The sequence below is a fragment of the Oncorhynchus mykiss genome, chromosome 12, assembly GCF_013265735.2.
Source record: "Oncorhynchus mykiss isolate Arlee chromosome 12, USDA_OmykA_1.1, whole genome shotgun sequence".
Taxonomy (NCBI): Eukaryota; Metazoa; Chordata; class Actinopteri; order Salmoniformes; family Salmonidae; genus Oncorhynchus; species Oncorhynchus mykiss.
Genome location: NC_048576.1, coordinates 31,603,553 through 31,675,641, shown reverse-complemented (window position 1 = coordinate 31,675,641; position 72,089 = coordinate 31,603,553). Strand labels below are relative to the sequence as shown.

Sequence of the window (72,089 nt, the reverse complement as noted above, 5' to 3'; positions counted from 1 at the left end):
ATTTTCAATGTAGGAACTGGGTTCTACAGTTTGATCCCCTGCCAAGCAGTTGCCATACCAAGCGGTGATGCAGCCAGTCAAGATACTCTCAATAGTGCATCTGTAAAACTTTTTGAGGATCTGGGGGCCCATGCAAAATCTTTTCAGACTCCTGAAGGGGAAGGGCTGTTGTTGTGCCCTCTTTGCAACTGTGTTGGTGTGTGGACCATGATAGATCCTTAGTGATGTGGACACCGAGGAACTTGAAGCTCTCAACCCGCTCCACTATAACCCTATCGATGTAAACGTTTCATGTAGTCCATGATCAGCTCCTTTGTCTTGCTGTCATTGAGTTGCAGAGGGAGGTGTTCAGTCCCAGGGTCCTTGGCTTAGTGATGAGTTTAAAGGGCACTATGGTGTTGAACACTGAGCTGTAGTCAATGAACAGCATTCTCACATAGGTGTTCCTCTTGTCCAGTTGGGAAAGGGCAGTGTGGAGTGCAATAGAGATTGCATCATCTGTGGATCTGTGGGGCGGTATACGAATTGTAGTCATTTAGACAGATTATCTTTGTATTCTTGGGCACAGGGACTATGGTGGTCCGCTTAAAACCGTGGAGGATCCTTAGAGGAGGAAGGGAAGGACCATCCTCAGTGAATTTCATAAAAATGTAAACAGTGAAACATTAAAAAAGTTATCCTTTTTAGATAACACTATATTAATATAATCACATCACCAAATAATTGATTAAAGCATACTGTTCAGCAAATAAGGTCTACAGTAGCCAACCTCTCTGGGATATGTGGGACGGTAGCGTCCCACCTTGCCAACAGCCAGTGAAATTGCAGGGCGCCAAATTCAAAACAACAGAAATCCCATAATTAACATTCCTCAAACATACAAGTATTTTACACCATTTTAAAGATAAACTTATTGTAAATCCAGCCAGTGTCCGATTTCAAAAAGGCTTTATGGCAAAAGCACACCAAACGATTATGTTAGGTCAGCACCTAGTCACAGAAAACCATAAAGCCATTTTCCAGCCAAGGAGAGCCCTCGCAAAAGTCAGAAATAGCGACTAAATTAATAACTAACCTTTGATGATCTTCATCAGATGGTACTCCCAGGACTCCATGTTACACCATAAATGTGTGTTTTGTTCGATAAAGTTAACAGCACTCTGTAGGGTAGCACCATGGTGTAGCCGGAGGACAGCTAGATTCCGTCCTCTTCTGGGTACACTGACTTCAATACAAAACCTAGGAGGCTCATCGTTCTCACCCACATCCATTGACTTACACAGTAATTATGACAACTTGCGGAGGAAGTCCTCCAACCTATGAGAGCTCTTGCAGCCTGAACTGACATGTTGTCCACCCAATCAAAGGATCAGATAGTTAATCTAGTACTGAAAGCATAAGCTACAGCTAGCTAGCACTCCAGTGCATAATATTTGGTGAGTATTTGACTCAAAGAGACGAAATACAATAGATGAACAGTTAGGAATACATTAATTGATTTAAAAATTAAGGAGAAGCAAGAGAGCTAGCGAGAGTGAGAATATTTTTTATCTTTAATTTAGCTAGTGAATGCTGCTATCTAGTCCAACGCTCTAACCACCTGATTACATTGCACTCCACGAGGAGACTCCCTGTTACGTGAATGCAGTAGGTAAATTGCTAGCTAGCATTAAACTTATCTTATAAAAAACAATCAATCAATCATAATCCCTAGTTAACTACACATGGTTGATGATATTCCTAGTTTATCTAGCGTGTCCTGCGTTGCATATAATCGATGTGGTGCGTATTTGCGAAAAAGGACTGTCTTGCTCCAATTTGTACCGAACCATAAACATCAATGCCTTTCTTAAAATCAATACACAAGTATATATTTTTAAACCTGCATATTTAGTTAATATTGCCTGCTAACCTGGCTCGTTGCAAACTGTGTGACCTGGCTCGTTCCTAACAAAGACAGCCAACTTCGCCAAACGGGGGATGATTTAACCAAACGCATTTGCGAAAAAAGCACAATCGTTGCACGACTGTACCTAACCATAAACATCAATGCCTTTCTTAAAATCAATACACAGAAGTATATATTTTTAAACCTGCATATTTAGCTAAAAGAAATCCAGGTTAGCAGGCAATATTAACCAGGTGAAATTGTGTCACTTCTCTTGTGTTCATTGCACGCAGAGTCAGTGTATATGCAACAGTTTGGGCTGCCTAATTTGCCAGAATTTTATGTAATTATGACATAACATTGAAGGTTGTACAATGTAACAGGAATATTTAGACTTATGGATGCCACCCGTTAGATAAAATACTGGACGGTTCCGTATTTCACTAAAAGAACAAACGTCTTGTTTTCGAGATGATAGTTTCCGGATTCGACCATATTAATGACCTACGGCTCGTGTTTCTGTGTGTTATTATGGTATAATTAAGTCTATGATTTGATAGAGCAGTTTGACTGAGCGATGGTAGGCACCAGCAGGCTCGTAAGCATTCATTCAAACAGCACTTTCATGCGTTTTGCCAGCAGCTCGTCGCTGTGCTTCAGGCATTGAGCTGTTTATGACTTCAAGCCTATCAACTTCCGAGATTAGGCTGGTGTAACCGATGTGAAATGGCTTGCTAGTTAGCGTGGTGCGCGCTAATAGCGTTTCAAATGTCACTCGGTCTGAGACTTGGAGTGATTGTTCCCCTTGCTCTGCAAGGGCCGCGGCTTTTGTGGAGCGATGGGTAACGCTGCTTCGAGGGTGGCTGTTGTCAATGTGTTCCTGGTTCGAGCCCAGGTAGGGGCAAGGAGAGGGACGGAAGCTATACTGTTACACTGGCAATACTATAGTGCATATAAGAACATCCAATAGTCTAAGGTATATGAAATACAAATCGTATAGAGAGAAATTGTTCTATCATTCCTATAATAACTACAACCTAAAGCTTCTTACCTGGGAATATCGAAGACTCCTGTTAAGGAACCACCAGCTTTCATATGTTCTCATGTTCTGAGCAAGGAACTTAAACGCTTTTTTACTTGGCACATACTGCACTTTTACTTTCTTCTCCAACACTTTGTTTTTGTATTATTTAAACCAAATTGAACATGTTTCATTTTATTTGAGGCTAAATTGATATTATTGATGTATAATATTAAGTTAAAATAAATGTTAATTTAATTGGCCGATTAATCGGTATTGGCTTTTTTTGGTCCTCCAATAATCCTCCAAGTCCTCCAATCCTCCAAGTATCCAAGTATCCTCCAAGTATCGGTATCGGCGTTGAAAAATCATAATCGGTCAACTTCTAATTACCACTACACACAGTCTACATTGTTATCACCATATTAGCTAACGTCAAAGTCAACATAGCTTAAAGAACTAATGTGTTAGTAAACATGATACAATCATGCAGAATAGTTAGCAAGCAGTTTAGCAGTAAATTAATGGTGGTAGTAAATTAATAAAACCAAAAGCTTACCTTGACTTGGAAGAGTTCCAGTGTTGGATAGCCAGCTAGTTAACACAACATCCCTTTATGTTTGAGCTGGTTGTTTGAGTAGGCTTAACTAGCTATTAACTGTAAGGTTGCAAGATTGAATCCCCGAGCTGACAAGGTAAAAATCTGTCATTCTGCCCCTGAACAAGGCAGTTAACCAACCGTTCCTAGGCTGTCATTGAAAATAAGAATGTGTTCTTAACTGACTTGCCTTGTTAAATAAAGGATTTTAAAAAAAGGTGTACATTTTTTATTATTTTATTTTTTAAAAATCGGCCAAATCGGTGCCCAAAAATACCGATTTCCGATTGTTATGAAAACTTGAAATCTGCCCTAATTAATCGTCCTTTCCGATTAATCGGTCGTTTCTTCAACGGAAGCAAACAGAACAAAACAGGGATAAACATACCTGAATTTGTCCAATAGAATCTCTTGTTTACAACTTGTTGGACTAATGATTACCCCCTAGATCAGCTAAATGCATGTTAACCATCATTGTTATGTGAGCTGAGTTGCGTTTTTTTTGTGAAATAAAGATTAATCGAAAGGCTCTGTGTCTATGGCTTTGGTGCAGTTGGGGTACACGATAGAGCACAATATGTTTAATAAAGCCTCCTTTATTTCTTAAGTTGCGTTTTTAGATCATTAAAAGGTTACTTGTCTATGGTTGATGATCTCAGCAACCAAAGGTGTGGGATGCAGGAGGCCCGTGGGCTTAATTGTCCCCAACTTCAACTCCATTGAATTATGATATGCAAAGTCAAAGGTAAGTTGAATAGACCAGGGGTTGGTAGTGTTATTGTACTGTACTTTCAAACTGCTTGTTTGTGAGCATGCACACACACACGCACGCACACACACACGCACGCACGCACACACGCACACGCACACACACACACAGACACACACACAGACACACACACACACTGATCTTATCCCTCTCACGGTTATTTGCTTTGGCTGAGTTTTTCTTTTTAGCTTCATTTGTAACAGTGAGAAGCTTGTGTTTTGCCATGTGCAGATGATGTCTTGTTGTTTTTTTATGTGAGATCCCTTGTGGCCAAAACTTCAAGAGAACTGTCAGCAGATTCTGATAAAATGTACAAGCACGGTGTTTGCTTTACTCATCAGAAATCAGTCTCCTTTGTGTGGAGCAGGATTTGATTCCCCAGCCTGCTAGTACAGGAGGGTCTTTTGAGTTCAGAACAACATTTCAAAAAACAGACGGCAGAAGCCCTCTGTGAGCTCTCTCTCTCCCACCACGATTCAAAGGAATGAAAGAGCCCACCATCTTCAGTGGAGCGCCTCAACAGCTTGAAGAATAAGAGCTATTTGTTATTTACTGGCTGGTAATACTGTACAACTTCATTATTGTTACATACATACTTCGTAAGGTAGATTATAAAACATAACTTTAAAGGGCAACTCCACCACAACTGTCATTATCTCCAGCACAATACCGTGTCTACATATGTGAAAATGGCACATCTCTATCTTTTGTAGAAAAAATATAAAGTTTAGAAGTTCTACCTGATGAGATAATCAAAGGTTTAAACATTTTAAAAACTGATTTTCAAACACTATGAGGTTTATGGGGACGTGGGATCCAAGAAAATACCTGCCCCCATCTGTAAATATGAATTAAATTGTTAAATTACGAGCCTAGTTGATTTAGCCAAGGAAAAAACAGGAACCATGATTGGCTGAGATAATGGATGGGCTGGACATGCAGGGAGATTCGTTTGGAATAGTCTGCCATGTAGCATGCTTCTGTTTATAACGTGAGCTGCTCAGTATGTATTGATAATCCTTCCTACCGCAGCTTTTTTAAAAGATATAACGTTAGCCATCAAGAACTACAAAAGTTTTACAACTTTTCTTAACAACATTGATGCCCTGATTTTAGCAGTGGACGGGTCACAATTGTCTAGACATGTACACATGTTCAGGAAATATAATTAACGGACATAATCTCCCCCAGACCCACCTGGCTAACTTGATGGGTCATGTAATCATCTGGCGAAGTGGAGTCTTTTGTTTAGACATATAGCTTGCTAGATAAACACTGAACTTGCATAATTCCAACTCATACTACTACCGCGAATACAAACTGATTGTCAAAGCTGTAGTATGAATCTGCATGTAGCTAAAGCTAACCAGCTGGGTTCAATGTTAGCTAGCTAGCTAACATTGAACCTAGTTGGTTAGCTTTATCTACATTTGGGCAGCCCAATTAAAAATCACATGCACAGCCTAATTATTGCCAATATAGGTCTCACTACACACCCATCCTTTACCCAGATGTAACACATTTGGGTAAACCACTAGGGCAACTTATGAAGCCCAACATTAACCCACATAAATTCCAACATGGCAACCACATGTGGGGCCAATATGGATGTTGAGGACAAAACTTTGTGGGTCCCTGTTGGGTATCCCTCATAGGGCCCGTGGGACAGCCCTCCATTAACCCATATGGGCACCACATGGAAATGTTGGCTGGGATGTAGACGTTGGTATGGTGCTAGAGATAATGAATATGAGGTTGAAAAGTGACGGAATTGACCTTTAACAGTTTGTTCTGTACAATCAACTTTAGAGATATGCATTTCCTGTTATTCATGAATGATTTGATCACTCATGGAGAATAATTTGTTACCTCACTAGGTGATGTGTTCATGACACATTGAAGCATGTAGCCTATAAATGTGAAGATATGACTGCTTTGTGTCTTGTAATACTTACAAGGTCTTTGTTGTTTTGTATGTAGTATATGAATACTTTACCAAGTCAAATTTACTGTGGAACTGTGTATAAAGAGGTTCTTCTGGGTATCTTAGAACATATCCACTGTACGCATGATATGAACAAGTAGAAGTTTATGATGCTTGAGATACTGTATATCTAAAGGATGTTTATGACAATTACTTTATATTCTTACTGAGATTCTTCTATAATCTAGGGTTAAAAAACACTCTTATCTTTCACCTCAGTAACAACACAATGCCCAGTGAGGGTGTGATCTGTGAGAAATGGTTAAACATTAGGAGTAATGGAGATGATGCTAGCAGCAGGCTCTGGTGGACTGGCTAAGCTCTGTGCTTTGTTCCCAGATGTATCACCCTGGGTGGCGGCGGAGGAGCGAGTGTTCCGAGCGATCAGAGTTGGAGAATTAGGATGCAGCTCCCATCGTCAGAGCCGAGGAGCTGTCTGCTGCCTTCCCAGCAGCCCCTGGGCCAGTGACAGGGAGATGGATGATATCTGCAGCCTGGCCGCACTGCTCCCTGAACACAGTCTGGCCGTGCGCGTGCGCACACACACACACACACACACACACACACACACACACACACACACACACACACACACACACACACACACACACACACACACACACACACGAACCTAGGATATGTGTGCCTAATTCACCTCCACCAGGTGTTGCCTAGGCAACCAATGCACGCTCAGGGGATATACAACTTGAAGGGTTTCTATACACTGAACAAAAAATATAAACGCAACATGTAAAGTGCTGGTCCCATGTTTCGCACAACAACAAAACATTTTTTTTCACAAATGTCATTAATTTTGTTCACAAATATGTTTACATCCCTGTTAGTGAGAATCTTATCCTTTGTCAAGATAATCCATCCACCTGAAAGGTGTGGCATGTCAAGAAGCTGATTAAACCCCATGATCATTACAGAGGACAATAAAAGGCCTGTCTAATATGTGCACTTTTGTCACACAACACAATGCCACAGATGTCTCAAGTTTTGAGGGAGCATGCAATTGGCATGCTGACTGCAGGAATGTCCACCAGAGCTGTTGCCAGAGAATTTAATGTTGATTTCTCTACCATAAGCCGCCTCCAGCGAATTTGGCAGTTCGTCCATCCAGCTTCACAACTGCAGACCACATGTAACCAGGCCAGCCCAGGGCCTCCACATCTGGCTTTTTTACCTGCAGGATTGTCAGGGGAAAAAACTGTAGGTAAAAATACCTCCCAAGTGGGTGGGTCTACAGTTGAAGTCAGAAGTTTACATACACTTAGATTGGAGTCATTAAAACTTGTTTTTCAACCACTCCACAAATTTCTTGTTAACAAACTATAGTTTTGGCAAGTCGGTTAGGACATCTACTTTGTGCATGACACAAGTAATTTTTCCAAAATAGTTTACAGACAGATTATTTAATTTATGTATCACAAATCCAGTGGGTCAGAAATGTACATACGCTAAGTTGACTGTGCCTTCAAACAGCTTGGAAAATTCCAGAAAGTTATGTCATGGCTTTAGAAGCTTCTGATAGGCTAATTGACATAATTTGAGTCAATTGGAGCTGTACCTGTGAATGTATTTCAAGGCCTACCTTCAAACTCAGTGCCTCTTTGCTTGACACCATTGGAAAATCTAAAGAAACAAGCATACTTCCAAAGTTGTGGTGAAATGGCTTAAGGACAACAAAATCAAGGTATTGGAGTGGCCATCACAAAGCCCTGACCTCAATCCCATAGAAAATTTGTGTGCAGAACTGAAAAAGCGTGTACGAGCAAGGAGGCCTACAAACCTGACTCAGTTACACCAGGTCTGTCAGGAGGAATGTGCCAAAATTCACCCAACTTATTGTGGGAAGCTTGTGGAAGGCTACACTAAATATTTGACACAAGTTAATCAATTTAAACAAACAATTGAGTGTATGTAAACGTCTGACTCACTGGGAATGTGATGAAAGAAATAAAAGCATTCACTCTAAAATCATTCATTGAAAAAATCATTGAAATAAATCATTCACTCTAATATTATCTGACATTTCACATTCTTAAAATAAAGTGGTGATCCTAACTGACCTAAAACAGGACATTTTTACTTGGATTAAATGTCAGGAATTGTGAAAAACTGAGTTGAAATGTATTTGGCAAAGGTGTATGTAAACTTCCAACTTCAACTGTATGCCCTCCCAAGCCCACTAATGGCTGCTCTCCTTCCCAGTCATGTGAAATCCATAGATTATGGCCTAATGAATTTATTTCAATTGATGGATAATATACAGTTGGCTGGGTTTTCCGTGCATCAGCAGGAGAGAACAGCTATGTCTGGTAAGACCACGGGTGAGGGTGTGTGTCTACTTTTAAATAATAGCTGGTGCGCAATGTCTAGTTTTAAGGAAGTCTCGAGGTATTGCTCACCTGAGGTAGAGTACCTCACGATAAGCTGTAGACCACACTATCTACCAAGAGAGGTTTCATCAATATTTTTGTAGCCGTCTATTTACCACCACAAACTGATGTTGGCACTAAGACCGCACTCAACAAGCTGTATGAAGCCATAAGCAAGAAAATGCTCATCCAGAAGCGGGGCTCCTAGTGGCCAGGGACTTTAATGCAGGCAAACTTAAATCCGTTTTACATCATTTCTACCAGCATGTCACATATGCAACCAGAGGGAAAAAAACTTCAGAACACCTTTACTCCACACAAAAGAAAAGACGCATACAAAGCTCTCCCTTGACCACCTTTTGGCAAATCTGACCATAATTCTATCCTCCTGATTCCTGCTTACAACCAAAAACTAAAGCAGGAGGTACCACTGACTCGCACAATGCAGAAGTGGTCAGATGACACGGATACTATGCTACAGGACTGTTTGACCAGCACAGACTGGAATATGTTCTGGGATTCATCCAATGGCATTGACAAATATACCACCTCAGTCACCGATCATTAATCACATCGACTACGTCGTCCCCACATTAACCATATGTACATATCCCAACCAGAAGCCATGGATTACAGGCAATATCCGCACCGAGCTAAAGGCTGGAGCTGCCGATTTCAAGGAGGGGGACACTAATTCGCATACTTATAGGAAATCCCCATATGCCCTCAGAAGAACCATCGAACAAGCAAGGCGTCAATACAGGACTAAGATTGAATCCTACTACACCGGCTCTGACGCTCGTCGGATGTGACAAGGCTTGCAAACTATTATGGACTACAAAGGGAAACCCAGTCATGAGCTTCCCAGTGATGTGAGCCTACCAGACAAGCTAAATTCCTTTAATATTCGCTTTGAGACAAGCAACACTGAAGCATGCATGAGAGCGCCAGCTGTTCCGGACGACTGTGTGATCACAATCTTCGTTTTTAGTTTATTTAGTTAATATTTTGTTACCTCTTTTTCTTGAACTGCATTGCTTGTTAAGAGCAAGTTCATGGTAAGGTTATATTTGGCGCAAGTGACAAATAATATTTGATTTGTTTTCCGTATATAAACTGTAATTCAGCAAAATCTTTGAAATTTGCATGTTACTTTTATATTTTTGTTCAGTATATATGACCAGGGTTGAAAATATACAGTAGGCTATAGAGATCCCTAGAAATACCAAAAGACACAGACAAATGTGTAATATTAATCTGTTTATTTTAACACAATTTGTAATGACATTTTACACAGTTTGCATTCAATCATTTGCTTTCTTTATAACACTATTCTCAAAAATGTAAAACATTTATTTGAAGAAAAAAAACATGTTTACGTAACAACATAATAAAACACAATATATCGGACAAAATCATATGCTGTAAAGCTCAAGATATAACATATGTATCTCAAGAAGCATTACATTATCACTATATAGTCATAAAGGCTCTTACAAAGAAAAAAGCCAAAAGTACCAAACATTACCCAAACTCCCCTTGTGTGTTTGTGAGAGAGAATACATTTGTTCTTGCTTTTTGGATACATGATGTGCGCTTGACATAAAGTGTCTAGTCGGGTGTTTTGGCATTAAAGGCCCAGTGCTCTTTGCGAAAAAGCACATTTTTTTTCTTCTTGACCATTTTACTTAAAAAATAATCACAGTAAGGTACTTAACTGTTACCTACAAATTATATTTGATATTGAGAATAAAACAACTGCATTGGACCTTTAATACATATACAGTGCATTCGGAAAGTATTTCCGTGAGAGTTCCTCTGTGGAGATGGGAGAACCTTCCAGAAGGAAAACCATCTCTGCAGCACTCCACCAATCAGGCCGTTAGAGTAGCTAGATGGATGCCACTCCTCAGTAAAAGGCACATAACAGTCCACTTGGAGTTTGCCAAAAGGCACCTAAAGACTATCAGACCATGAGAAACAACATTCTTTGGTCTGATGAAACCAAGATTGAACTCTTTGGCCTGAATGCAAAGAGTCACTTCTGGAGGAAACCTGGCACCAATCCTACGGTGAAGCATGGTGGTGGCAGCATCATTCTGTGGCAATATTTTTTCAGTGGCAGGGACTGGGAGACTAATCAGGATCGGGGGAAAGATGAACAGAGCAAAGTACAGAGAGATCCTTGATGAAAACCTGCTTCAGAGCTCTCAGGACCTCAGACTGGGGTGAAGGTTCACCTTCCAACAGGACAAAGACCCTAAGCACACAGCCAAGACAATGCAGGAGTGGCTTCGGAACAAGTCTCTGAATGTCCTTGAGTGGCCCAACAAGAGTCCAGACTTGAAAGTGATCAAACATTTCTGGAGAGACCTGATAATAGCTGTGCAGCGATGCTCCCCATCCAACCTGACAGAGCTTGAGAGGATCTGCAGAGAAAAATGGGAGAAACACCCCAAATACATGTGTGCCAACCTTGTAGCGTCATACCCAGGAAGGCTCAATGCTGTAATTGCTGCCAAAGGTGCTCCAACAAAGTAAGTAAAGGGTCTGAATATTTCTGTAAAAGCGATATTTTTTACTCATTGTCTGCAAAAATGTCTAAAAACCTGTTTTTGCTTTGTCATTATGGGGTATTGTGTATAGATTGATAAGGGGAATTTAAAAAAAATGTAATCCGTTATAGAATAAGGCTGTAACATAACAACATGTGGAAAAAGTGAAGAGGTCTGAATACTTTCCGAATGCACTGTATACTTAGAAACAAAAAGGTGCTATCTAGAACCTAAATGGGTTCATTGGCTGTCCCTATTGGAGAAACCTTTGATTAACTATTTTTGGTTCCAGGTAGAACCCGTTTGGGTTTCATGTAGAACCCTTTCCACATTTTCTACCTGGAACCAAAAAGGGTTCTCCTATGGGGACAGTCAAATAACCCTTTTGGAACCCTTTTTTAAAATAGTTTGTGTGTGTGTGTGTGTGTGTGTGTGTGTGTGTGTGTGTGTGTGTGTGTGTGTGTGTGTGTGTGTGTGTGTGTGTGTGTGTGTGTGTGTGTGTGTGTGTGTGTGTGTGTGTGTGTGTGTGTGTGTGTGTGTTAGTGTCTGGACAGTGTACGGAGTGCGAAGGGTCAGGGGGTGCCTCACCCCCAAAGCCCCTTGGGACATCTTGCCCTCCTTTCGCTTGTCCTCTTCTTCCCTCCTTCTCTCTTTCCTCCTTTCCTTTCTATGCCTGTTCTCATTACCCTTACCTGCTGTCCTCCTCTCCTCTGTGTCGCTGACGTTCCTCTTGCAGTAAGCTCAGCCCGAACCCAGTGGCCCTGTCGCCTGGGGAACAGCCACTGCATACCAATGACAAGGGGAGAGGAGGAGAGAGCGTTCTGCTCTGCTCCGTCTGAGGAACGCCGCCCTTCAGCCACCCCGTCCCTTACTCCTCGACTACCTACTTCTCTTCGTCCTGGGGAAACAGAGACAGAGAGGGAGAAAGAGAGAGAGAGAGAGGGAGACAGAGAACACAAGAGAGAGTGAAATAAAGAGTGAGAGAGAAAGAGAGGTAGATTTAAAAAAATAGAAACAAGAAAAGAGAGAGAGAGGGAGATAGAGGCAGAGAGGGGGGACATACATCAGTGTTTTAAGTGACTGCAGTGGGACAGGGCAGACTAAAAGGTTGTCTGGTGTCTCCCTGTGCACAGTGGGCATCTAGATCTGCAGAGCCACATGCCCCAAACGACTCTGGCTAATTACCAAGCTCCAGGCTGTCTGTCTGGCAGAGCAGCAGCCAACACGCCTGACATTTCTACTGACTCATGGCGAGACAATGCGCAATGTGGACCAAAATGGAGGAAAGTATAATTAAAACACAGAGACTAATATAATTAAAACACAGAGACTAATGTCTCCAAATGTAAAATAATAATATGGCTAAACTGAGGGTAAGGTTCGAGATGTTAATGAAGTAAATAGTGTCCTTATTCTTGGCAGACCTCTGTGACTGTGATTTGGTCTTACCTGTGAGTGAGCATACACTGAGAGAGAAGGGGGGGGGGGGGGGGGGGACTCCACAGTACCTAAACAAGAAAGGATAATGACAGCAATTAGTGGGAGGAGGAAAACCAGGAAAAAAGGATGTTAACAATGACTGGAGGACGAACATTTCAGGACCATTCCGGGGAAAAAAGTCATTTGGATTCACATATCTGAGTCACACAAACATTCAGGCAGAGTAATTCACATCATAACCATTCAGTGTGTGAAATATGAGTTTATTTTAAGTTTATGTATTTTACCTTTATTTATTTAACTAGGAAAGTCAGTTAAAACAAATTCTTATTTTCAATGACGGCCTAGGAACAATGGGTTAACTGCCTTGTTCAGAGGCAGAATGACACATTTTTACCTTGTCAGCTAAAGGATTCGATCTTGCAACATTTCGGTTACTAGTTGAACACTCTAACCACTAACCACTAGGCTACCTGCCGCCCCTGCTGTGAAATATGAGTAAACAGATTGTGTGTCCATGTGACCAACTATGCATGGGTTGGGCAGTGCAGTGCACTCGAGAAAACACAAGGAACTTCCTCTGTCATGATTTCTTTGTAGTGACACAAAGGAAGCCAGAATGCAGGATTTGAGTGTGTGTGTGTGTATGAATGTGTGTTTGTGCAGGTCTGTGTGCAGTATCTCTGGGACTACAGAGATACTGTAGTCCCAGAGTCCCAAAGTCTACAGTCTCTTTATTGACCACGTCCTTGCCGTGTAAAAGGTACATTCATTGGCCCAAGTGTCTGGTGGCCAACTAACCAACGGGTTAAAAGCATTTCTCTGTGGCGACACAGCCAAGCCAGCTGTAGGTCACATTCAAGTCCCAGAGTCTAATTATCCCAGCCAGTTGCGGTTCAATAACTCCAGCAAGCCTGCAGCAAGATACCGCGTTTCCGTGGCAACACCTCTGACGAAGTGAGAGGCAGGGAGGCAACCGTGGATGTGGGGAGGAGGGAGGGAATGGGGGGGTACCCAGCTAGAACACCATCATGGGCCGTACTTACATAGATAGAATGCACACATAACACATGCACATAGACATGCACTCACACATGCACACACAGACACACACTCAGGCAAACTTAAAGTGCCAGTGGACATGCTAAGGTCTGTTAGTGAACAATAACCATATATCCAATACCACTGTCTAGACATCAGTGTCTCTATACTCCATCCCTATGCCTTTGGTTAAAACGATGTCTCAGTGCAGCCAGAGGTAGATACTGTCCATTCGATAGTGTGTTCACACACCAATGTTCAACTTACTGTAATTAACTTTATTCCTGGCCACCGCTGGCCTGAGCATAACTTGGCCCTTTGTGTTTTTGTGCCGTTGATTATGGTTATATTGTCTAAAGTGCTAAATGGTATATTGTCTTTAGCACTACATCCCCCCCCCCAAATGGATTATAACAGAATATTACATTTGCTTTCATGGGGACGAATACCGGGGTGTGTGCGGGGAAGCGTCATTTGTGTGTTCAGGTGACTGGCTGGCTTCCTGCCGCAGTGTCTGGAAACTCAGACATAGTGCCCCCCCCCCCTCCCCCGCCACACCCCGTGCCTCAGTGGTCCGTCCCCTCCACCCCCCCTACTCACCATGCAATCATACACACCTGCTGTTCCCCCCCATCTACCTGAGATAAGAGATCCGCTGGGCTGCAGCTCCACAATGCCTGACAATCAAGGGTAGAAAACAAGACGATAATTCCTTTTAATCCATCTGATTTCTGTGTCAACTCTGTCCAATCAAAATGTGCCCTCTTTAGAATAGAATGCAATCTTTTTCTTCACACACCCTTGGTCTGTCGGCGAACACTCTTTAATTTAGAATAATCTGGAACCAGGGTTTATCCACGGCTGGTCAGGGATGGAATCAATCTTTTCTGCTGCAAGAAACTGATGACTAACAGAGACCATGGAACTACATATTGAAAGATATTTATGTAACAAATGCCTTGATGAATGTAGTTCGCAGTATATCACACATTTTTGCTGAGCCAGAGAATTTGAATGCTGTACAAAATGTCACACTGGTTGTTAAACGGAAATAGAAATGGATAGATGGTTGGAGTTTCACTGAATACATTTATTGTGTCAGAGGCATATTTGATCTCCTTTTTGTTAAACTACACTATCCAGGCCTCTTCCTAAATGTCTGAATGCACTAATATGTATCCTAATATGTCCAATTGCTATCCATATTACTAGAGATTTATATGGTTTAATTAGTCTAAAGCAGTGGTTCCCAACCTTTTTCGGTTACTGTACCACCAACTGAATTTTGCTCTGCCCGGAGTACCCCTGAAGTACCCCCTCATGAGCATTTTACCAGTAAGCCTATGGTGTCATGAGTCTTCGGTTGTCACTAGTTACCACAGCCACATAGTCAAAATTGACAATATCTACAAAAGAAATGCATGATTTCTTAATTTAAGGTTAATGTTAGGCATAAGGTGTGGTTAGGGTTAGGTTTAACATCAGATTTTAAGAAGATCAATTGTAGAAATAGGCAGGATTTAGTCATATGTATGACTGTGTCTGTGATTGTGGTAACTAGGGATTACCTAACTGTCACGCCCTGATCTGTTTCACCTGTCCTTGTGCTTGTCTCTACCCCCCTCCAGGTGTCGTCCATCTTCCCCAATTATCCCCTGGGTATTTATAACTGTGTTTTCTGTCTGTCTGGGCCAGTTTGTCTTGTTTGTTCAAGTCAACCAGTGGTTTGTATCAGCACCTGCTTTTCTCCAGTTGCTCTTTTTTGCATCCTGGTTTTGACCCTTGCCTGGCCTGTCCTGGCCTGACGCTGAGGCTGCCCTGTGCCTTTGCCCTTACTCTGGATTACCGACCTCTGCCTCACCTGACCCTGGGCCTGCCTGCCGTCCTGTACCTTGGCCCCACTACTCTGGATTATCGACCCCTGCCTGCCTTGACCTGTCGTTTGCCTGCCCCTGTTGCAATAAACATTGTTACTTCAACACAGTCTGCACTTGGGTCTTACCTGAAACCTGATACTAAGTCTTAGTACCCCTGGTTGGAAACCACTGCTCTATATGGCAAAATGGTAAGAGGGGATTTTGATACATGACATAACACAATGTAGAACTGCTGTTGCTGATGATCAATGGGAGAAATTATAAGACAGTATTTTACCTCTTTAACTTGAGGACCCACCTCCACAGTGGTTCAAGATATCTCATTACATAAAGTCAAAACCAGCTTCGGACAAGAGTTCTGTCCTACTGTACCTTCTGTCTATATTTGCTTCAAAGGAATGAATTAGCATACCTCTTCTTTTTTTTTTACATAAATAATATAAACAATTGGGAAACAAATTGCTGATGTCTAATGATACACATAAAGTGCCATAAGGTGTGAGGTGGTTTCTTATTTGTCAGCACTGATAGTTTTCCCCTGCTCATTTTCAATGTTTTCTTTGTTCATTTTCTTTTTGCAGAGTAAACACACACTTCTCCATCAGAGGTCATCAACCGTCAACATATCAAAATGAGACGAGGGAGGGAGAGTTCATTGTTTGAATTGTGAATTGTCTAAATTTACAGGGATTTTACACTACATCTCAAAAACCTGCAATGTTTGAGCTATTAATTTATTTCAATGTGTCTGTCTTAAATTCTATCTTTATCCCTCGTTCTCATTTGATGTTGTAGAATCCACTAAACAGAGGAAGACAATAGAGGAAGACCAAAGATATAATTTGCAACTTGTAGCCTGGAGATGACCAAAAGTCGTATCCAGAATTTTATTTTACTCTATTTTTGGATTCTCTTCATGCTGTAGTACAGTATTTTAGCCTTTGAGGCTACTGTACTGCATTTCAATGCTAAATAAATCCATCTAATTTGCACCAGTTTCTAATTGTAAAATAACTTGACATTTCACAAAAGTTTTCTAGGGCTAGGCTGTTCCCTATTGAACAGTGTTAAATGCTAAAGTCCTGAGGGTTGCTGAGATGATTTCACTGTGTAATATATTTATGTATTGACTCCTTCAGATGAGAATATGGGTTGAGAAGAGCAGGGCAGCCAGCCTGCTTTGTTAGTGTTGTGGGAGCTAGCAGCCTAGCGCTGAGTTGAAGATTTCATCAGTGGGTTTCCGATGAGTGCTAGCTGCCTCCGTGCCTGCCAGGCTTTGCCACGTGTCAGACACATCCTAATAAAACTGTCTAACTGTTTTGTGGGCACCAGCTCTGCACTCGCTGCGTCGTGTCTGACTGCTTGGTATTCATGGGGCATGGCACTCACTCCTTTAGCTGTTGCTGGGGGCTCTGTGGCACAGACACAGACTGATTAGTTGGCATCAGCACTGTTCACTATGAACACCAAACAGGGAGTAGATAGGGAAAAAACATAATTAGTGAGTGTGTGTGTGAGGGAGAGAGAAAGGAGAGAGAGAGAGAGAGAGAGAGCGGGCATAGAGAGAAAATCAATTGTTTTGAAACTGCATTTCTAATGTGGGTAATTTAGCAGAAATGTGTTTTTTTATAAAAGCAAGCTGCCTCGGGAAAAGCAGAAAGTTAAAAAATGAGGTCAGCTGTTAGGGTGAATTAATTTACACCTCTTTAACAGTGAGATCAGTGTTAAGGACAGGGGGAGTTTGTAATTGGATTGTCTTGGTCAAAAATGATTTGATTTTGTATAGCGACAAACAATGTGTTTTCATTTGACATCCTATCTGAAATCTTCTCCATCTCCCTAAATTAAGATGAATTCCTGAGGGCCTTTCCTTCATTTCAAGGAAGTCGGTCATTTGACATGGAATAAGGTTTTTAAAAAGCCTTTACACATGAATGAAACATGACTGAAATAAGTGAGGGCTAGAAATTCATCAACTATGCAATGCAAAATACTTATTTTTGTATTTTTTATTATAATATATAGGTAAACTGCTTGAACATCACCTAGTTTCCATAATCATCTTGTAGATCTTTATGTATAATGTTGGTAAATAAATAAAAACAATTTAGAAAACATTATGGTAAACTGTTTACATGGATAAACAATGTTATGTGCTGAACAAACGTCTATTACAATTCCATATAGTGTATAATTTACAGTGCCATCACAGTAATTCATAAAAACTGTTTATTTAAAAAAAAAAATGCTCTGTCTCATACAGTTAACATTGATGAAAGAAAATGTTTCCAATTGCATAGTAATTGAAGAGTATTGTTATTCCTAACTTCAGGTTTGCTGGGTTGTGGTTCTTAACATGTATTTGAGTCTTCAGGGGAACTTATTTCTATCAATTCAGTTTCAAATCATAAAGTAGTTACAGGGATGGTCAAATTAAAGCATGCTTTCAGATGACTTCATACAGCATTGAAAGATGAAGTTGAAGAAATATCTGTCTGCTATATAGTCAGGTCCATAATTATTGGCACAATTGATAAAGATGAGCAAAAAATACTGTATAAAATAAATAATACAAATACTGAGCTATAATGCATACAAAAAAAGTGAAATGATATCATTTTTATACTAATACAACAAATAATAAAATACATGTCAAAAAGATAACAACACAAACTTTTTTTTTAAATGCTATGAGTTTGGGGAACACATCAGGAGGGATCTTAGATCATCATCTTTCCAGATCCTTGATATCCTTCATCTACCCTTATGGACTGCCCTCTTCATTTCACACCACAGGTTTTCAATGGGGTTCAAGTCCAGAGACTGAACATTTGGATTTTGTGGTCAATTAACCATTTCTTTGTGAATTTTGATGTGTGCTTGGGGTTTTTGTCTTGCTGGAATATCTGTCGGAGGCAACCAGGTTTTTGGCTAAAATGTCCTTGTACTTGGTAAAGTTCATGATGCCATTGACCTTAACTAGGGCCAACAGGACCAGTGGAAGCAAAATAGCCCCATAACAAAGATGCACCACTATATTTTACTGTATGTATGAGGTACTTTTCTGCATATTCTTCCGATTTTCGACACCAAACCCACCACTGGTGTGCGTGGCCAAGGGTTCTATTTTCATGTCATCTGACATGGCCAAGATCTTTGGCATCGAAAAACGAAGCATATGCAGAAAAGTTCTTCATACACCTACAGTCAAATATGGTGGTGGATCTTTGATGTTATAGGACTATCTTGCTTCCACTGGTCCTCGGCCCTTGTTAAGGTTAATGACGCCATGAACTTTACAAAGTACCAAGACATTTATTGCCTAAATAAACTAGTCATTTCATAAATAAAACAAATATATTGAATAGCTCTTGAAAATATGGGCAACCTTTTTCCCCTCCGTATCCACCATGTGCGTAAATGAGGCCCATACAGATGACTTGCCTGTAGTTTTTTCCTCCCTGTACTCTCTTTCATTCAGTTTCTTCTTCGCATCAGCAAAGAATGACTCTGTGTTTCAGAAACTCACTTTATATAGATGAGGGGCTATCACTCTTTCCCGCTGCAGCATCCTCCTCTCCCGTAACAAGTAGCCTATTTTACTATGCGTCATTTGCAGTGGCTAGTTTTCATAAAGCAAATACCATTATGCAGTTTTGTCACAAAATTATAATTTATTTTGACACATTATGTTCGATGAAAGGGGAGCCCCTGACAATCATTTAAGATAAAAAAAATATAGGCTACATTACAGTAGACAAACGGAAAACAAAGACAAAAATCTTTCTTCAATGTAATAATTCAGAAGGTTAAACTCATAAAACTGTCGTCAACATGGTTTTATTTTGTAGTCTTACTGTAGGCCCGCCAGGCTGGAGTAGATGTGCTCAAAGATGCCCTCTGATGGTTCGCACAAGCATTAACGGCAACAGTGGCTGACAACAAAATACTATGACGTCACGCACTATAACGTGCAGTACCGTACCGTGGCATACCGCAGTGTATGACGTAACTACTAAGTGAGGACCCACTGTAAGGGCGATCATACATTGTACACATAGGGATGTGAGCGAGGGCTAAGTCGTTGGTAATGCTCATCAAGAAAGAAACCTACGTTTTAATTTCACTACCACCAATGATCTGTTTCGGTCCCCCTTCCTCATCCCCCTTTTCTCTCTCTGTCTTCCCCTTCCTCCCTTTCCCCATACATCCTGATGTGTGTAACATTGATGTCAGCAGCTGTTCCATCCCGACTCCACCCTTGGCAGGCACATTGGGTTGCTACTGTAGTCGCTCGTGCCCTCCGCCAGCGTCCCAAGAGCCTAACCCGTGATTTTTCATGAAGAGAGCTCACAAGTTAGGGTCTCAGGGAGCAGGAGAAGTACAACAGGGTTCTGGCACTGAGGAGCCGCACACAGTCAGTCGGACAGGGGTGTGAGCAGCATGGCACCCTTCTCTCACTACCACCACCCCTTGGTGCCTCCCTCCTGCCCCAAAACCACCTCCACGTGTCTGTCTGGCCAGTGTCCTGTCCGGTCTGACCACTTAGGTAATGTGCTGAAAGGCTTCGTCAAACAACAGTCGCCTGCTGTGGAAGAAAAAAAGTCCCCATTTTTCCCCTCCTTCACTGCAGATAACTTATTCCTTCATTTCAGAGAGCTCGAGTAAAAGATAAGCTGAATGCTCCGCACACAAAGAAAGGCATAGACAGATGTATCAGAACACACAAACGCCACAAACACAATAAACTGTAACGCGCTAATAATAGCAGAGACAAAGATGAAGAAGGAGATATGAGAGAGGTCAAAGAGAGGAAAAGAGAGGAATAAGGTTTGCTGGAGACGATCAGAGTTACATTTTCCAAGTCGCAGGGCAGAGCCAGCCTCAGACAGGCGAGCAAGCACTCTCTGCTCTGCGCTAACTAGCCTTTGTGCTGGCAGAGGAAAGCCCCCCAGCCAGGCAGACAGTCTCGCCTCTTTGTCCTCTGAGCGTCGACATGCACGCGGATCATCAGTCTACATCTCCATCTCCCCCTTGGGATGGATGGCCCCAGTGCTGACCACTGCACCGGACCTTCCAACCCGTCGCCTGCAGTGACCACTGCACCGGACCCTCCAACCCGTCGCCTGCACTGACCACTGCACCGGACCCTCCAACCCGTCGCCTGCACTGACCACTGCTGATCACCACAGCCACCACCAGGGAGGAGAGCTGACCACCTGACGGCCCCAGTCTGAGGGCTTCCATTACGGGGGTGACCCGGAGACTCTAATCCCCCCTCCATGGATAGCCTCAGTCATAAATGAAATAATGAGAAAATGTATCATTACGTGATGCCGCCACTCTCTTGGCTGACCAGCTTTTGCGGAAGTGGCAGGTAAAAAGCGATACTAACCAGAGTAAGATAATAACAAAAGAAACACAGAGCAGCGCATCTTCCAGAACTCGTGCTCCCCCACTCCACGCCTCTAACTGCACCCCCCTCCCCCTTCACACACACTGCTGTCTCTACTGCTAACAGTCTCCCCCTGCTTTCACCCAATCCCCCTCGCCCCACTGCCATGGTGGCGAGCTGTGCACGGTACAGAAATAAGTTGTCACCACCACAGAGCCGAACAAGAAGCCACATTCAGTCACAGAGCTTTCCTCTCATCACAAATACAGAGTTCAGACACACACAGAGTACAGACACAGGCGGTGGTAACCAGAGCCACACAATCATATTGCCATGAAAGAAACCAAACTGCCCTGTCATGAATCTTAACAAAGCACCGCAACCAAAACATTTACATGTCATTTTCACCCCTTGTTCACCCTATACAAACCCTCCTCACCCCTCCCCCTCCCAACTCCTCCCACTAATAGTTAGATAGATGCCTTTCTCAGGGGAACGCGGAGCAAAGCGGACGTTTCCGGAAACGTGAGTGTTCTTTCTCGCGCCTCGCCTCACATACTCCTCCGTGTCTCTGCCGACTACGCCCCTGTCATCTATCTTTAAGCGAGGGATGAGGGGGAAAAGGAGAGAAAAAGTAGCAGGGAAAAAAGAAAAACAGAAAGGGAGATGCTGAGGAGTCCGGGGCTGAGCCAGACGCAGGTCAGTGAGGTGGGACACCTCTCCTCCCCCTCCTCCACCCCTCTCCCCCTTCTCCCCCTCCCCTCACCACTTGCATCATCAGCTCCATCTCACCTCCCCCCTTAGGCTCCAGGACCACCAGTCGTGCCGTGACAGTGATCTACCCTGTTTTTTCCCACGTAGGTCCAACACCAACACCACAGTGACAACAGGGCCATCAAAAGAAAATGGTGATGCCAAAACATTTTGTCTCCCAAAACACTGCCCACATGCTATTCCCATCACCCCCTCCTCCCCATCCCCGGGTCTCTACCTGTCTGCTCGTCTCTGTGACTCCCGTCTGTGGCTGCTCACTCGCCCAGAGTGGTACTACGCTACGGCAGCGGGAGTCTGCAGCTATAGCCCTCCCTCTCTCTCTCTCTTTCTCTCTCTCTCACTCCCATACAACCTCGGCTGGCGCACACATTCCACCTGTGCTGATGATCAATTCCAACGCCTGGCTGGTTGGCCAAGGAGCAGGATGCTCTAAAGTGGCTCATGCTGTCACACAACAGACACACAACACAAGGCATACTGACATATAACACAGAGTACGGACGCCATCACAGACATGTGAACACAAAACTCAGACACAGTCGTCGACAAAACAGTAGTACACAGACAAATTGACAAGGACAACAGACCAAAAACTCCAAGAGATACTGTCACAGTCCCCCATTACACAAGATACAGACACCGACACACAATGACAGGGTCACCTAACACTGAAAACTGACACTGCCATAATATTATGACCTAAGCGCTGAAGCGTGCACACCGTCAGATGACAGTCTGACAGGACTGTATTTCATCAGTCAGACCATACAAAGTATACCATAATAGCTTTATAAAAATATTCAATAGATACTCAATTAACAGCATACACCTATAGAGATGCTGAATGACACACAAGCAGAGAAAAATCACAGAAATCACAGGACATGATTGTTTGTGAGATTCTCTGCTTGGATAGGTTTTGGACAGAAGTGGCTATCTGTTTCTTTCTTTCTAGAAGCCCGTCTATCTATGCCCTTAAGACTCCACACCACATCCACACTACAGTGCTGCAGTTAATAAAGGAGGACCTTTAGGAAAACCATTCCGTCATACTGTAGACGCCCTGCTGAATACTGATTAGTTAGAGACATATAGTCTCACATAGGCTATCTGTACGTCTTTGTCCTGCACACTCCAACAGCGTTCAAGCTTCACTGTCCTCCCCATCCGAAACACTAAAATGATATGAGACAGCAAATGGAACGAAGTCATAAGACAGAGCAAAACAAAGGAACAGACAACGTGTTTTTGTCTCTCTATCTGAATGAGATCTGCCCTTGGCGGCTCATCCTAAACTCAGAGCCCCCGATCTATCAACCTCAACACCCTGGATGGATTAGGGTTGTGACTCCGTACGAGAAAGAGGGGAACGGTAAAGGGGGCCTGCAAATATCATCATTGATTGTTTTTTTGCTTTTATTCAAAACTGCGAAACCCCCACGTCATGGCTTTGCTGCAATGCAGAGATCCTTCAGAAAAATCACTCTGTTGCTTCACACACAGGCATCTGTATTTGAGCTCAGAACAAGGTCAAGACTAAGAACGTCAGCGGTTTAAAAAAATATGGTATATTACATTATCTTCCTTCTGTAGCCAACGTCACTACCATGGCAAGGTTGAAGTCTATATGCGAGTGGGTAATGGTTAGTCCATTGGCTCATAGCAGGCCTGGTGATGGCAATGGTGATGCTGGGGGTAGGGGTGTATGAGAGAGGGGAGAGAGAACAACGGGTGGGAGGAAGAAGGGGAGAGAGAATGAGGGGAGGAAGGGAGAGGGGAGAGAGGACTGGTGATCAATCAGCTTCATTACAGCCGTGTCACTGTAAAGTCTGGAACTACCGCTGCCCCGCCTCGCAACACACACACACACACATACACACACCACCGTGCTTCCTTAGACGCTCCAATCAGCGAAGAGCTAACCCCCCTCCAACACACACACGGCTAGACATCACGCTTTGACCCTCCTCTTCTTCCCCCTCCTCCTATTCCCTCTCCTCCCGTTTCCCCATATCCTCTCAATTTTTCTAGTCTAGACTGTATAGCGAATCTTGGAATACCACGGTTGGTCATTTTTTAACTGGCTGAGGAAACGTGTACAATGTCATAAACATGAATGACCCTGGGTTGTCATTAATAAGTTAAAGTAAAAATCTAAAAGATGAAGGAATGTGAGTAGCAGGCTGGTACAATAAATACATCTCCTCAAGCCTCTATGATGCAGCACTGATATAAAAGAGAATGTTGTCATGACAGGAGTACAATGATTTACACCACAGAAATAACCAGACTGTTCTATGTCTCAAAGAACCCCAAAAAGAACTTGCAGCGGAAGGCAGTGCAGACAATGACTTTGAGAACCATTATGCACTATCAAAACGCTATGACACTACCCATTATACAGTAAGTCTGAAATCAGATGACAGTGTCTTACGACACGCGTCAATCACAAAGGTTTCCAGGCAGGAAGACAGACAGACTGACAAGGAAGGCAGGCAGGCAGGCAGGCAGGCAGGCAGGCAGGCAGGCAGGCAGGCAGGCGGCACCAGTGGTGGCGAACAGGGAATGTGAGTAGCACAGTGGGGGGCGGGAGAGGCCAGAGATTGAGATGCACAACGCCTCCCTAGCCTTTCCCTCATCTCATCAGCCAGCGGGACATTAATGACGATCATGTCTTGTCACACTAGCTGACTGGCAGTCGAGGCGGGCGGGCTGGTGGGACCCGTCAGAGGACCCTGCCCTTGCCCCTGCTCTTCTCGATCAATACCATTGATCTGTCCCAGGGGTCAAGGGGCAAGAGCATATCGATAGGGGAGAGTGGCTGACGCAGCAGCAGGCCGAGGAGAGAAGAGGAGGATGAGAGGATAGGAGGGGGGGGGGGCTGAATGAATCCAGACAGATCAATGACACACCCGTCTGCCATGGATGTGTTATGGTTATTCATTTGCCATTAAACTAACCACATTAAGGGGATATCTCGTCTTAAGGAAAAATACTAGCAGCCATGCAGAGACCTCACCAAATCACAGTCTGCTACAGCCATATGAAGTGGGGAATTTGTAGAGAATTAGTAGCTACCTGTCTGGCCAGTGACACCAGTAGCAGGATCTAGTCCCTCATGTTTTTATTTTCTATCAACGTCTCTGGTGTTCACTGAGGGCAGAACCAGCAGACCAATGGCCTTGTTGAAAGGACCCTCACTCAGACAAAAGCATGAATTAATTGAGTTTGCTTATGTGTGTGCGTGCATGGGTATTATGTCCAACAATAGACTTACTGAAAATACTCAAGATACACTTCTCTTAATAGGGTTGATTTTTTTACACATGCGTAGTGGCTAAAAAATATTCCACAACGATGACATCAAGAGCCTAACATTACTTTTGCTAATGCAGCTGGACCTGGCTTAAGCTAAGAGAGATTTGATATTCACACATTTCATTCCTGTGTACAGATGACATAAAATTGAGGGTCCTCGCTATCTCAGTTCCTTGGGATGTCCCTACCACATTGAAGTTTACATTTAAAATCATTAAGTTAAGGATTAGAGCTAAGGTTAGGGTTAAGGTTAGGGCTTAGGGTAGGGACATCCCAAGGATAGCACAGCAACAACCTTAAATTGATACCGTATGTGGCAAGAAATAAAGATAACTTGTTTTGATGGTAAGTTGCATTTCATTAGAAGACAATTACATGCCTCCTCCCTAATATAATTTGCTTGGAAAACATTTCATCTTTACAATTTTGCCTGGCATAACACAAATTAAGTAAATAAATGTTGCTAGCATGACCTAGGATGCAGGATATATCCTTAATACAATGAAATCAGTCCAAGGATCTTGGAGCAACTGGCTTGTTACAGAGCTCTCTCAGTCAGTGTGCTGTTCTGTTATTAAGGAGGCCTTGGTTGGTGCAGTGAAAGCATAATCTCTCTTTCTCCAAGTCTCTCCTCTCCTATCTAATCCCATGATTTATTTGTCCAACCTCCCATAAATGGAGGCGCAGCTGGAACCAATGACTCCTACCCTGCTTGGCCTGGCCGCTAAGCCAGCTGGACCAGGGAGTGCTGAGGCAGCAGAATTCTCCAGGACCACGTCCTCTTCGCCTCGGCCCCACTAGTTAGATACATCTGGACGACCCATTCAGTTCAGAGGTGAGGAAAGATGGAGAAAAACTGAACTCTTAAAATAAACTCTGGGCTCCGGCCCAACGGAGCTTGGCTCCTCTAGTCTGTTTAATAACTGTGTGTGGAGGGTTGAGGAGGAACAGTATGAAGCCAACCAAGGCTTTTGAGTACCTGGCTGTAATTTGGAAAGCGTATGTGTATAGGACATACTACAACATAATTATATTTGTTTCTGAAAAACTCAAGTGAAAAGTGAGAAGATAGATCAACAATGTGTCTATAAATTGGGACTGGAATTTAAGACATACAGTATTTCACGTTAGGTCTCTTCCAAAAATTCAGACATGGTTAATTGAACGTTCTCCACATCATTCAGAACATGAACCTAGATCCTTTCACTCAGTCTGAGCCCCAGAGGGCTAGACTGACTGAAGTGCAACACTATGGTGGTTGCCTGGACAGAGCAGAGCAGTCACCACACAGAGATCCCACCCCAGCAGGAGAGTCAGCTAGGAGGCCCCATGCAGATAAAAGGCCCTTCCTCTTGGGGTTTCCAGGGTTTTAGCAGGATCAAGCTAAACAACACACTGTCAACCTGTTGGCATTGTGAGTCGTCTGGGGCTGAGGGGGGTCGTTGAGCCTACATGGAGAGGCCTCTCACGCTCTGCCATTGAACACCCATTAATATCACTCTACATTTGTTTGGCCCCTAATTGATAGCTGCTAAGTCCCTTTCACTGGGCAGCCTGTGTTGATAAGAGGCTCCATCAGCTAAGAGGCTCTCGGAGGCCCTATAGGCTAGCTGTTGAGATACTGCTGCAGGGTCCTTAGCTTAGTGATGAGCTTTTTGGGCACTAGGGTGTTGAATGCTGAGCAGTAGTCAATGAACAGCATTCCCACATAGGTGTTCCTTTTGTCCAGGTGGAAAAGGGCGGTGTGAAGTGCGATTGAGATTGCATCATATGTGGATCTGTTTGCGAATTGGAATGGGTCTATGGTATCCGGGATGATGCTGTTGAAGTGAGTCATGACCAGCCTTTCAAAGCACTTCATGGCTACCAACGTGAGTGCTACGGGCGGTAATCATTTAGGCAGGTTACCTTCGCTTTCTTAGGCACAGGGACTCTGGTGGTCTGCTTGAAACATGTAGGCATTACTGACTCGGTCAGGGAGAGGTTGAAAATGTCAGTGAAGACACCTACCAGTTGGTCCACACATGCTTTGAGTACACATCCTGGTAATCCGTCTGGCCCCACAGCTTTGTGAATGTTGACCTTTTAAAGGTCTTGCTCACATTGGCTACCGAGAGCGTTATCACACAGTCGTCCAGAACAGCTGGTGCTCTCATGCATGCTTCAGTGTTGCTTGCCTCGAAGCGAGCATAAAATATATTTAGCTCTTCTGGTCGGCTCACATCACTGGGTAGCTCATGACTGGGTTTCCCTTTGTAGTCCATAATAGTTTTCAAGTCCTGCCACATCCGACGAGCGTCAGAGCCGGTGTAGTAGGATTCAATCTTAATCCTGTATCGGCGCTTTTCCTGTTTGATGGTTCGTCTGAGGGCGTAGCGGGATTTCTTATAAGCGTCCGGATTAGTGTCCCGCTTTCAGTACATTTCTAATTCAGTATGAAATGTACTGTAGACTAAGAAAATGGATCCACATATGCATTTTGTTCTCCTTTGTGGTGATCCGACTCATTTTACAAGCTGTGAACGACTGCCAGAAAGAAAGAGAGAGCCAGAATCAGAGCCCTGATCTTAGTAGACAGACCTTCCAAGGCTGGGGCAGGTTTAAACCACAGACCAGACCACATATCACTACTCCTCCCCAACGTCATTGTAGAGGACAAGGGCCCATAGATTATAACTAAGTCTCAGTGCATGGAAACATATAAACATACAGACTGTTCCCTCCCATGCTGAATAGTTTAAACATTACAGCAGTCTCTCTGTCTGCTGAAGCAGTTTGGGGAATGGCCTTGGTTCCAGGCAGGTAGTTAGGTGGGATAATCAAGCCACTAAACCCCTTGAGAAAGGCACTTAACCTGGTTGAACCTGGGAACTATATTCTGCAGTGCAAATGGATATGTAATAAAAGCTGTGGGCGATGTCAGTTGTTTTCTGGAACAAAAGCATCTGCTAAACAGAGAATCTCAGATTTATTATGATTACATTTCATACTTGATGTTTATGTCTAACCATCTAGGCCTCAAAGTGTGGCTGGGATTCGCCACTCAGCTCACAGGAGATTGGTTGTGATAATGTCAACCCACATGAACAAATACTTACTATAGAATTCTGTAGTATACTGTAAAATACTATACTACATTGTAGCTCCAAAATAGTTTCCACTGCTTGTATACTTCATATTTTGGCGAATTCAGTACGACATTCGGGATCTTTTGGCATACTAAGTATACTATGACCAATAAGCATACTACATACTCAATTTATGTCACAAATAGTACAGATAGTGCTATAGTAAACTATAGTATATTGACCTAAAATATTTTACTGATTTACAATTAACAAGGAAATCAGTCAATTGAAATACATTCATTGGGCCCTAATCTATGGATTTCACATGACTGGTAATACATATATGCAATCTGTTGGTCACAGAAACCTTTATAAAAAAGGTAGGGGAGTGGATCATAAAACCAGTCAGTATTTGGTGTGACCACCATTTGACTCATGCAGTGCGACACATCTCCTTCGCATAGAGTTGATCAGGCTGTTGATTGTGGCCTGTGGAATATTGTCCCACTACTCTTCAATTGCTGTGCAAGGTTGCTCGATATTGGCGGGAACTGTAACACGCTGTTGTACACGGCGATCCAGCCTTTCCCAAACATGCTCAATGGGTGACATGTCTGGTGAGTATGCAGGCCATGGAAAAACTGGGACATTTTCAGCTTCCAGGAATTGTATACAGATCCTTGCGTCCATTATCATGCTGAAACATGAGGTGATGGTGGCGGATGAGTGGCACGACAATGGCCTCAGGATCTTGTCACGGTATCTGTGTGTATACAAATAGATTTAGTCCATCCACACCAGACGCAATCAGGACACGCAAGTTGAAATAGCTAAATTAACTCTGAACCAACTATATTAATTGGGGGACAGATCAAAACACATTAAACATTCATGGACATTCAGCTAGCTAGCTTGCTGTTGCTATCTAATTTGTCCTGGGATACAGACATTGGTTTGTTATTTTACCTGAAAAGCACCACGTCTTTTTTTCTTGTTGAATTTTTACCCATTTTGAGTCACCAAAATTGTGTCTTCTCTACTCCGATAATTCATCCACAGATAAAAGGAAACCTAGTTAGTTTCTAGTAATCTCTCCTCCTTCAGTCTTCTTCTGACTTTATATAGCAGTTGGCAACCAACTTGAAGGTGCATTACCGCCACCAACTGGACTGTGTGAACCTCAGATCATCTTTCAATCCCCCACGTGGGTACAGAATATACTGTACTCCTAAAAACCAATGAGGAGATGGGAGAGTCAAGACTTGCAGCGCATCAAGCATCAAAAATAGAACCAAGGTCTATTTTAGCGCCTGGCTACACAGACGCTTGAGTAGTTTGGATTAAATTATTGAATAACATGTATGTGTACATTTATGTTGAAACACTCGCGCACGCAACGTGGGTGGTGTGGTCAGCATCTTATAGTAGAGAAATTAACATTAAATTCTCTGGCAACAGCTATGGTGGACATTCCTGCAGTCAGCTTGTCATTTGCACGCTCCCTCAAAACTTGAGACATCTGTGGCATTGTGTTGTGTGACAAAACTGCAGATTTTAGAGTGGCCTTTATTGTCCCCAGCACAAGGTGCACCTGTGTAATGATCATGCTGTTTAATCAGCTTCTTGATATGCCACACTTGTCAGGTGGATGGATTATCTTGGCAAAGGATAAATGCTCACTAACAGGGATGTAAACAAATGAGTGCACAACATTTTAGAGAAATAAGCTTTTGTGCATATGGAAAATGTCTGGAATATTTTATTTCAGATCATAAAACATGGAACCAACAATTTACATGTTGCATTTATATTTTTGTTCAGTGTATTTTTTCATGTGGGAAGGCCCTGGCCTGCACTGGAGTCGCCTTGACTGACGGAGGCTACGAAAACACAGGAACGCTCAAATGACTCAGGGAGCAATATGAAACCAGGGGAAACTGGTTGTGTGAAATAGGTTCCACCACAAAATTATGTCTTGGTGAGAAATTGAAATTGACCTTTAGCAATAACAGAATAGCTTGACAGTATTAGGATGTAAAACGTAACAGATTCGCTTGCTGCGAACTCCATCACCAGCAGTAAATAGTGAATTGCTGTTTTAACAGAATACAAATGATATTAGATCTATTACATAATGGCCTTACAAAAAACACATCCACACGATAGCAAGACACTATAATTCATTTTCAAAAGCATGAAGAATCGTGCATTCACTGTATTCCCTCTGCAGATAAATCAGTAATTCCTTTAATATGCTATATATTCATGGATAGTGAAAGAACAATTTTAAAAATCCTTTGTTTGCTGTGTGCTTTTTTTGTGCTTTGGAGATACTATACAGTGGATGTCTAACATTACAGATCCCCTGTGTGATTGACGCAGTGTGGTCATTCCTCCCTCCCTACCAGAGTGGATGACAAACACTCCAAAAATACACAACTTTTCAACCTAACACTAACTGAAGGTTTTGTGCCCCTAAAGGGTCTACTGGCATGAAAGGTCAATTAGAAGCCTGTGTAGGGAAAGGAAAGGCTATGACACGATACCCATTGTCACCTCACAAAACACTCCAACAATTCATTCTATTGAGAGCATACTATCTAATTGTGGATCATCATGAGACTTGATATTTGTGTTTTCTTCAAACAGCTGCACATTTAAAATAAGAAACAGACATAACTCTCTCTTTTCCCATTATGTAATAGATTTAGGTAATTTACTTCCTATATTTATCATCTTTTATCATGCACACTTAAATTAAAATAGTGCACAGAGAAAAAACATTGACGGTGAGATTTTGACATCATGGCCCTCAAAAACAGTTGGCTAATGTAAACCAAGCCACGCCATGCTTTGAAAGACATGATGAGGGTCATCTCTTTGCTTGATGTCATGAGTGTGCTCCAAGGAAAGCTAGAAGGTTGTACAGTTAACTCCCAGGGTGTCATTCTAAACCATACAACCTACTACCTCAACCCGGATGCACACATTTTCAGTAGGCCTTCTTCTTGTCTTGTCTTATTGTTCTTGTCCAAACAAAGAACAATAGTATCTTCTGAATTGTACTGTAGTCTCCTTTTCCATTCTGGAGGATACGGTTGCTTCCATTAACAGCAAAAGTTTGGAATATGCTATTAAATAAAACTGAAACATTATGGTTCATGCTTTGTTAGAATAATCAAAATGTTCTATTCTGCCTGGAACTCCTTAACACCACACAGGACACCAAATATCTATTACCGCAGGATTAGTCATTTTATAAATAAAGGACATCAAAGAGACAAAAGTTACCATTCAAAAAATATGTTGTTCACACCACAATGACAGAGACCCACAGAGGCGGACTTGTGATGTCAGATTTGCCACAAGATCGGATCTACGGGTTTTTGCCAAGTAGTTAGTTGGAAAGTATCAAAATAAATATGTTAAATTACACAGAAAAATACAACGTTACCCTATGCCACAAACCTGGGCCAAACTGTGTCCAAAGATGTTACTTTATGTATGAGTCTACTGTACCATACATGCAACAAGCCGTCAAATCAAAATAATGTTGTCGATAGGTTGATGTCCACCAATACCTCTGGTATGTCATCCTTACACTATCCTAATCAACAATAAAGTGAGGACAATAAACGCTCTCAATCTCTAAGTGGATAAATTCAGATAAATGTGTTGAATCGTATATATAAGCATTGAATCTGAAGTGTTTTGAGCAGAGCAGAGAGCTGTTGGCTACAACACAGGAATTAAGCTGGAACAGCACAATGGAAAGGACCAGAAAAGACCGCAAGGACGAATCTCCCAGAAACGATCTGAAAACATACTGTACCTGTCTAAACTAAGTAAGATCAAAATGAATATAGCTACAAAACTGAAATAACGGAAATTATACATTGATTGAATGTACAGACGAGACGGCAAAGATAAAGAATGACTCCACAGATTTTCGTCTGGCCTATAGACATGTCACAGAGGCCATGTTGAGGAGGGGAACACAATGTCTGTGCCACATCCAAGGCCCACAGTTAAAGAAACTGCTGTTGGATATTTTGGTAAATCAGGATACACATAACACAATGTATTGTAGAGGATAACTTCTTTCTGAAGGTAACTTACCTTGTTGATTGTGTGCCTTACAGGGTATGGAGTAATCTCACTCTCTTCCTATCTGAAAACACAAAAGAAAATAACAACATTAATAGGCTTGAACAAAACCGGCAGTTTCACACCCTACTGCACGGCCTCGTGGTTCCTGAAATGGCAGGATTAAATCAATAGCAACAGTACAATAAATTACCTAACAAAATATTTGCAACTGAAAATACATGTTGGTGAATAATAAAGCAACGAAAGAAAAAGACAGAATGGCTTCACAAAAACCCTGATAGTACCGACAATTGTATTGCAACAGTATTCTTTCCATTCTTATACTGGTAATGTCAAATCATATAAAAGCAGATTCCATTTACAGTTTCAGCCGCTCATATAAGGAGCATCAAATGCTTCAGCAGTTCCCTCCCAGATAGAACATTTGCATGGAATTCCATTTTTCAGTGAGAATAATAATAATGTTGTGGAGGAGATTTATCTCCCTGTCTAGTCCCCAGAGAGACACGCCAGGGAGTCCTGCTTTCCTCCTGGCCATCATGCAGCACTGAGGCGTAGGCTGTGGCAAGAAGATAGGATAGGTTAGCCCAACTAAGCCTAGATAGCAGCAGCAATCGAGAAAATCATGGCAAGGAGCTGAATAAATCTGCCCGGGTGAACAGGATGCCATGGCGAATGGGATGCCAGTGTAATGGAGCATGCCATGGTCACCTAGGGTTAACGGTGCCAACTTCAGAGTTCCAAACACATCAGAATATTCCTGGCCGTGGCTGCATGGCCGCAGTGCGACAAAGCCAGGTATAGAAACGGAACAGTGCGAGTGTGCCAGTGCCAGTGCCACTTACCCCCAGATCTCTACTAACCATTTGGCATTCATCATCTCTATTTGGTTTGGATTGTTCTGACCTCTCTTTTGTACGCGGCCGGAGACAGACAGACAGGAAGCAGGATTGAGCTTGAATCAAAAATAGATGAAACGTGGGTGCCATGCAAAAAGCATCCGCTTCTGATAAAATAAAAGTCAAGCTATGTTTTTGTGCCCATCTCCATTGGCAAGTCGGGTTAATTTCAGCACCGCACCATCCGCCATTTTCTAAGCAAACACAAGAATGAAAGAAAGACAAAAAAAAGAAAGCATAACCCTTTGCTGGCATCGCATTCTCTCTTTCTCTTCCTCCTTGCACCATAACAAAACCTTGGCCGAGGGGGTCACATGGTTTCCTACCAGAAAGCCACAGCATTTCCATAAAGCATTCTGCTGACATTGTGAAGACATCTTTTGTCTAAATCAAAACCTTGGCCAGCCCAGCCTGCCCGAAAATTTGGCACCTTCAAGGGAGAGGGAGTGCAGAGGGAAGGGGTGGTGTTAGGAGTCATGGCAACCCCTACCTGGCAGGCTGCCCATCATCTCGAGGTGGGGAGTAGCCGGGTCTAATGTGGTGTCGAGCAGGAATGCCTGGAGCCTTCCAAAGTCAATTTAATGTTCATGTTGGGACCTTCCATTTCGCCTCATATACGGTACCAGTTGCCTTTTTGATAGAATAAACAAAAAGGGCTCCACAGATGACACCTTCTATCCCTTGCGCACATGCGCGCGCGCGCACACACACACACACACACACACACACATACACATACACACACAGAGAGCTTGGAATATACATTATCTACAAGCCTTAACATTCATGTATAATATCATCTGTACTAGGTCTTCTCTGCTGTCTGTCTGGTATGTGTAACCGGGCATTGGTCCTTCATACAGCTCTTCTCCTCATGTTCTCAGCTGTAAAATGACATTTCTACCATTTCTACTTCCAGCTATCACGACAAACAGCAAGCCTGTTGCTGTGGCTGGGAATGTACATGGAATGTACAGATAAAGTCAAAACTATCCTATGTTGCTGTGTCTCTCCTGTAAAAGTTCCATGAATAAATAGCAGTGTGGAAAGTTTCCCCTTTTTCTCTCTCTCTCTCTCACACATGCACACAGGGAGGCCTTGGTACAGTAGGAACACACACACAATTTGGCCATGGGGTCCTCCTTCGTACAGTACAGTAGGAGTAAACACACACACACACACGCACACACACACACACACAAAGTCAGGCGGTTCAAGGCAATAACTCATGCATATGACATCTGACTCACACAGAGCCAGCCATCCACCAGGGAGGAGCTGTAATTTATGCCCCAAAAGCCTATTTTACATGTGTTTCCCTCACATAACGTAGCCTTAAATCAAAAGTGCTGAGCATCTGCCATGTTTCCTCACCTCCGGTAATGATTTTTTTTAAACACATACGCTGAGAGCCTGAGACTGTCTGGGACTGACTGACTGACTGACTGACTGACTGGCTGGCTGTGGTGGGAGGGAGAGAGGGAGTGCCAAAACCAAGCCAAAATGTTTTTTTCCCCTTTTCTTTCAGGAGGTAAAAGTATATGGCTTCATATCTCCCAGCCTGCCTAGTAATATGTAGTAACATGGTGATGATATCTCCCAGCCTGTCTAGTAACATGTAGTAACATCAGCCTGTCTAGTAACATGTAGTAACATGGTGATGATATCTCCCAGCCTGTCTAGTAACATGTAGTAAGTAACATGGTGACGATATCTCCCAGCCTGTCTAGTAACATGTAGTAACATCAGCCTGTCTAGTAACATGTAGTAACATGGTGATGATATCTCCCAGCCTGTCTAGTAACATGTAGTAAGTAACATGGTGACGATATCTCCCAGCCTGTCTAGTAACATGTAGTAACATCAGCCTGTCTAGTAACATGTAGTAACATGGTGATGATATCTCCCAGCCTGTCTAGTAACATGTAGTAAGTAACATGGTGACGATATCTCCCAGCCTGTCTAGTAACATGTAGTAACATCAGCCTGTCTAGTAACATGTAGTAACATGGTGATGATATCTCCCAGCCTGTCTAGTAACATGTAGTAAGTAACATGGTGACGATATCTCCCAGCCTGTCTAGTAACATGTAGTAACATCAGCCTGTCTAGTAACATGTAGTAACATGGTGATGATATCTCCCAGCCTGTCTAGTAACATGTAGTACATGGTGACGATGATAAAAAAATGAATATCAAATAGGGCCGACACACACAAATGCATGAGTAGTGCCAACTCATAATACTGTTATTATTGCCAGTGCTGCCATATAAGCTAAGTATTTGACACTTAAACGTCAAGCACACAACTTTAACCAATGTAATACAATGGTTTATTACAGATTTAGAAACCACCTATAAACTGATAATTTTATCCATTAAAAAGCCATTGGGTCTAGGCTCTATCATTTCTAATGGCTCCAGTCCATCAGCTGATGGGTCAGTCAGTGTTGTGGCTGGGACCTTTAATAATAACCTCAGTATTAATAAGAACTGCAAACAAAGGGCCATGCAGGGCCCAACCAGGGTCTCATCTGCTCTGAGCTCCGTTCCAAACAGACTAAGCTGAAACTGTCCAAAACATACCCCTCACCCCCCCACCATCGTGCCCCTCATCCCCACTGAGGGGGTCATCTCATATCCTGAGAGGCAGGAGGCCAGGATCAAAGTTCAAATGAGACCAGGGAGGAAAAAAAGGTTTCCCTTGGATGGAATATACCATCGCAAACCAGACAGGGGTGAAAAATCAGACGGACAGACAGTAATGTGAAACAGTTGAGCTTCAGGGCAGGGAAGAGGGTTGAAATGTGGGAAAGAGGCAGAGATGTAAAGTACTTGGGTAAAAATACTTTAAAGTACTACTTAAATAGTTTTTTGGAGTATCTGTACTTTACTAATTATCTTCTTGACAACTTCTACTTTACTACATTTCCCCCCCAAAAATTGACTTTTTACTCCATACATTTTCCCTGAAACCCAAAAGTACACGTTACATTTTGAATGCTTAGCAGGACAGGAAATGGTCCAATTCACACACTTATCAAGAGAACATTCCTGGTCATCCCTATTGCCTCTGATCTGGCGGTCTCACTAAACACAAATGCTTTGTTTGTAAATGATGTCTGAGTGTGCCCCTGCTAATCCGTAAATTAAACAAACAAGAAAATTGTGCAGTCTGGTTTGCTTAATGTGAAATGACTTCTACTTTTACTTTGGATACTTAAGTATATTTTAGCAATTACATTTACTTTTGATACTTAAGTATATTAAAAAATATACATATTTTAGACTTACTCAAATAGTGTTTTACTGGGTGACTTTCACTTTTACTTGAGTCATTTTCTATTAAGGTACTATATCTTTACTTTTACTCAAGTATGACAATTGAGAACTTTTTCCACCATTGGAGAGAGGAAACCATTAGATGCGGATTTTGACATTCACTGCATTTCTCTAATTGTAATTCATTTGATGTGAACTACCAAAACAATATCACAAGATTGTTAAAAGACGACTATATTGATCAAACCTTATACATTATGTGAGTGAGCTTGTACTTACAAAAAGCCTCTCTGGTGAAATACTAATTTACCCTTAACACATCAGCACATTTCTGAGGCATGCCATTTGGTGTGAGAGTGAAATGTCAAACATTATTTTTTACACGGTTTGTTAATCTTCACCACAAGCCAGCGCTACAGGCAGCCTTCTCCAAAGGCTCACCATGGACAGTGTTATTTATGTCTCAAAGCAAGTGAGTCCACCCTTATCACCACTAATTTAATGATGTCTCCAGCCATGACAGAAAACATACAGCCCACAGATTAATCCAGGTGAAGGTTCACACTGTCCTGTCCTGTACTCTGACTGGGTCAGGCTGAGGAGAGGACTGTACTGTATAATCATTCTCTATACAGAGGTCCACGTTGGTTTATGTGTGGTTAGCATAGGTTACAGCACAGGCAACAGGTCTGTTTTGTGCTCCCTCACCGTTAAAGCAAGAGGGAGAGGCTGCAGTGTAAAAAACAAAGCAATCAAATCTGTTCGAGCATTGAAAAAAAAAAAAATCAGCGGCCTTTCTCTTGAGCCTTTTTAGAGACTGACAGCTTCTCAGGCAGAGAGAGAGAGAAAGAGAGAGACTGTCTGAGACAGAGAAAGAGGCTGAGGTTGTTTTCCCTGCAGAGGCCTTGCCTTGCTCTGGCCCCTCTTCTTAAATGCTAACAGAGGTTTGCCAGGCAGTCAGCCAAGACGATGACTTTGCCTGACCTGCCTGTCAGTCGATCCTGCTGCCTAGCGCCAGACTAAACACTGACACTTTCGACAAGCCTCATTGGCTGCAGCTGCCCTCTCTGGGGCCAATCAGCAGGGAGGGGAGGGATGAAGGACACGGACCAGGATTCTGAGTGGTGGGGAGAGGAAGAGAGTTGTGCAGAGATAACAGACACACAAAAAATCCAACCAACCAACCTAGATAGGTACAGCCCCGAAAGAAGGAAATATCACACGACAGGAACAACAATCAATCTGGACTTTTTCTTCCTGACAGAATGACTTTCTGTTTCCTGCTATCAAGTTTTTTTTCACTGAAATGAGACATTAATAATTCAGGGTAGGTTGTCTAACAATGAATTGGTCCGGGGCCACAGGGTGTCTCTAGTGGTAAATGTCCACTGATAGTCCCTATAAAATGACATTCACCTAAAACAAAGCCTAGTCTTTGGGGAAGGGATGGTATCCAATTAAGATACGCTATACAGTAGTAGCTTTGAGTTAAAGTCATTACACGGATGTAGAGATAGTGGATGCTTTTGCAAAGGCAGCAACTGTTGAAGGCAGCCAAACAATAACAAAATGAAAGGGCATCAGTCTTTGAATAGCACCGAATTGATTACCTGGCCTGGGCTGGGCAAGCCTTCAGATAGGACCGCTATCAGACCTTGTGCTTTTATACAAGCGTTACTAAAAATGATCAATACCTAATGAATTCCAAACACCAGGAGTTTGGAAATCAAATATGTCCTACACGTGCATGCACAAAGTCCTCTCAATGGATCGATGGATACGGCATAACACAAAGCTGGAGAAATGCATCGTCTTAATTGACCTGAGCCATTTCAAATTAATTCAAAAGACAATTCAAATTGATTGGATTTCTATTGCCCCTTTCATCCTGGGATCTCTGAGAGCTTTACATTGTGTCGCTGACTCCCCTCATGAACTGGCATTGCGTTTTAATTACCAAGGCTTCATATCACAGCTCTCAGGCATTACAACATTAGAACAAGGACACTGGAAATAGCTAATCTTTACACATAGCCATTGGCTTAAAAGCCCAGTGCAATCAAAAATGTGATTTTCCTGTGTTTTATATATATTTTCATACTATGAAGTTGGAATAATACTGTGAAATTGTGAAAATTATGAAAATGACGTTTTGGTGTAAGAGCTTTAGTGTAAGAGCAAATAAATAGACCAATAATACAAGAGTTCCAAACCTTTTTTTCCTTCCCACTCAGACCACCCCCAGACAGTCCTAGCTAAATTCTTGCTTGAGAAATTGCTCTTTGCTAAGAAGCTATTTGTTTCTTTTTACAATTTTAATTGAAAAAACACTTACAGTAAGGTACTTATTTGTTACACAGAATTGATTTGATATTGAGATAAAAACAGCTGCATTGGGCCTTTAACATTTAAAAAGTGGTAGGCCTGATGGAATTACGAAAGGATTGAGATAAAACTCCCGTATTGCCACCGTATGCAATGTAGTTACAAAGTTCCAGACTGATGGGCCAAGTCTGCCCGGTAATATGGAGATATGGGAGATGCTGCTGCAGGATAGAGTGATGAAAGATTTACCAAGATGACTACAACTTTTTACGTCACAAAAAAATTTGGGCAGGCAATGTGCTATGGCACTTCCATATGGAACATTGGAAATAATTAATGAAATGGTATTACATTTCTTATCACAAAAAGATTTCATCTTTAAAATCATACACTGTTACTAGAGCTATCCCATATCCTAGAAGGTCCTAATGTGGTAGCGTTAAACAGGTGCTGTTTGTAAGATTATGTCAATTATTTCAACCCATTGACTCCTTTCTGGAGTCCAGAGAAAAATGTTTAAAATATGTTTAAAACATCAAACACCGTTCACTTCTTTATCCCACCAGATATTTTCCACATGCCTCTCCAGACAGACAGACAGACAACAAACAGGCTGTAATCTACTCTATTAAGGATAACTTTTCATTTGGCAAGCAGAGTAGGCCGTTTCCATAATGACACCTTCTCTCAGCTTGTCCTAACCAAATGCTTTCCCCAAAGATAATCCCCTTCACAACCTCTCATTATCAAAGCAATTGACTGACAATGGAAAAAGGAGCACTGGAAATGACACAAATCAGTGTACGCCTTTGGAGAAAAATATTACCCATCTAAGACTGTAATTAGGCTCTTTGCAAAGCAATCAGACACAATTAGGAAGTACCAGTCAATAAGGTAAAACTCACAAGCCGAGGGGAGATTAATTAATATTTTATTGTTTTGAAATGACTATTTGTGCTATTAGATGCCTTTTCCCCAATCCCCTGTAATGTGAAGCCCATTGTTTAAGTAGGGCCTTAGTCTTTCCAGCTGCTGCAGTCAGTTTCTAGGCTAATTATTCTCCCAAAACAAGTGGTAATGAGCAGCCAGCCAGGTGACTTGCAGGTGAATCAGCTGTATTGCCTCACAATGAGGAAAACCATTAGGCTGTAATTGGCAGTCTTAGTGCCTTCGACTGAGGACGTTCTGTAGGTATGATCAGAATGTTTAACATTACTGTGTTGCTGCTGGCACAATTTCTCAGGTTGCCAAATAACTATTACATGTACATTCCTACAGCCAGGTTTTGGTGTAGTCTACCTCCATAGCTTGGTCTATGAATTTGAGAGTTGTTTCATTTCTCCAGGCCCAACACTTTATTTTTTACCGAAACTGTGGTGGGGTGGCGGCTTTGTTATTGTTTAAATTAAGGATTCTAGTTTTTAAATGCAAAAATAATTTGGACACACAAAAACAATAATTCACCGTCTAGTGTCAAAAACATTGACCAAAATATGTACACTGTATATCGCAAGCTGCCTGAAAGTCTTACAAAACCCACAAATAATGTAGGTTACAGAGAGGATTGGATTCAGGTTTTTATTTCAGTACCAATCTCTCTGCGCTGTCTGAAAATACCACAATAATGTTGGATGTGAAAATAAAGCTCCTACCTCTAAATGCTCCCTGATTTGAATACTCATGCAATATGCATGACTACTCACAACTACTTCATGTTTTGATGGTCTACGTTATGTTTCTCAATTCTTACACAACAGAATTTGTCAGATATTGCTGAACTTTTCCTTAACAAATAACCCCACACAACTCTCACTGTATGACAAATTCACCTTGTTTCTGCACTGCAAAAAAAATATATAATCATTCATGATAATAAAATCACAATGATTTTTATCCGCAAGATAAGTGGGAAATTGTTTTCCATAAGGGAACAATACTATTTCAGCTAATTCTTCAGGAATATAGTGTGGTAAACCATTGAGTTCAGGAATGTAAAAAAAAAAAAAGAGCTCTCAAAATATAAAGGAGAAATGTTTGTAAAACGAAAATGAGAGTAATTTAACTATTTCGAGAAATGTTGTTGCATCAACCAGCATAAAGTATATAACTTAATTCTACATGACGTGTAGAATTAATGACATCTCTCTGGCCTGGCTTTAGCCAAGGTGACTGACATCCATGCATGGCCTGGAGCTACTGGTATAGCGGGGGAGCAGTCAGAAATAAGTGTTCCTGCTTAAAACATAACATGTGGCTCCTCACCAAGAAAGCCATATACAGTAGCCTATGCAGGGAGGAAGAGACAGAAGGAGCATAGCAGAGTAGCACGTGATTTAGTCAGTCAGTGTAGTCAGCCCAGGTCATGGACGATGATTCCAGGCCATTGAGGTTTAAAAGAACTAGAGAATGAGTCCAAGATGGCCGACCGTTGCTTTCAACGTAATCTATTCATGTTCGCAAATGCCGATTCCTGGACCATCTATATCAGGGTTGCATTCGGTTTACTCGGCCCAACTTCACATGTGCACTAGCACTCAGTGCGCACAGGGAGCAGAGCGAGCAGCAATGACGTCATCACTTCATCCAAAAGCATGGCAGACATTGGATGAATATAAAATATTTATACAGTATCTTCGGCTGTGAGTAAAAAATTATAATATAAAAATTAAATAAAAAAGTTTGGCCTCAGCGATAATTAGTTGAATAATTCAATGGATGTTTTGTGCAAAGGTAATTACGATTGTCTTATTCTGAATTTTCTAATCTGACTTCTCTATGGGGCCATCTATGAGAATTGTCTTTCTGAGTCTGACTTTAAACTGCAGTATCGAAGCAAGACTGTAGGTGCAGTAGAAAAGCGTGCTTCCAGACCGGAACCCTGGCCCCTTGTTGAAGGCAAAGCAAACAGGATGGGACAGAGCAGAGGATTATACTGCAGCCCTGGTGCTTCTACTGGGGCCTCCCCTGCTGTGCTACATGTTCACAGCTCCTTTTGTCTGCTGTTAACCCGTTAAATCCCACGGAAGAGCCCATTCAGGCTGGTGTCACACACCCCGGGGGGCCATTTGGCATGGAACAATGATCTTAAAGGGGTTACATAGTATTGCCACTGATTCCCCCCCTCCTTTTTGTTTCCTGGGAGGCTTGTATATTCACTTGTTATTCTTATGAACTGCCTCAAGTCGTCGTAAATACCTCTTACAACAAACGCACCCCTAAAGAAGGGAGTGTTCTCCTGGTAAGACAATAGGCACTCAATCAACACCCACAGTCATTGATAAGAACACACAGAGGGTATTCAGTGGTATCTCACAGTTGTTCATGATTGTTCATGATTTGTTTTAGTGTGAGGGTTGGAGCATTGTAAGCTGTGCTCTGGGTAACTATGTACAAAACAGAATTACTGCATTAGTGCCCTATGGAATTCTGTGTGTGAGTGTATAATCTGTGTATATGTGTGCTCTGCAAGAATGTGTCAACACCGCAGAATTACTCTCCAAGACATGATTGTGTGTGTGTGCTTGTAAGCAAAATGATGGACACTACAGGAAAAGTCTAATTGCTGCACTATCAAGGTGTGTGTGTGTGTGTGTGTGTGTGTGTGTGTGTGCGTGTGTGTGTGTGTGTGTGTGTGTGTGTGTGTGTGTGTGTGTGTGTGTGTGTGGTGTGTGTGTGCTAAAGACAGAGAGCTGTGCATGGTGTTGTGGGTACAAAGTGACTGGTAGAAAGTGTAATTACTGCAGTAATGCCCTCCATGATTGATGATGTGGGCCCCTGCAACAGCCAAAACCAGTACATTGGGCCAATGGCAGATTACCCTTTTTAAAAATAGCAGCTGATGTGAACAGGGCTGAGCACAAAATGTCTCCCAATCTGTATTTATATACAGTGTACAGAGCACATACGGATAACGGCGGCCAATTAGTGCTTCCCCCTCAGCCACACACACCACAACAATATATGTGCTGTAATGTATGTCAATGTGTGGTTCTGTGTGAGTGTGTATATTTGTGTATATGCAAGTGTTTAAATGTCTGACTTATATGAATGTAAGTTAAATGATTGTTATGAGAATATAGCATAATTGAATATATACAAATGAATTTCAAAAGATTTTGGTATGAAGTTCTTCAAATGGGTCAGTCTGGACAAATTTGAGAGTAAAGAAATCTATTTTAATTATTGGAAGAACAATATAATTGTACAATGATTCAAAACGCTAAGTATTTAAGTGTGAAATGAGCTGAAGTGAAATATGATAGACTATTATAATGCAATGGCTGTGCAAATGTATTTGGCAGAACATATTTTAAAAAGTAATTGGTTAGCTCTGACAATTCCTTTGATTTTCACGCTCTTTTGTCATTTCGAGATAACCCATGTAATATTGTAAAATGGATGTACACAAAGAAACTAATTCTAATTGACCCAATATTTCTCAGTCAGAGGAGAAGAACAGCTTTGGCTTTAGAGGCCAGACTTGGACTACACAATACCCCTGTGACTGCTGCACTGCACTGCTCTGTGCAGAATTATTGGAAGGTCTTTTGAAACATTCTTGAAATAAGTGAAGTTCACATTGCAAGTCAAATACTATTTATATTACTGCACTGCAGTATGCATAACCAATTCTCTGTTTTGATCTCTACAATCATTCCCCCACCCACACACCAACCCCGTTTTCAGTTGGAGTGCACTTGTCTCCAACCCAATGGCACCCTTTAACTACTATTGAACCAAATGCCTTTTCGCTGGCAACTGTGATGGACCTTTTTTTCGTGCATGGAACCTGGAATAGCAATCAGGGTCCTCTGTCTATCCAAGTCATTTTGTCTTTACTGCAGGGCCAGATCTAGCCATTTGGGAGCCCTAAGCAAGATTTGGTTGGGTCACCCTCCACCTCTCTGGCAAAACATCTTAGTGAACCCCCTACTTGACGGTGGAGAGAATTTTTTGTTCATTATAGTTAACTTTTATTCTAACAGGGAAGACATATCTTTTACAAATGCACCCTTTATTTACAACATAAATATACATATTATACTCAAACTATATTTAAATATACACATTATACCCAAACTATCAATATATATATATAGTTTGGTACACACACACAAACTACCGGTCAAAAGTTTTAGAACACCTACTCATTCAAGGGTTTTTCTTTATTTTTACTATTATCTACAATGTATAATAATAGTGAAAACATCAAAATTATGAAATAACACATAGAATCATGTAGTAACCAAAAAAGTGTTAAACAAATCAAAATATATTTTATATTTGAGATTCTTCAAATAGCCACCCTTTGCCTTGAAGACAGCTTTGCACACTCTTGGCATTTTCTCAACCAGCTTCACCTGGAATGCTTTTCCAACAGACTTGAAGGAGTTCCCACATATGCTGAGCCCTTGTTGGCTGCTTTTCCTTCACTCTTCACATCCCAAACTGTCTCAATTTAGTTGAGGTCAGGGGATTGTGGAGGCCAGGTCATCTGATGCAGCACTCCATCACTCTCCTTCTTGGTCAAATAGCCCTTGCATAGCCTGGAGGTGTGTTGGGACATTGTCCTGTTGAAAAATAAATTATAGTCCCACTAAGCCCAATCCTGGTGGGATGTCATATCGCTGCAGAATTATGTGGTAGCCATGCTGGTTAAGTGTGCCTTGAATTCTAAATAAATCAAAGACAGTGTTAACAGCAAAGCACCCTCACACCATAACACCTCCTCCTCCATGCTTTACGGTGGGAAATACACATGCGGAGATCATCTGTTCACCTACACCGTGTCTCACAATGACATGGAGGTTGGATCCAAAAATCTCCAATTTGGACTATAGACCAAAGGAAACATTTCCACCGGTCTAACATCCATTGCACATGTTTCCTGGCCCAAGCAAATCTCTTCTTATTATTGGTGTCCTTAAGTACTGGTTTCTTTGCAACAATTTGACCATGAAGGCCTGATTCACACAGTCTCCTCTGAATAGTTGATGTTGAGATGTGTCTTTTACATGAACTATGAAGCATTTACTTGGGCTGCAATTTCTGAAGCTGGTAACTCTAATGAACTTATCCTCTGTACCTGGGTCTTCCATTCCTGTGTCAATCCTCATGAGAGCCAGTTTCATCATAGTGCTTGATGGTTTTTGTGAATGCACTTGAATAAACTTTAAAAGTTCTTGAAATGTTCCATATTGACTGATGTATTAAAGTAATGTTGGACTGTCGTTTGTTTTTGCTTATTTGAGCGGTTCCTGCCATAATATGGATTTGGTCTTTCACCAAATATGGCAATATTCTGTATACCTTCCGCCCCACCTTGTCACAACACAACTGATATGGCTCAAACGCATTAAGAAGGAAAGAAATTCCACAAATTAACTTTAAAAAGGCACACCTGTTAATTGAATTGCATTCTAGTTGACTACCTCATGAAGCTGGTTGAGAGAATGCGAGGAGTGTGCAAAGCTGTCATCAAGGCAAAGGGTGGCTATTTGAAGAATCTCAAATATAAAATATATTTTGATTTGTTTAACACTTTTTTGGTTACTACATGATTCCATGTGTTATTTCATAGTTTTGATCTCTTCACTATTATTCTACAGTATAGAAAATAGTAAAAATAAAGAAAAACCCTTGAATGAGTAGGTGTGTCCAAACTTTTGACTGGTACTGTATATATAAAAAAAATACAAAAACAGTAATGGGAAGCACAAATAAATCATCACATATCACCCAGAAGAACAGTTATATTCCTCCACAATAAGTCCCAAATCAATACTTTAAATTGTCCGAATGGCACCAGAACATCAAGATGAAATGTATTCTGAATTTTGTTCCAGCAATATGATGCATTAAAACTAAAAGCAGATTTACCTAGCTCAGTGGAGACCCTAGGAACCTTAAGAGTTAACCAGTCATGTGAAGGGTTAGGCAACTCAGATGTCTATACTTCAACAGCAAAGTTAGTTATGAATGACGTTTATGAAGCAGGGCCTTGTATACAATTAGTAATGTAGAGATCTATGGGTCGTTAGCGAAGTCCAGCCAACGTTTTGATACAGGATGCAGTGATGAGTATAAAAACTGTCACCTGTAACAAAATGAAGGGCACTATGGTAGATGGAATCCAAAGGTTTAAGAGTAGTAGCAGCTGCAGTTTGATAAATAATATCACCATAATCAAGAACAGATAAAAAGGTTGACTGAATGATTTGCTTCCTGCTGCTTAAAGGCACAATCTGTTTCTGTAGAAAAAGCCAACTTTAGATCTTAGCTTCTTAACCAGCTCATCTATATGTTTTTTAGACATCATATCCAGATCAATCCAAATTCCTAATTATTTATAAGCAGGAACATGTTCAATTAGAGAACCATTTAATGAGTGAACATGTAGTTCATCTGAAACATTCTTACGAGAGTTTGACAACAACATGTATTTCGTTTTGCTCGTATTAAGCAAAAGTTTTAAAATCAGCAAGGGATTCCTGCATAGCAATAAAATCTGACTGTAGTTTTGACACAGTCAGATCAACAGGCGGGGCAATAGCATACATACTGTAATAGGGTCATCTGCATATATATGAAGTTTTTAACAGATTGACCAATAGTGTTTATATAAATAGTGAAGAGAATACGTCCCAAAATCGACTCCTGTGGTACACCTTTATGTACATCAAGAAGACTTAACCCCATTAATCATGATGGCCTGAGATCTGTCACTAAGATAATCATGAAACCATGAACAGGCGTCAGAGCTCAGGTCTATCAAGGACATCTTGTGCAATAAAATCGCATGATCAACAGTATCAAAAGCTTCTGACAGTTCCACAAACAAACAGCACATTTCATTTTAGTGCCTAAAGCATTGACAAGATCAATAATAACTAAAGTGGTTGCTGTAATAGAGATAAAGTCATTTTAAATTTCCTGCAATTCTACACATTTTGCCACAATATGTAGAGAAAAGGTTGTCATTTCAAAGTACGCTTTCTATAATTCTACACATGTCGCCATGGGGCAGAGAGAAAATGTAGCAATTTTATAACACAATTTATGCAATTCTATTCATTTTTCCATGAGTCAGAGAAAAATGTATCTGTTTTACAGCAAATTTTCTGAAATTCTACCCATTTCGCCATGGGATGGAGATAATTTCAGTTTTAAAGCAAATTTTCTGCAATTCTATACAATTTGCTATGACTGATTTCAAGTGCTATCGGAAGCTCCTAGTTCCCAGTGGGAATCATTTTTGTTTTGTGTTTTGGGTCTTGGCCCCATAGCAGCCTGGGGCCCTAAGCGACCGCTTATGCCTGGAGCTGGCCCTGCTTAACCCAACATTTGGATATGAAGCCTGACCCAAAACCAAAGGGCTCAAGTATGCCAGAATATTCTACATGTAATTATTAACAGTGTGTTAACTGTCCAAACTATTTGTTTTAGCTAATGGAATGGATACTGAAATGCCCAACAATTTTTCCACAAGTTTCCACAAGTAGAAAATACCATGGAATGACTTGACAGAAACAGCTGATGTATAGGGCTACATGGAATTTTTAAAGTACTCTAATCATGCTTATTATATAGCACATAATTGTAAAATGTATGATTTTATTTGCCACTATATACCTCAATTTACATCAAACCTTTTATTCTTTATGTTACGATATACTGCTTACATCAACAAAATAAATAATATTTACTTCTCACATCTGTTTACACAGACCTATCTATGCCCTCACAAACCACAATGTATCATGTCTAATATTTGATAAAGCCAAGTTGGTGTTCTCACGCAACCACTTCCAATGAAGGATTACAAAGAAAACATGCCAGAAGAGAAGTATATTGTACCTACGATAAGAAAAATGTCATGCAGCTCCACACAGTTACCATGCAAATCTAGCAAGTTAAAATATAATAATAATTCCAATATACTTAAATTATTTGAAAAGAAGATTGAAAGAAAATATTTCCCATGGATTACCAACACCACTTTAAGCAGCTCAAAACCAAACGCAGTATTAAGGTGTGCTCACAGAGCCTAGCGTTGAGTCCCTTTCTCTACGTTAGTGTTCATTTCTCTCATTGGTATTTAATCCGGTCGCAGCTCCCTGAGCAGGTGAAGTCAGCCAAAGACTTTCCCACGGTCCGGGAGCAAATCCTCCGCCCCGAGCCCTTCCTCAGGGGCGGCCATCTGTCCGTTCTGTTTGGTGTGTGTTAGGGGGCAAGCATCAGCTGCATGACCAAATTCAACGTTCCAACACTCCCCCTGCCTGCCTGCCTCCCACTCTACCCCTATCCCCCTGCCCTCTAAAATACATCAAACAAAACAAACTCAATGGTCACAGCCCAGACCCTAAAAAACTAAAACAAACAAATGTGATTGTTATTTTTTAGGTATGTGACTTATCACAAAAAAATATTTTCACGTAAAAATGTATGTTATTACATAATTAGAGAAGGTTCAAATAAACAACTATACAGTGGCAAGAAAAAGTATGTGAACCCTTTGGAAATACCTGGATTTCTGCACAAATTGGTAATAAAATTTGATCTGATCTTCATCTAGGTCACAGCAATAGACAAACACAGTCTTATTAAACTAATAACACAAACAATTATACGTGTTCATGTCTTTTTGAACACACCGTGTAAACATTCACAGTGTAGGGTGGAAAAGGTATGTGAACCCTTGGATTTAATAACTGGTTGACCCTCCTTTGGCAGCAATAACCTCAACCAAACGTTTTCTGTAGTTGCGGATCAGACCTGCACAACGGTCAGGAGGAATTTTGGACCATTCCTCTTTACAAAACTGTTTCAGTTCAGCAATATTCTTGGGATGTCTGGTGTGAACTGCTCTCTTGAGGTCATGCCACAGCATCTCAATCGGGTTGAGGTCAGTAGTCTGACTGGGCCACTCCAGAAGGCGTATTTTCTTCTGTTGAAGCCATTCTGTTGTTGATTTACTTCTGTGTTTTGGGTTGTTGTCCTGTTGCATCACCCAACTTCTGTTGAGCTTCAATTGGTTAACAGATAGCCTAACATTCTCCTGCAAAATGTCTTGATAAACTTGGGAATTCATTTTTCCATCGATGATAGCAAGCTGTCCAGGCCCTGAGGCAGCAAAGCAGCCCCAAACCATGATGCTCCCTCCACCATACTTTACAGTTGGGATGAGGTTTTGATGTTGGTGTGCTGTACCTTTTTTCCTCCACACATAGTGTTGTGTGTTCCTTCCAATCAATTCAACTGTAGTTTCATCTGTCCACAGAATATTTTGCCAGTAGCGCTGTGGAACATCCAGGTGCACTTTTGCAAACTTCAGACGTGCAGCAATGTTTTTCTGGGACAGCAGTGACTTCTTCCATGGTGTCCTCCCATGAACACTATTCTTGTTTAGTGTTTTACGTATCGTAGACTCGTCAACAGAGATGTTAGCATGTTCCAGAGATTTCTGTAAGTCTTTAGCTGACACTCTAGGATTCTTCTTAACCTCATTGAGCATTCTGCGCTGTGCTCTTGCAGTCATCTTTGCAGGACGGCCACTCCTAGGGAGAGTAGCAACAGTGCTGAACTTTCTCCATTTATAGACAATTTGTCTTACCGTGGACTGATGAACATCAAGGCTTTTAGAGATACTTTTGTAACCCTTTCCAGCTTTATGCAAGTCAACAATTCTCAATCTTAGGTCTTCTGAGATCTCTTTTGTTCTAGGCATGGTTCACATCAGGCAATGCTTCTTGTGAAGAGCAAACTCAAATTTTGTGAGTGTTTTTATAGGGCAAGGCAGCTCTAACCAACATCTCCAATCTCGTCTCATTGATTGGACTCCAGGTTAGCTGACTCCTGACTCCAATTAGCTTTTGAAGAAGTCATTAACCTAGGGGTTCACATACATTTTCCAACCTACACTGTGAATCTTTAAATTATGTTTTCAATATAGACAAGAAAAATACAATAATTAATGTGTGTTATTAGTTTAAGCATACTGTGTTTGTCTATTGTTGTGACTTAGATGAAGATCAGATCAAATTTGACCAGAAATCCAGGTAATTCCGAAGGGTTCACATACTTTTTGTTGCCACTGTACATCTGGTTCAATAACAATGTCGTATTATACAATACAAATTAAAATATATATATAAAGTTGGTCATCCATTTTAGACAATAAAAAAACGAAACAATTAAAGAGTACAGCCAGTTCCGCAGTCATTTGCTCACATTATGAATCTATTAATTGTATTTGACAAACTGAGGCTAAAACTTTTAAGTTAAAGGCTGGGGATGAATCCTCATTAAGAAGCTATCCCTGCCTTTCAAAAAAAGAGTTCACCACATAAACCTTGACCTTTGTTCTCTGGGAAGATAAATCATCTACGCTGCTGACTTACACAGAACAATACCCTTCCCGCAAACAAAAGCAAAGCCGCTTAAAAGCAAGAAGAAGAAAAATTATATCTCACCTCCTCATCACAAAATATTTTACCTTGAATTTTGTTTCGCAGTGATCATGTGACGCACTTTCCTTTTCTCTCTACTACGCACCCCGCTGCCCCCATCCCCAAACATATCCCCCTACTCCTATTTTTTCCTCAAACATGCCATGTGTTAAATTTTATTTACCACTCTGCTGCTGCTGTGGATATGGTCCTCGCCCCAGCCCGGCCCGCCCGTATTTTAAAATGCGTGACATTGCCTCAGAGGGAGCATGAGAACGGAGCTTCCTCAATAGCGGGGTTCCCATACCCGGCCCGTAACCATGGAAGCAGATGCCTGCCCTCCCGGCCCTCCTTACCTCCTGGCAGCCGCAGGCTTTGAGCTGCTCCGGCACTGAAAAGAAGGGCCCGCCTGGCTTTCTCCTCGCCCTGACCGAACTTGCACCGCTCCTCAAAAGGAGCCATTGAACAGGTCACTGGTCTAGACTTGTTTGCACGGTCCAGGGAGCAGCCTTGATGTAACCCTTGCTCTCCCCTCACTCTTTCTCTCTCCTCTCCTTCCACTCTGCCTGCCACACCAGCCGCCGAGCGACTGCAGACTGTGGAAGGGTGGCGGGGGGGACATCGGAGACGTGGATTTGAAAAGGAGCCCGTCCGATTTTGCCATTGTGCCTTTTCATTCATCGATCGAATGAATATCGAACCTTCTGTCCGTGCATGTGTGAAACAGATAGCTTAGCAAGCATTTTTTTTCTGCTCAGGTCTGGTTCGTGTTGTGGGCCAGATCAGTGTTATTTTTTCCGTTCTCTCTTATAAGACTAATTTTCCTTTCAATCTCGTTTTACTGATGCTCCAACAGAACCATTATTCAATCATTGACTAACCTTATTTTAGCTTGTTATAACTGATTTAGATAATAATAATTTCAGTACAACTCACTGGTATAATTTGTTCTCCACTATATCTATTGATTTGATATTGTGATTTTAATGCATTCTCCCACCATTAATGTAGATGAATAATTATGAATCCATGGTAAATAAAATGACTCATTAGCATCAGTTATTATCACTATGATGAAGTACAGAGAAATAGCTGTAATTGTATGTATTTACAAAAAATATTTTAGTTATAAAAATATATATATTTTTATGTCCTCTGTATTCATTAAAACATCATCACTTCTGAAAAGATTTCTAACTTCACATTTTTACTCTTTAGCTTGTTTTCAAAATGGTCACATCAATTTAAAGTGATATTGTATCTCCTTTGCCTCGTTCATATTTTAAAAAGGTGAGTACGTTAATGATTGCATATTCATACTGTGCATATGAAGATTTTTTATTATACTTTGTTTAATGATGTTTTATAAGTATTATTTGTTTGCATCATAAAAAATGTGGAAACAACGCTTAAATAATAACTATTTTCGGCTTTACGCAATCAACAGTAAATCACAAATGGCAGTCTATCCCAACATAAAAGCCCAGACTTAAACAACTCAAGATAATGATGGTTTCAACACAAACAAAATTACATCTGACATTTATGTAGTTTGTGTTTTCAGTTAGACGAACCTCCTGCTGTGCGTATGTTTATGTGTGTGTGTGTGTGTGTGTGTGTGTGTGCATTAGGTGGATTAGCTCTCCCAAACTCACCAATAGCCGTAGCAAAAGAGTGAGAAGATCAATGTCAACATTTCACCGTTGCTCACTTGAGGATGTGTTCACAATGATCTGCAGCCCCATCAGCACAAGCTCTGCTTGCACATGTATTACATTTTTGCCACAACTTTTTACCTCTTATTTTTGACTCACTAATGAGTTTGCAGTAAAATGTAAAAAGTAGGAATAGACTTCTAGGCAAGAACAATTATTGTAAAAGTGTGACTAGGGCCTACACAAAACCTACACACATTCACATACAGTATATGCGCACACGCACACAAACGCACACACCCCCACACACACATACATAATTTGCTGCTGGCACTCTGTTCTTTATTTTTACTCTTTTTGTTCTTCTTCTTCTTATTATTATTATTTATCCTGATGCCTAGTCACTTTACCCTGTCTTCATGTACATACCTACCTCAAATACCTCGTACACCTGCACAGTGATCTGGTATTGGTACTCCCTGTATATAGCTCCACAGTGATCTGGTACTGGTAATTCCTGTATATAGCTCCACAGTGATCTGGTACTGGTACTCCCTGTATATAGCTCCACAGCGATCTGGTACTGGTACTCCCTGTATATAGCTCCACAGTGATCTGGTACTGGTAACTCCTGTATATAGCTCCACAGTGATCTGGTACTGGTACTCCCTGTATATAGCTCCACAGTGATCTGGTACTGGTACTCCCTGTATATAGCTCCACAGTGATCTGGTACTGGTACTCCCTGTATATAGCTCCACAGTGATCTGGTACTGGTACTCCCTGTATATAGCTCCACAGTGATCTGGTACTGGTACTCCCTGTATATAGCTCCACAGTGATCTGGTACTTGTACTCCCTGTATATAGCTCCACAGTGATCTGGTACTGGTACTCCCTGTATATAGCTCCACAGTGATCTGGTACTGGTACTCCCTGTATACAGCTCCACAATGATCTGGTACTGGTAACTCCTGTATATAGCTCCATTCTTGTGTATTTTATTTTACTCCTCATGTTACAATTTGATTTATTTTTAGATCTAAATTGTTTAAAAATATTGGTTATTGATTTGTTTTCCTTAATTAATCAGTGACTTATTTTACATAGATTTTGTTTAGAAGCGAATGTGCACCAAAAAAAAATATATTTTGCTATGTGAATATAATTGAGGACATTTATTGAGAAGTTCCTATTCCATTTACTCTATTGTCTTGAATATATTGGTATGCTACGCACGTTGTCAGGGATACAACTAAATACGTTTGTAAATGTAACATATTTTTTAATGCCGAGTTAAACATACGACCCATGTCTATTGTCAATGGTAATGATGGCTTATTTTACACAATAAAATGGGATTACAATAGAACATTGACAAATCTAATTCAGGAGAGAAAACTTGCTAAACATAATTATGTTGATTTTTGTAGTTCTAAATTCTAGAGCCTTGCAATGAGAAGCAGCTATCTACTGCTGTCCATTTGACATTTTGCTATGGAGGAGGTGGAGGCAGGGCATAAGCGGGACAAAACGCTGCAGAAAATGAGCAAATTCAAAGGCAGAAGAAGGAAAATAATGTGTGGAGTGAGAAGACAAAGGCATTGTGTCCTCAGGATCCCTAAAACAATCAAGGCCTCCATAATGAACACTAGCCTGCCTTGAAACACATTGCTACTGCTGCTGCCGCCACTTCTACTGCTGCCACAGCCCACATCCACCACAGAGCAACACACAGCAAAGGAAACAGTGCATAAACACACAACCACATCACTTTAACAGACAGACTGAGAGGGCTGGTGTTGGGGTTATACCACAGAGATAGAAAAGAGAACAGATGCACTTCCTAAGCACTTTGTTCTGAGCTACAGAAAAAACACATCCAGGCAATTATGTGAAACCTGGGTGAACATAAGCATCTAAATGCATATGATGAATACATGTAAATTGCTAAGACGGCATGTTGTGGCAAGGAATAAATGGAATGGTAGATTGTGGGTAAAATGGACTAATAGATTAGTATAATTGAAAACTTGAATCAAAATACAAACGACAGAGTGCATACAACTATGACAATGGATTTAAAATATTAACATATAAATACACCATACTGACATGTACACATAACATCCGTTTAAGTATGATTTTACATGTTTTTGGAAGCTGAGTTTAAGAAATTATATTATTTGAAGCCAACCTTTTGTATTTCTGTCATATTAATATTGTGATAATAATCTAGGCTACATTAGATATTATATAGTATTATAAACTCACAATGAATCGTTTATTATGAATTAGTTTCAAATAATACCAATCAAACTAAAACAATTTAACCATTGTTTCTGTTACTTTTATGATTCAACTTGTGTGAAAACTAAACATCAGGTTATAAATTCATTAAAGTAGGTATTTCTTGGTCAAATAAAACCCCTTCAATATTCAGTATATGAGCTTCAGTCTGTAGGATAAGTGCGGTTAGTGAGAATTTATAACCAAAAACTAGTTTGACTTTTATATGAAAATGTATGAATGTAAATAATAGATCATTAACAAAGAAGTTGTACTTTGCTAATTCAATTTAACTGCTTGAAATAAAGCAAATGACATGCCTTATATGAGAGCATAACAACGTATGAACAATTTAAGTCTGAAGGGTGAAAGAGTGAGTTGTGAGAGATATGGTGAGACATCTGAGGAGACAAATGTGTATTGAAGTCTAAAGAAACTAAAAGGGAGAGAGGGGTGGAGATAGGGAGGTAGATAAGTATGTGACTGGGGATCATTGGCCAGGAGAGGACATAAGGACTGCCACACAGACAGTGCCCCTTCGGTGGGAACAATAGCCACCGAAGGGGCACTGGGTCACAGAGCGCGGAGGGTTCGAGTTTAAACCTCTCTGTGAAGATATGTGCCGCACCGACACGGTAAGACTGACAAAATCAGCCACTGTGTAGGGCAACATGAAGACAGGCACACTCAAACATGCTGGCACACACACATAAAACCCAATGATAAAAAACAGCAAATACTTTATCTTGCATTCGTTATATTATTATTAATACCATTGAATTCAGTTATTCTAGAAGCAATTCATGTATTATATTTACTCTCTGCAGTCTCAGTCTATTTAATGCATGGGATCTGCATGGGATAAAGTACTGCCATAATATAAAATATAAAATTTTGTATAGAATTAAAAGCAATGAGTATCTTCTCCTAAAATAGTCAAGCCACAGCAAGTGCTGGAAAAAAATCAGTCATGTCATCATGATAAGACACAATTCAGTTCAATACAATTTTCAACTTAAGCTTGACTACCACTTATAATGAAAAGCCGAGCAGAATTAAAGCAAGCTTTCAGCATTGGACCAAGCGGGTCCAGCCTGATATTGCACATATTGTAAACCATCCATCACATTTGGCTCCTCACATTTGAATGACAGCAGAACAGAAATCGATTAAAAGGTAACGAGACATATTTTGATTTCCTCGGTGCAAGTCACTGTCTCGGGCCTAGTTACACCCCCCCCCCCCCTCCCCACCCCCCACCAGCTATCCTCATCAACAAGCCCATCTCCGATGGTCAGCCTGGCCCGTGACCTGAACGCAAAAAAGCAGCTCCGTCACCATGGCCCTGCCTAGCGACAGCAGCAGCATCAGCAAACTACACACTACAATACAATCTAGTGACGCAATGTCAGAGCAGCAGAGAGGTGACCCAAGGATCCTAGCACAGAGCCATTACACATCGTTAAGAGCAGAGAATGTCAATGAGCCACAAGGGAAACTTTAGACATTTTCAAAACTTGGAGAAATGCACAGTCCATTCAGTTGTCAGATAGATAACTCTGTCTGTCCCCTACGTTTTGGTCGTGTCTAGACCATTCTTGCCTTTATGAATGGCGATTGGATGGGCAGCATACCATGTGACTCATAACCTAACATGTGACATCTCTGCGTTGAAGTTTTGATCCCGGTACTGTGTGCTTTGGGGAGGGGACCCTCACTGACACTGTTGCTTTCCACCATCATTCCACGTACTATGGCACATACACGCCCCCCACCCCCACCCCACACACACACTAGTTTAACACCGACACTGTCGCTCTCAATCCCTCTTCCCCTCTCAAACACCCACAAAGGCTTGTCACACCCTCTCTCAGGTCAAGCCCACAGGCACCCACACAAAGCATTGAGTGCATCATAATCTCCCCATCCTACGTAGTTAGGGCCCTCCAACACTAGCCTAAGGCATGCAGGCAGTCAGGCAACAGCAGAAAACATCATTAGTAATCTGGCTCTTGATGGTTGCCCAAAATTACCACAACATTTAAAAGTTCATTTAAAAAGAGAATCACACAAGCTGACGAATTACATTTAAATCGTTCATTTTAAAGCAAATAACATGAGCTGACATTGTCATATGAGTACATTTTCCTAAAATCCACAACTCTGACAGAATACTGTATTACACACATACCATATTTGGCAGTGCTCAGAAATGTTTTCTATGATTTTATTGTTCACAAATTCTGGAGTTGACTGCAAAATATCATTTTTGTAACGACTCTCTCACAAACACAGAAGCTAGGATAATGACTGCGGTAGATTGGTACAGTTGTGTAGTACATACAAACACAGAAAAGCCTCTCATTTCAACAAATTTAGTTTGACAAATTAAACTGATATAACTCATGTATATAATTTGTAATAGGATAGGCTACGCAGTAGACTACTTTAGGATACAGAACCTATGCACCGTGTGAGAGATAATCACAAAAGCAGTGTGAAAGCCAGCCATACCCTGCTTCTGTCACCACAGAAAAACACTAGCTTTAGAAGATGCTGTTGTTGCCTCAGAACAAAGAAGCCAGTCCCATTACCACAACTCAGACGGCCCTTTAATTAGGTGGAAAGCAACAAATCCTCCCTATTCACAGAGAAGAGGACACTTGTGGTGGTGGAGTGGATTGTCAGTGAAAGACACTCGTCCTCATAACGCCACCGAAGGAGCGTCCCTCTCACTAAGACACACACACCGCGCCGCCTTACAAATAGCCTGTGTGTGTTAACAAGCCCACCGTCTGCTTGTCCTGCTCAATTGTTGTTTAAATTAGACCTAATGGAGAAACAAAACAGCAGCACACAGTCATTTAGGAGAGTGGTTGCTCTTTTAGTGATCACCACACTATGGTGTCTTTTACCTAATGCACTACACATCACTGCTAATGAACTGATAACAGTCTTGAAAATGTCATAAAGAAAACGGTAAATATCAAGATCAAAATGATATGATTAAATGGTATACGGTCAGGGAACTGTATACTCCCATATTACTAAATACATCTGACTAAATAAACATGCAAATTAACTAAATATATATTTCCCCCAAAAATCTAAAAATCATATGACTATTTCAGGGAAAAATTACACATGCTTTATCAGCCTATAGATTTCCGAAGGCAACACAAGGCAGACCATTTTCTCTCATTTTCTGAGCAGCCATAATTACTAAAAACCTATATAATTTATGTAAACATGTTTTTAAATTAAGTTTCTCAGATGAAAAATAAATCAAAGTTATGTGAAAATGTGTGATTATTATTTAATATGTAACGATGATTTTGTTTGACACGTGGGGGGAATAGACTGCCAATTAATGTTTGAATAAAGAACATTTCTTTCAATGTGTGATTCCATATTTTTTAAATAATGAGCTATTCATTATTTTTAAGAAACAAATAAGTATATCTCTCTTTAAAATGTTTAAAATACATAAGTGCACAAACATAGCACCCTGTCTGTGTTTAACCATTTTGCAACACAGAGTAATATTAGCAGCCAATCGGGTGATAGCATTTAATCCTGTAGGACAAAAAACAGCATATCCACTGAGAAAAATCTCATTATGGAACCTTGCTGATATAGTTCAGTCTGGAGATGACTTTACTTTGTATGACAGGAACACATACAAGGAAATGCAATGTATTAAATGTATTAAAGATGGAGGTCCTGAAATATTATTTAAATTCACATATAATAATACAAATAAAAACACACTCTTTTGTTTACGAATTACCATGGAATTGAATTAAAGAACATTTGAGGTTATACATTGTGACTCATTCGTCTTTAGTCAGCCACAGTATGTTTTGGCAAGAAGCCTAGGATATTGAATGACCTTTTACACATAAAATATTGCTTAACCAAACTGAGTGCAATACACAATTTAAACAAATACAATAACTAAAATTATTAACGCAAAATCTGAACAAATGTCAAATTCAATTGATCTAATAGAAAAAAAATGAAAGAACTTTGAAATTGGTCAGTATTTCATTGTAATATTGTTGGGTATTAAGGCAGAAAAAACTGCCTATTTGGCTTAACAGTGAAAACTTTAAACCAATCAAAATGTAAATTGAAATGAAGGCCTCTTAGGATAGGGCAATACATCCGCTAAGTCAAGGAGAATCATGGTCATAGAGCCATACTAACAGTTTGGCTGGTCAACACACGAAAGAGAGAGCGTAAGGAGGGGAAAGGATACGAAATGACAGAAGAGGACGAATCTTGGGGCATGACTATCCGTCTACTGTATATTCATGTGTACCTAATTGTGCAAGTGTGTGTACATTATGAGAACGAGTTTCAGTGTCTGTTGGTGAGAGTGTGTGTGCGCGCACATATGTGTGCGAATGTATGAGTTTGAGTGTGTGTGAGTTCCAGAATGTGTGAGTGTGTATTGTGCTGTTGGAATGTGCTTTCCTTTCAGCTCTCTCCTGGTCCGGGAGCCGAAGCCCGCCAGCGGCATTAAAGCTGGAATCCGTAGTGGTGAAACTGCCACGTCCGTTTGCGATATTACCCCAACAAAGACATTACTTCAAACAACGAACACTGTTTACTTTTCTTCTGATTGCACATCAGTGCATGCGTGATAGAACAGCAGAGGAGATTAGGCTTGGCCGGTATACCGTATACCGGGTATTTGGAAATAGCCACAGGATGGTTTTTCAACCGTCAATACCTTTGAAACATTTTGTTTTTTACGTTTTTCAATAGATTTTAATATATTTGTAGCTACTTTTTTAAGTAAATACATGCAGTAAGCTTGTGCAATACATTAGGAGATAAAGCAGATTGCGTTCTTCATTTCACCTGTCACAGTATTTTACATTATGAAGCTTACTGTAGTTCCCCAAAACAATCAAGCCAGTCACATGTTTGTTTGTAAATAGCAAAACGGGAGAAAGCGGGAGCAGGTGAGTCTAGCTGTCTATTGACAGGGTCACGTTTTATTTTGAAAGTCAGTGTTTTTCTGCTTCAATAGAGTGATCAGGGACGTGCAACTATAGTTTTCCTTCACAGAAAATACATTAGTGCCACACAATCTGCAGCAAATAGCTTAATTGTCATCCGATGACAACAGAAGTGCAACACTATTTGGCTGGCAGCCACACAACTAAATGAAAAAGCAAGGTATTATTTTGCAAAAAAACGATGCATGGCCATGAAATTTCTAATGTTTATCATAGAAAGAATGTAACCAGCTACATTTCCTAATGTTTTGCTTAAAGTTAATCTTGCATTTTACAGGAGAAAAGTAGGCAGGCTACATAAAGAAAATAACCAGAGAAAAGTAGGCAGGCTACATAAAGAAAATAACCAGGGAAAAGTAGGCAGGCTATATAAAGAAAATAACCAGGGAAAAGTAGGCAGGCTACATAAAGAAAAGAACCAGGGAAAAGTAGACAGGCTACATAAAGAAAATAACCAGAGAAAAGTAGGCAGGCTACATAAAGAAAAGAACCAGAGAAAAGTAGGCAGGCTACACAAAGAAAATAACCATGGAAAAGTAGGCAGGCTACATAAAGAAAAGAACCAGGGAAAAGTAGACAGGCTACATAAAGAAAAGAACCAGGGAAAAGTAGGCAGGCTACATAAAGAAAATAACCAGGGAAAAGTAGGCAGGCTACATAAAGAAAAGAACCAGGGAAAAGTAGGCAGGCTACATAAAGAAAATAACCAGGGAAAAGTAGGCAGGCTACATAAAGAAAATAACCAGAGAAAAGTAGACAGGCTACATGAAGAAAATAACCAGAGAAAAGTAGGCAGGCTACATAAAGAAAATAACCAGGGAAAAGTAGGCAGGCTACATAAAGAAAAGAACCAGGGAAAAGTAGGCAGGCTACATAAAGAAAAGAACCAGGGAAAAGTAGGCAGGCTACATAAAGAAAATAACCAGGGAAAAGTAGGCAGGCTACATAAAGAAAATAACCAGGGAAAAGTAGGCAGGCTACATAAAGAAAATAACCAGGGAAAAGTAGACAGGCTACATGAAGAAAATAACCAGAGAAAAGTAGGCAGGCTACATAAAGAAAATAACCAGGGAAAAGTAGGCAGGCTACATAAAGAAAATAACCAGGGAAAAGTAGGCAGGCTACATAAAGAAAAGAACCAGGGAAAAGTAGGCAGGCTACATAAAGAAAATAACCAGAGAAAAGTAGACAGGCTACATGAAGAAAATAACCAGAGAAAAGTAGGCAGGCTACATAAAGAAAATAACCAGAGAAAAGTAGACAGGCTACATGAAGAAAATAACCAGGGAAAAGTAGGCAGGCTACATAAAGAAAATAACCATGGAAAAGTAGGCAGGCTACATAAAGAAAAGAACCAGGGAAAAGTAGGCAGGCTACATAAAGAAAAGAACCAGGGAAAAGTAGGCAGGCTACATAAAGAAAATAACCAGGGAAAAGTAGGCAGGCTACATAAAGAAAATAACCAGGGAAAAGTAGGCAGGCTACACAAAGAAAATAACCAGGGAAAAATAGGCAGGCTACATAAAGAAAAGAACCAGGGAAAAGTTGATACACAGCCTGTCTTTTGATAGAATGTCCATTTGTGAATTTTCATTGGAGTGGAGAAATGCAACTGAAGCACAACATTTGTTTGAGCTGAAATTCAAATAAGAAGCATTTTAGATCTGTGTTTACAAAACACAGCAAGGTAATTTTTTTTATATACCTATTTATGTATAACTTTATGAGCTGTAATGCCTGTCTTTGCAATTTTCGTTTGTGCTCATTAGCATATTTAGCTAGCAGTGTCCATGGAAATGTAATATTACTTGTGCTAATTTTGTTAGCATTCTGGTAATAGACGCCCAATGGGCTTTTTTGCATACTTTTGTGTGCGCCCCCTTGTGTTCTAAATCAGTAATACCGTAAATCCCGGTGTGAGAGAAGGACGTATGAGGAAATAAAAATCTGGATACGCCCCAACCCTAGAGTAGATTAAACAAAAATATTCTTGATGCTCGAGCTCCTCTCCGGGTTTTAAGAAACAAAACAAAAACAATAACAAATGTGCCTGTGGCGGTCAGTGGTACTGTTTCCCCTAATGCAGATCTCAGCTTTAAACCAGCACTGGCTGCCATTCATTACCACATCAAGTTAATGTGAGAACCTACCCCCCATTTACATATGAATGCCTAAGGAAACCGCAGGATCCCTAGAACAAGGAGGCGACGCAAGGAGGGAAAACACACATTTTCTCCCCTGGATAATACATAGCTCACAGACCCCTTGCACCTCCCCAGCTCTCAGATCATGTGGATGACCCTGCCATATGCACGTCGTAAACAGCGAACACAGGCACACACACACACACGGACAGACGTGCGTGCACTCACACACAAAGGTCAACCCATTGTCAGCACAGCAGCTTGTGAATCAAAACACTAATGCATACGCACGTGTAGACTCATACACACACACTTAAAATTCCGCCCAAGCTGCACCCCAGCACCTCAGTAACAGAGTTCATCTAGACAAAGAGTGGAGCCAGAGTGACTCTACAGCGAGGAGCAGTAAGCAGCACAGCGACAACGCTAGCGACTCACACTGATATTTCAAACAGTCACACATGCCGGATAGACACAAACAAACCGAGAAAAAATCTGAACAACTTTGTTCTCACATATGTATACAAAAAAATGATTACGGACATACACTTGCAATAATGAATACATTCACAAACTTGGACTGGCCATAGGAAACGTGTGGTGATGTACATAGCTCCTCTATGCAGACACAAGAGAGATTAGCCTGTATGGTTTATGACCACCACAGAGCACAGTGCAGAGCCACCGCCAGCCTACCTCCACCACTGGATCAGACCGCACAGTAAGAGTAGAACATCACACAAACACAGACACACACCACCTGATGTAGTGGATGATGAATCCTGGCTGGGAGACTTATGTTAAGTTAAACTTCACAGTATCTAAAAGGAAAAAAAAACTCATTTATTCAGGTCATCAACCACATTAAAGCTTGTGTGGAAACGACGACACTGTGCTCTCCTTGTCTGATGGAGGGGCTGTAGCGCAAGCCGCAAGCTGGCCTGTACGGCAGTAATCATAAACAATCAACACAGTGCAAAGCAAGCAGCACTCCACTATGATAATATCGCAGTGTGATTTGGTTAAAAACAAGCTGGGCGCTAGCTAATTGCATTCATATAAAACGGTAAATACTTGGCTGCGCTGAGCGCTTGGCGGGAGTGAAGCTCTCCTCCTCCATCTCTGTTATTTTTCTCTCTCACATCAGTGTTTTCCTGAGGAGGACTCAGAGCAGACCAGGCTTCAATCCACACGTGCCTAAGTCCCACGCACGCGCGCGCAAGAGAGAGAGTATCAGAAATATTTGTTGCTGTGCATCGTTGGCACACAGTGAGCATTGTGTGTGTTTTCTATTTAGAAGGAGCCAATCAGGAGGCCAGGATATAGGCTCCTCATCCAGGGAGGACAGACAGCCTCCTTTCCTCTGGTGGTGGATACACTGGAGCTAGGTTCCAACGTCCATACTAGCAAAGGATACCACTTACAATGAATCCCGCTGAGACATTGATTCATTCTAGGTTTTAGCCTATTGCCAGTCTGGATATTATAACATAGTCACAATCTCTGAACTGTGATAGTGTACTTTCTGTGACATACATTTACATGAACCAGAATAATTCAATATTAAACTCAATCTTAAACAAGACAGAGGAGATGATTGTGGATTATAGGGAAAGATGGACCGAGCAAGCCCCCATTCTCATCGACAGGGCTATAGTGGAACTGGTTGAGAGCTTCAAGTTCCTTGGTGTCCACATCACCAACAAACTATCATGGTCCAAACACACTAAGACAGCTGTGAAGAGGGCACAACAAAGCCTATTCCCCTCAGGAGACTGAAAAGATTTGTCATGGGTCCTCAGATCCTCAAAAGGTTTTACAGCTGCACCATTGAGAGCACTGGTTGCATCACTGCCTGGTATGGCAACTGCTCTGCCTCCGATCGCAAGGCACGACAGAGGGTAGTGCGTACGGCCCAGTACATCACTGGGGCCAAGCTTCCTGCCACCCAGGACCTCTATATCAGGCAGTGTCAGAGGAAGGCCCTAACAACTGTCAGACTCCAGCCACCCTAGTGGCAAGCTGTACCGGAGCACCAAGTCAAGGTCCAAAAGGCTTCTTAACAGCTTCTACGCCTAAGCATTAAGACTCCTGAACAGCTAATCAAAGGGCTACCCAGACCCCTCTTTTACACTGCTGCTACTACGTTTATAATCTATGCATAGTCACTTTAACTCTACCTACATGTAAATATTACCTCAGTTACTTAGACTAACCGGTGCCCCCGTACTGGTACCCCTGTATATAGCCTCCACATTGAATCTGTACCGGTACCCCTGTATATATATTCGGCACATGTGACAAATACAATGTGTTTTGATTTGATTGTGCCAGTATGCATGCTGATTATGCAAAAGTCATGTAAACACCTTACTCTGTTTATCTTAATCTGCCTAAGGTCAAAATTGAAGTAAGCATACACTGATTACAACACCTGAATTTCTGAGCAATCTTTCAAATTATTAGAACATGTAAACACCAGTGGAAGCTCCTCAGAGAAGGAAGGGGAGGACCATCCTTAGTGAACCATCCTTAGAAAAACAGCGAGACATTAAAAAAAGTTATCCTTTTAAGATGAAACTAAACAAAATATATTCACATGTGCCCAAATAACAGATTAAAACACAGTGTTTTGCAATGAAGGTCAACAGTAGCCTCAACAGCACTCTGTAGGGTAGCAGCATGGTGTAGCTTGAGGACAGCTAGCTTCCGTCTTCCTCGGGGTAGATTGACTTCAATACAAAACCAAGGAGGCTCGTGGTTCTTACCCCCTTCCATAGACAGTGCATTCGGAAAGTGTTCAGACACCTAGACTTTTTCCACATTTTGCTACGTTACAACCTTATTCTAAAATTGATTAAATTGTTTTTTCCCACTCATCAATCTACACACAATAGCCTATTACGACAAATCAAAAATAGGTTTTTATAAACATTTTGCAAAAAAAATAAGTATTCAGACCCTTTACACAGGACTTTGTTGACACACCTTTTGCAGCCTCGAGTCTTCTTGGGTATGACGCTACAAGCTTGGCACACCTGTATTTGAGGAGTTTCTCATGGTCTTCTCTGCAGATCCGCTGAAGCTCTGTTAGGTCAGGTTAGCTACAGTTTAAGTCGGAAGTTTACATACACTTAGGTTGGAGTCAACCACTCCACAAATTTCTTGTTAACAAACCATAGTTTTGGAGAGTCGGTTAGGACATCTACTTTGTGCATGACACAAGCCATTTTTCTAACAATTGTTAACAGACAGATTATTTCACTTAAAATTCACTGTATCACAATTCCAGTGGGTCAGAAGTTTACATAAACTAAGTTGACTGTGCATAATAAAAAGCTTGGAAAATTCCATAAAATTATATCATGGCTTTAGAAGCTTCTAATAGGCTAATTGACATAATTAGAGTCAATTGGAGGTGTACATGTGGATGTATTTCAAGGCCTACCTTCAAACTCAGTGCCTCTTTGCTTGACATCATGCAAAAATCAAAAGAAATCATCCAAGACCTCAGAAAACAAATTGTAGACCTCCACAAGTCTTGTTCATCGTTGGGAACAATTTCCAAATGCCTAAAGGTACCACATTCATCTGTACAAACAATAGCACGCAAGTATAAACACCATGGGACCACGCAGCCGTCACACCGCTCAGGAAGGAGATGCGTTCTGTCTCCTAGAGATGAACGTACTTTGGTGCGAAAAGTGCAAATCAATCCCAGAACAACAGCAAAGGACCTTGTGAAGATGCTGGTAGAAACAGGTACAAAAGTATCTACAGTATATCCACAGTAAAACGAGTCCTATATCGACATAACCTGAAAGTGCGCTCAGCAAGGAAGAAGACACTGCTCCAAAACTGTCATAAAAAAGACAGACTACGGTTTGCAACTGCACATGGGGACAAAGATCATACTTTTTGTCCTGTGTTCTGATGAAAAAAAATAGAACTGTTTGGCCATAATGACCATCGTTATGTTTCAAGATAAAAGGGGGAGGCTTGCAAGCTGAAGAACACCATCCCAACGATGAAGCACGGCGGTGGCAGCATCATGTTGAGGGGGTGCTTTGCTGCAGGAGGGACTGGGACTAAAAGGGACTAAAAATCCTACAATGTGATTTTCTGGATTTTTTTTCTCATTTTGTCTGTCATAGTTGAAGTGTACCTATGATGAACATTACAGGCCTCTCTCATCTTTTTAAGTGGGAGAACTTGCACAATTGGTGGCTGACTAAATACTTTTTTGCCCCACTGTATGTAGATTTATTGAAGCACCAGTCAGGAGGTTAAAGCTTGGTCGCAAATGGGTCTTCCAAATGGACAATGACCCCAAGCATACTTTCAAAGTTGTGGCAAAATGGCATCAGGACAACAAAGTCAAGGTATTGGAGTGGCCATCACAAAGCCCTTACCTCAATCATATAGAACATTTGTGGGCAGAACTGAAAAAGCGTGTGCGAGCAAGGAGGCCTACAAACCCGACTCAGTTACACCAGCTCTGTCAGGAGGAATGGGCCAAAATTCACCCAACTTATTGTGGGAAGCTTGTGGAAGGCTTCCCTAAGCGTTTCACCTAAGTTTAATATTTTAAATGCAATACTACCAAATACTAATTGAGTGAATGTAAACTTCTGACCCACTGGGAATGTAATAAAATTAATAAAAGCTGAAAAAAAATATTCTCTACTGTTATTTAGACATTTCACATTCTTTAAATAAAGTGGTGATCCTAACTGACCTAAGACAGGGAATTTTTACTAGGATTAAATGTCAGGAATTGTGAAAAAATGAATTTTAATGTATTTAGCTAAGGTGTATGTAAACTTCCGACTTCAACTGTATTTTCAGTTCTCTCCAGAGATGTTTGATCGGGTTCAAATCCGGGCTCTGGACATTCAGAGACTCCTGCATTGTCTTGACTGTGCTTAGGGTCGTTGGAAGGTGAACCCCAGTCTGAGGTCCTGAGCGCTCTGGAGCAGGTTTTCATCAAGGATCTCTTTGTACTTTGCTCCATTCATCTTTCCCTCGGTCCTGACGAGTCTCCCAGTCACTGCCGCTGACAAACATCCCCTCTTCATGATGCTGCCACCTCCATGCTTTACCATAGGGATGGTGCCAGGTGTCCTCCAGACGTGATGCTTGCCATTCAGCCAAAGAGTTCAATCTTGGTTTCATGAGACCATAGAATCTTGTTTCTCATGGTCAGACAGTCCTTTAGGTGCCACGTTTTGGCAAACTCCAAGCGGGCTCTCATGTGCCTTTTACTGAAGAGTGGCTTCAGTCTGGCCACTCTACCATAAAGGTCTGATTGGTGGAGTGCTGCAGAGATGGTTGTCCTCCTGGAAGGTTCTCCCATTTCCACAGAGGAACTCTGGAGCTCTGTAGGAGTAGCCATCGGGTTCTTGGTCAACTCCCTGACCAAGGCCCTTCTCCCCCTATTGCTCAGTTAGTACATGCAGCCAGCTCTCGCAAGAGTCTTGGTGGTGCCAAACTTCATCCATTTAAGAATGATGGCGGACACTGTGTTCTTGGGGACCTTCAATGTTGAAGAAATGTTTTGGTACCCTTCCCCAGATCTGTGCCTCAACACAATCCTGTCTCAGAACTCTATGGATAATTCCTTCGACCTCATGGCTTGCTTTTTGCTCTGACATGCGCTGTCAACTGTGGGACCTTATATAGGCAGGTGTGTGCCTTTCCACATCATGTCCAATCAATTGAATTCACCACAGGTGGACTGCAATCAAGTTGATGATCAATGGCACCTGGGCACGCCGTTGTAACTGCTAAATTGCTTGCTGTAGACTGTACATAGTACTGCATGATTGTAGCGCGTTTACTAATGCTTTATTTCTAGGAGCTATGTTGACTATGACGTTAATATGGTGACAGCCATGTAGGTTGTGTGAAGCGGTTAGCGGTTATGATATGGAGGTTTGGCTTGGAAAGGTTTTTTCGCCTGGTCACAGACATCATGTGTGTTGTACACTGAAGTCCACAAGTGAAGGGAAAATGTGAGCGGAGGAGAGCACATAGATGTGAGAAGTAATTATACAATGACCAAAGGGATCATGCTGTTTGTATGTGGCTGCTATGAAAGTGAACTGTGCTTAAGTGTAATCAGTGGTGTATTAATTTTGCTGATTATGTTGAAAAACGTTTCTTAAACAGAAGCAAACAGAACAAAACGGGAATAAACATACCTGAATTTGTCCAATCGAAAATTTTGTTTGCAACTGTAAATCAAATCAAATTTGATTTGTCACATCTCTCCGAATACAACAGGTACCTTACCGTGAGAAGCTTACTTACTTACTTACTTACTTAACCAACAATGCCGTTTCAAAAAAAAACTCAAGTAAAAAACAACAACAAGTAACACAAGAAATGTACATGCTGTAACCATGACGAGGCTATATACAGGAGGTACCGGTACAGAGTCAATATGCGGGGCTACAGGTTAGTTGAGGTAATTGGTAAAGTGACTATGCACAGATGATAAACAGCGAGTAGCAGTAGTGTAAAATCAAGGCGGGGGGGTCAATGTAAATAGTCCAGGTGGCCATATGACTAATTGTTCAGCATTCTACGGCTTTGGGGGAGAAGCTGTTAAGGAGCCTTTTTGCTCCTAGACTTGGCGCTCCGGTACCGCTTGCTGTGCGGTAGCAGAGAGAACAGCCTTTGACTTGGGTGACTGGAGTTGTAGACAATTTTTAGGGCCTTCCTCTGACACTGCCTAGTATATAGGTCCTGGATGGCAGGAAGCTTGGACCCAGTGATGTACTGGCCAATACACACTACCCTCTGCGGCACGTTCAGATGCCAAGCAGTTGCCATACCAGGCGGTGATGCAACCGGTCAGGATGCTCTCGATGGTGCAGCTGTAGAACCTTTTGGGGATCTAGGGACCCATGCCAAATATTTTCAGTCTCCTGAGGGGGAAAATGTGTTGTCGTGCCCTCTACATGACTGTCTTGGTGTGTTTGGACCATGATAGTTTGTTGGTGATGTGGACAACAGGGAACATGAAACACGACCCGCTCCCATTCAGCCCCGTCGATGTTAATGGGGGACTGTTTGACCCTTCTTTTCCAATAGTCCACAATCAGCTCCTTAGTCTTGCTCACATTGAGGGAGAGGTTACTGTCCTGGCACCACACTGCCAGGTCTCTGACCTCCTCCCTATAGGCTGTCTCATTTTTGTCGTTGATCAGGCCTACCACTGATGTGTTGTTAGCAAACTTAATGATGGTGTTGGAGTTGTGCTTGGCTACACAGTCGTGGGTGAAGAGGAAGTACAGGAGGGGACTAAACACGCATGCTTGACGGGCCCCAGTGTTGAGGATCAGCGAAGCAGATGTGTTGTTGCTGACCCTTAACATCTGGGGGCAGCCCGTCAGGTAGTCCAGGATCCAGTTGCAGAGGGAGGTGTTTAATCCCAGGGTCCTTAGCTTAGTGATGAGCTTTGTGGGTACTATGGTGTTGAATGCTGAGCTGTAGTCAATGAACAGCATTCTCACATAGGTGTTCTTTCTGTCCAGGTGCGGAAGGACAGTGTGGAGTGCGATTGAGATTGCATCATCTGTGGATCTGTTGGGGCGGTATGCGAATTGGAGTGGGTCTAGGGTTTCTGGGATGATGCTGTTGATGTGAATAATGACCAGCCTTTCAAAGCACTTCATGGCTACCGACCTGAGTGCTACAGGGCGGTAATAATTTAGGCAAGTAACCTTTGCTTTCTTGGGCACAGGGACTCTGGTGGTCTGTTTGAAACATGTAGGTATTACAGACTCGGTCAGGGAGAGGTTGAAAATGTCATTAAATACACTTGCCAGTTGGTCCGCGCATTCTTTCAGGACACGTCCTGGGAATCCGTCTGGCCCCGCGGCTTTGTGAATGTTGACCTGTTTAAAGGTCTTGCTCACATCGGCTGCGGAGAGCGTGATCACACAGTTGTCCGGAACAGTTGGTGCTCTCATAAATGGTTCAGTATTGCTTGCCTCGAAGCGAGCATAAAAGGCATTTAGCTCGTCTGGTAGGCTCGTGTCACTGGGCAGCTCGTGGCTGGATTTCCCTTTGTAGTCCGTAATAGTTTTCAAGCCCTGCCACATTCGACGAGAGTCAGAGCCGGTGTAGTAGGATTCAATCTTAGTCCTTTATTGACGCTTTGCCTACTTGATGGTTCGTCTGAGGGCGTTAGTGTCCCGCTCCTTGAAAGCGGCAGCTCTAGCCTTTAGCTCGGTGTGGATGTTGGCTGTATTGCATGGCTTCTGATTGGGCTATGTATGTATGGTCACTCTGGGGACGATGTCGTCGATGCACTTATTGACAAAGCCGGTGACTGAGGTAGTATACTCCTCAATGCCATTGGATGAATCCCGGAACATATTCCAATCTGTGCTAGCAAAACAGTCCTGTAGCGTAGCATCCGCGTCATCTGACCACTTCCGTATTGAGTGAGTCACTGGTACTTCCTGCTTTAGTTTTTGCTTGTAAGCAGGAATCAGGTGGATATAATTATGGTCAGATTTGCCAAATTGATGTCGAGGAAGTGCTTTGTATGCATCTCTGTGTTTGGAGGTTTTCTTCTCCTCTGTTTGCACATTCTGGTATAAATTAGGCAAAATGGAATTCATTTTACCTGCATTAAAGTCCCTGGCCACTAGGAGTGTTGCTTCTGGATGATAATTTTCTTGTTTGCTTATGGCCTTATACAGCTCGTTGAGTGCGGTCTTAGTGCCAGCATCGGTTTGTGGTGGTAAATAGACGGCTACGAATAATATAGATGAGAACTTTCTTGGTAGATAGTGTGGTCTACAGCTTATCATGGGGTATTCTACCTCAAGCGAGCAATACTTCGAGACTTCTTTAATATTAGACATCGTGCACCAGCAGTTATTGACAAATAGACACACACCCCCGCCCCTCATCTTACCTGACGTAGCTGCTCTGCACTGTCAATGCACGGAGAAGCCAGCTAGCTCCATATTATCTGTGTCGTTGTTTAGCCACGTCTCAGTGAAACATAAGATATTACAGTTTTTAATGTGCCGTTGGCAGGATATTCTTAATCGTAGATAGTCCAGTTTGTTTTCAAATTATTGCACGTTGGACAATAATACAGAGGGTATTGGTGGTTTATCTACTCGTCTGCAAATTCTTCCCAGGCACCCCGCCCTCCTCCACCTTTTTCTCTATCCTTTCTTCACGCGGATGACGTAGATTTGGGACTTGTCTCGACAAAGCAGAATATCCTTCGCCTCGGACTCATTAAAGCAATAATCCTCTCCAGTTCAAGGTGAGTAATCGCTGTTCTGATGTCTAGAAGATATTTTCAGTCATAAGACACGGTAGGAGCAACATTATACAAAAAAAGGAGTTACAAACAATGCAAAAAAACAAACAAAACAGCACAGTTGGTTAGGAACCTGTGAAATAGCATCCATCCCCTCTGACAAATTATTACACCCTAGATCAGCTAGATGCAGGCAAGAGTATGCAAGGCCGTATTCAATGTGTCAGTGTCTGTTACCTTGATTACTTACATTTCTCTCAACCTGTGCACGTAAGTTTCATTCATAGGATAGGTTGTAGTAACCTCATGATGGGTATAGGGAAAATTAGTATCATGTATTAGCCTAAACCTGTCGTTGTTACATTGAGCTGGCTGAATGGAATATGAATGACAGTCATCCAATGTGCTGTAATAGAAATAAGGATATGCTCATTAAAAAAAAAGTATTCCCTTAAATGGCACTGACCGCCACTGGTAAACACCTTAATCGGCGTGTATTTGATTTACGCATGTGATAGCACCAGCTGAGCGGGCCAACAACTGAATATATGTGCCTTAGAAGTAGTTTTCACATACAAACTTCATATGTCCGAATGCCATCAGGTAACCTGATTTCAGATGTGTCCATGTAAACAGGATTATTAGGGAAATGGTTCATTTTGCAAAACATGTAAACGTTTTAATCAAACTATTATATTAATCTGACTATCCACAATAAATCGCATTATTGTGTGCACGTACTCATTGTGATATTGTTATTTTTCTTTTATGATATTGATATGCTGTAACAAACTGGGATTCATGCCTTCTATTCTTCTAATTGTTCTTCTGTGACACTCATACACCAGAGGACGCTGGTGGGAGGAGCTATAGGAGGACATGCTCATTGTAATGGCTGGAATAGAATAAATGGAATGGAATCAAACACATTAAAACGTATGATACACAATGATAAAGTCATATTGGATATTTGGGTCTGTCTGATTCCCTTCAGGCCCTCCCTGCCTGGCCAACTGTAGGCCAGTCTCTCTGCTGTATTTACACTGGGGTAATCAAACCGGGATCTCAACCAGATTGGGTGTCTTATCTACAAGGGTGCTCACTCTCGCCTGGATCAAAAAGCTGCCTGTCAGAAATATGAGCCAAGTCTGATAAAATCATCCAGTTTAAACAAACTCAGAGTTCAAATCATGTCAAACCCAATCAAAGGAAAAATACAATCCAACAAAGGCAACAAAAAAGTTGTTTGAAGTCATTTTTTTCTTCTTCTAATCGAGCCATAGAGTTTTGTGGTGAGAGAGTTACAAAACCCAAAAGAGAAAAAGGCCTGTGGTTTTTATCTTCTTGTTTGGATAGTGTCCTGATGGCCCAAACTGTGTGTGTCCTAACTGAGTCATAGAGTAAGTAAGGTCATCCACCGCCTCTCCTCAGCTGTACCAGCTAGACAAACACAGAGAGAACATGACATCATTCCTCTGTCATCCCAAAGATATGCTCAAGGC

At 41.5% G+C, this 72,089-nt stretch overlaps 2 long non-coding RNA genes across 2 annotated transcripts; both read right to left on the bottom strand.

Annotated features, from left to right (window-relative positions):
• Positions 1–11,627: 11,627 nt before the first annotated feature.
• On the bottom strand, positions 11,628–21,029 carry LOC118937660. The gene is made up of 2 exons (XR_005034944.1): positions 12,649–21,029; positions 11,628–12,097 (listed from the first exon to the last, which is right to left on the bottom strand). It is a non-coding gene; the product is annotated as an uncharacterized LOC118937660 (long non-coding RNA).
• A 6,161-nt stretch (positions 21,030–27,190) lies between these two features.
• Positions 27,191–33,848, bottom strand: LOC110537449. Its single transcript, XR_005034945.1, has 3 exons — positions 33,068–33,848; positions 32,232–32,283; positions 27,191–28,875 (listed from the first exon to the last, which is right to left on the bottom strand). It is a non-coding gene; the product is annotated as an uncharacterized LOC110537449 (long non-coding RNA).
• Positions 33,849–72,089: the final 38,241 nt, after the last annotated feature.